At 37.3% G+C, this 72,089-nt stretch overlaps 1 protein-coding gene across 1 annotated transcript; it reads right to left on the bottom strand.

Moving 5' to 3' along the window:
• Nucleotides 1-34,235: 34,235 nt before the first annotated feature.
• LOC131045331 (phosphoglycerate kinase, cytosolic) lies at nt 34,236-69,359 on the bottom strand. The gene is made up of 6 exons (XM_057978908.2): nt 68,701-69,359; nt 36,234-36,311; nt 35,879-36,139; nt 35,219-35,536; nt 34,883-35,041; nt 34,236-34,655 (listed from the first exon to the last, which is right to left on the bottom strand). The coding sequence occupies exons 1-6, from the start codon at nt 69,193-69,195 to the stop codon at nt 34,446-34,448; spliced, it is 1,521 nt and encodes a 506-aa protein (XP_057834891.1). The 5' UTR covers nt 69,196-69,359; the 3' UTR covers nt 34,236-34,445.
• Nucleotides 69,360-72,089: the final 2,730 nt, after the last annotated feature.

The raw sequence follows: 72,089 nt of genomic DNA, 5'->3' as shown, positions 1-72,089 counted from the left end.
TGAATCACACTCAAATAGGACAAATAAACATGTCTAAGTCACAATCTGACTCTTCAACATTCAATCACCACCAACACCCTCAACCCTTATTCACACAAATCCTCCTTCAACGGGGTCTTCTAATCCCCCCTGGTACTCAACTCACAAAATTTATTAGATATCCAAAAACCAATTTACTTTTAGATTCTCTTAAAAGGACCACTCAACATATACCACCATGGGTCTTTATCCTCCCAACCACCCAAAGGTCAAAGGAAGATTCACTGCTGCAACACTCACTTTTTGTGACAGTCTCAAGCACTTAGGATAGTCACTCCTTTCATGGTCATTCTTCTTCACAACACTCTCTCAACTTAATTATGATGATAGTGTAGCTCCTTGAACCTTCCACCAACACCAAAATCAATACCAAACTCCTTCCCAATCTCGCTAATGGACTAACTCAACTCACTGTCAAATTGTGACAGTCAATGCAAGGTTTAGGACAGTCATACACCCTCACGGATTGATACAATTTTTTGGTCACCAAACACTTGGATTATGTTTATAAATCCCTCACAAATTCCCCAATCCCTTAAAAATACCATTCAAGGACCCTTGAGTCAATTACACCATCCAAACTCCATGCATACACTGTGTTCTCATATTAAGACACAAAGATCAACACCTTCCACATATTTGTGCGTGCCAAAATGCTCATGAGACCTTGAAATAATTAATAAAAAAAAATACATGATTTTATGGGTCATCCCATGCCTTTAAATATATTTATCAACATGGAAATGACCCCTAATGCATTTTAGTTTGCCTCGGGTTACCCTAGACTAGGTTTTTGACAATTTTCACCAATTTGGCTATAACTTTTGCAATACATAATGAAACAAGATGAAACAAAAGGGAGATTAAATAGGATTGACCCCTATAACAAATTAAAGATATTTTTAAAGAAAAAATAACATGATAATAAATTTCAAACTCCAATATAGCAGTTTGCAACGTTAAAGAACTCAGAAATTGCAGGGTAAAACTGAGATATTCATTAATTGTGCTTAGTTGCAATGCTCAACTGACCCTTGGTCATGGAGAGTGCCTTATTAAACAATTAAAAATCCTCCCTAAATGGTTAGAACCACATTTTAAACTTTTCTCAACAAACTAACACCTAATTGCTCATAAAATGCACAAAACGTTGCTTTAACAATGTTGAAAATATTACCAACTTTGTCAAAAATTGTTCCTAGACTCAACTCAAGACCACTATGACTCAAAAATGATATAAATAGGTTCAAATAGGTCTATAAAACCTTTACATATCATTAAACATCACATTTGACCCATTGAGACATATTTGCAACATAGTGACAATTTGACAATATTAATCATCATGACCCCCACTAGGACTCAATACACCATCTAATGGTCTTAATGACATTTATTACATGAAATATGGTCTTCTAAGACCTTATTCATAACCAAACTCAAAAACCTTGACCTATTACTAAATTGGCTTCATGGTGGCCATCTTGTGCTAGGTGCTCTTTCCCAAAAGGATGATATGATACGATGGAGAGAAATATGAGGGGGGAGTGGTAGGAAATTGTAAGGGTAGCTGCTACGTGGAGAAAGAGGAGGGAATGGGATGTGTGGGGAAAGGGGGAAATAAGGGATGTAAATTATGGAAGAAGGAGATACGTGAGGGGGAAAGAGTTTTAGGATGTGGGAGGTAGAAGGGGTCAGAGTTAGGATATGTTGGGGAATAAAGTGGAGTGGGAGGTATAAGGGAGTAATGAAAGGGTAAAGGGAATGTAGGTTATAATGGGAGTTATAAGGGACAAGGAAAAAGGGTAAGGGGGTAGGGTGGTAGGTTAGGATAGGGATAGGATATGGGTAGGCTAGGATGGGGGTAGGTCATAAGATGGAAAGGGTAGATTAATAGCTGTGTGGTAGAGGTAAGCTTAGGGGAAAAAAGGAAGTAAGACTTATGGGATGTGGGTTAGAATAGGTGATTTTAGGGGAATAAAGGGGTAAAGCGGTAGGTATTGTGGAGGGGAGTGTGAGATATAAGGTATGAGGGGAAGAGAGATGCTAGGATAGAATAGGGGTAGGGGTAAGGTGGAAAGGAAGTTAGTGGAGGGAGGTGAGGGTGTAAGATGGAAGGTTAGGTTTAAGTTAAGATGTGAAGGAGGTTAAGGCATGGGGTATGAAAGGTGGATAAAGGATAGAGGATAGGAAGATAGGTTACTTATAAGGTATGGTAAATGGAAGTGAAGAGTGTTAGGGGAGGTGGAATTGGTAGGAAATGGAAATGGGAGTGATTGGGTTTGGGCACCCACTGATAGGATTGATAGAAGTGGAAGGGATTATGCCTTGGCTAAAAGGGAATGTTAAACCTCACTTCATTTCAAAGAGAAAGACTTGGCCAGCTCCTGAGAAACTACGAACAAAAGGTTAATAGAAAAGACTTGACAACAACCAACTAAGCTAAGACAACTAACCTAGAAAGTGAAAAAGTGGGGGTCCCCATTTACAATGAGGCGATGTGTGAATACATCACAACAAGATGTCACTCTTTCCACTTACCTTTCTTTTTTGTGAATATGCATAACACTATTTTGGAAATGATAATATTGATCCTCATCCATTAAAAAATAATTATGATGGTAAAATTAATAGACCTGTTGTAGGGTCCTCCAAGCCTAGAGTAAGGAGTTTGAAGTGTAGATACATTGATTTGGCCTTGTGGCCATCAATGAGTGTTAAATGGTTTTGGTTTAATTTGCATAATTTCTATGTTCAAGTAATTTAATTTGGTATAGTATACTGAAACATGATTTCATAACTAACATTTCAACTTCTATATAACTAGTTCTATAGCCTGATTTTTTTGCCTGTGAAGAAAGACCATATCAGACAATATCAGCGAACAACAAAATAAAGAGACAATTGCTAGATTATGATCTAACTTGAAAAGAAAAGGTGATGGAAAATGTTATTCTCCCTGCAAAATTTGTAAGGGGTTAAAGACTAGAAGACTTCTAATCAAAATAGCTAAGAATCATTGTAGGTTGCATGCTCATATTAAAGGTGGACATGATTATCATCCATTGGTAGGTTTTTCATTATATCGTTTTAACAATTTATATACATAAGAAATCACTTGATGATGAGATCATGATCATGGTTTATTTATGTTTATCAATTTTATATAGGTCGAGCACCCCGGAGCACATGATATGGATCAACACAACCCAAAGAATATGGTTTTCAAAGTGGAGGAACATGGAGGTGTGAATATCGAAGCTGGAGATAATGATCCCATGGAAGATGACGATCATAAGCCACAAAACACAATTGAAAATGATGGTGAAAATACATTGATCCATGACACATTTAGTACTAGCGCAGCTGATCATGATAATGAAGATGACCTTGATGTTGTTCATGATGTCCCTCTAATTGAGAAGGCATCTGAGGCCCTTTACGAAGGCTCCTAGACAACTCTTCTCTCCATTGTATTGTCGTTGGTGAACTTGAAGGTTATGAATGGTTTATCCAGCATAACAATCTCACGTATGTTAAGGTATGTCATATATGTCATAATAAATGGTGAATCATGTTGTACCATTAATATTCTTTATATTAACAAAATATATTTTTTTGTTGTAGATTGATAGGTGAGTTTTTGTTACCACCATCAAATATTCTACCTTGCTCATACCGAGAATTATCTGTCATTATGAAAGATATTGGAATGGAGTATCAAGCAATGGATGCTTGTCCCAATGATCATATTATATATCACAAACAACATAAATTCCGAACTGAATGCCCTGAATGTCATATCAGTAAATATCGAACACATCAAATAAGAAAAAGGGTTCCTCGCAAGGTTCTTCGTTATATTCACATTATTCCATGTATGCAACGATTATTCAAGTGCACTAGCTTGGCATAATTTATGGATTACCATGCACGCAATAGAAGTCGAGATGACATTATTCGAATTCCTGTGGATGGTTCAGCATTTATGGACATAGAGGAAAAGTGCCCACTCTTTAAAGAAGAACCTCATAATCTCATGATTTCATTGGCAGCGGACGGTGTCCATCCATTTGGAGAGCTGAGATCTGTTTACTCAATGTGGCCTGTTTTTGTTATCAACAATAACATTCCTCCATGGATGTCAATAAATAGGGAGCACATAATGTTGGCAATGATTCTTCTAGGTATTTTATCATTTAATAGTCGTTTACATTTAATTATAAATATTACAGTAAAATGGTCATAATAATTATGTAATGTTTTTGTTCATTCAATTAGGTAAGTATCAAGTTAAAGATATGAATGTATATATCAAGACTCTTATCGACGATTTGTTGGAGTTATGGAATGGTGTCACTATGTATGACGTCTCTAGACCAATAGGACAAAGACAATTTCAATTCCATGCGATGCTTGTATGGACAATACATGATGCCCCAGGGCTGACACATTTTTGTAGTATGTTATAGTGTTCAAGTTGCACATGATAATTATAATTAAAAAAATTAACATATTTAATCCAATTATACATTATCTTGTAGGTCTTCAAACAAAGGGAAAATTTGCATGTCCATTTTGTGGTCCAAAGATGAAATCTTGTCATTCAAAAAGTGTAGGAAAGCAGGTGTTTGATGAGTATAGGCACTTTCTCCACAAAAATCATAAGTATCAAAATACCGAAAAACATATTTTCAATGGGAAAGAAGAGAATACATCAAAGCCACGAGAATGACACCTCACCTATGTAAGTTGGAATATAATAGAATTAATCATCAACGTAATGTCATTCCTTCTAATGGTTTATGTCATAAAACGTCTTTTCTATTGTGTTTTGTTTACTGATGATGTGATTGATGATCGTGAAGTCATCAAGGCATAAATGAGCACCTTCCTAAGGGACTAAAAATTTATCCTTGACAATTTAGTAGGTTGCCCTACTACGAGCAGTTACAAATTGTGCATTTGTTTGATACTATGCATATTGGAAAGAATATAACAGAGACATTATGAAAAATATTGGATGGAAGGCGTGACAAAGAAAAAATTATCAAAATTTGTAGTGACATTCAGGATTCCAATCATGCAATGAAAAATGTCATTCAATCAAATAGCCATGGAGACCAGATTAATATAAGTGACCTTCCTTGGTTATTAACGGACCAGCAAAGCAATGTTATAAAATAAGTCATACGAAAAAATTCGATTTCCCATGGGATTTGTTGCGAACATAAACAAACTCATATCAAAGAAAAGTGAATTTGGACCAGGAATGAAAATGCATGATTGACATACTTTCATTAAGTTAATTCATGTTCTTGTGTTTTTACTATATATTTGTATACTGCGCGTGTACTTTTCATTGTATTATGTTAGAAAAAAATGAAAAAATAATTTTATAATTGTTGCAATACGCTCTACCTCTATCTCTCCCAGACAACTTCAACAATAATGTCAAGCAAGTCATATATGATCTTGGAAAATACATGGGGTAAGTAGTCATATTTGTTTAGTTCGTTGTATAGATATTATATTTGTGATTTTTTTTACTTGTTATGTAATATATTTTTTTGCGTCTTGAATATCTTCTAGGTGGTCGTCATGTAAAGAAATCCATAAAGAAGATATTAAATATTGGAAGAGAAAAATTCCTCATCTAATGTGTGAAATGCAAAAGTGTCTACCTTCAACTTTTTTCAATGCACAAGAACACTAGCTCATACACCAAGTTGAGGAGATTGAATTGTGTGGACCTGTACACACTAGGTCAATGTGGATGGTTGAGAGACACTTGAAATTTTTGAAGGCTTTGGTTCGACAAAGAGAACATCCTAAGGGTTCTATGGTGGAGGGATATATGGTATACCAGACTATGGTGTACATTTCTAAATATCTTCCTATGTTTGTAGAAAAGATCCACGTGGATCGCATTTGGGATCCCAACCCCATTAACAAATTTGAAGGGGAGTACTTGACGGGGAAAGGTAGATTGAGGAAAGTGAGAGGTAATTATAAGATGTTATTGTAGTTAATTAATTCTTAATCTTCAAAATAAATCGGTTTTAAGATGTCTATTTATTTTTTGTACAGTTGGTAGAGAGTGGGATGCACTACATTTGTGTATTACAAACAATCTTGATTGGATGATGGTATGGATTAAAAATTGTCAACATTCTTCTCACACATTAACATGGGAAGGTGTGGCTTCATTGGTTAAAGAAGCTCATCATAATGGAGATTCCAATGTTACGCAAAGGGAAATTGATTTAGCATATGGTTTAAGAGATAAATAGGTACATATAAATTTATTAATCACCCATATGTTTATCAACTCACGATGTAATAATTTTTACATGTTTGACATATCGCAGGTCAAACACCACAATGCTATGTGCTACAATGGTCATAAATTTCACATCCAAAAGTTGGATGACACGAAGAAAACTTGTGATTTTGGGATAACTGCAGTCTTTGAGGTTACAAATATTTCATCGAGAAATGACATACATCCTCAAGAGTCTCAAAATCGATACTATGGCATTTTGGACGATATACTTGAGTGCGACTTTAATTCCTTCAAATTAGTTATTCATCGTCAAATGGTACAGGCTACGATTGAATAAAAATGATCCTGATAGAACTGTTATTGAACATGATAATGGTTGTACAATGGTTAATACAATGTCATTTGAACCAGTTGGGGATGAGCCCTATGTTCTTCCAAGCCAATGTGAGAAGGTATTTTACTCAGAGGTTCCACATAAATCGGGTTGGTCATTTGTTGCTAGACATAATCCAAGAGGAAGGCCAATAAAGTATAATTTGATTGAAGAAGAAGATACTGAAGAAGTTGAAGATGATGTAGATGATGATCACGATCGACAGTTACTTGATGATGATGAAGAAGAAGAAGTTGATGGTGACGGTGATGGTGATGGTGATGGTGATGGTGATGGTGATGATGATGACGATGACAAAGATGAGGATGGTGGTGGTCGTGATGATCATCATCATCATGGTCATGATGATAAATGAAATGTATGGTAAAAATTTAATTTTGATTTCTTGATAGAAATTTTTTTGACTTATATGGTTACATAATTAATTCATTATGTTTTCAATTTTAATGTCATTACATAATTAATTCATGATGCACATTTTAATGTTTTTAATTCATGTTCCATGACCTCTAGCAGGTCCTTATAATAGAACTATGCCACCCTGAGGAGATGGAGATAGGGAGAGTGACTATTTAGGTGACATTTTTTTAACTTTGTGTCTATTTATGGAATTTGGATTGTTTATTAGCTATGTGATGGATGTTGATTTAAAATACATATGTGATGGATTACATGTTTATGATGATACATGTGACATTTTTTGAACTTTGTGTTTATTTATAGAATGTGGATTGTTTATTACCTATGTGATGGATGGTGATTTATGATACATATGTGATGGATTACATGTTTATGATGACACATATGTGATGCTAATTATGATGCTCAATTACATATATGATGATACATCATGTGATGCTTATGATACTTATGATACATATGTATTTTTTGTTTATCAAATTACAAATGTAATACTTATGATGCTCAATTGATGGTGTTGATTTCATGTATAGTCCCTATGTGATGTTGTCACCCTTGGTGGGAACTGGTCATTGACTACAGACATCGTCAACCCTTTAGTTGAGGATCCTACATAGTCTACATAAAGTAAAGGTAAGGAATTAAAAAATTTACAATGATTATGATGACAACAACTTTTTTTTGTAATACTCTTTTTTTCTACAAAGTTCATGTTGTTCATGTTGTGTACTATGTAATTTTTAGCTAACATAAGATAATTGAATTACATGTGTAGGAACCTGAACCCCTTTGACAAGGATCCTGCACAGTCTCATGGATCGACAAGTATAAGTCAATACACCCTATAGAAACAGTTTATTTTTAAAAAATTACTTGGAAAACAAACTTCCTTAGTTTTTCAAACCTCGACATGCATAGCAAATCTAATACAGTTATCAACACTTGAGGCCCCAATTGGACTTATTCAAATTTTAATCTCAACATCAACTTTAGGGCCAACTTTTTCATCAACATTACCCTCATTTGCAAAATATCTCTCTCATTACCAACTAACTCTCTCATTTGATGGAGTGTAGGTACCACCAAATAGGTATTTGTCAGATGTGTCTTCCTCGAGTGAGGGAAATGCAGGAATAGAAAATGAAAGTGAGACATGTAGTAGGTCTACAATAGGGAGAACAACTAGAGGTCAAAAGATTAGAAGAAAATTCAATAAATGCATGAAAGTTTTCCTTGCTCAAGGGGGGTCATATTCTTATGATGATGAGACCAAAGGCGACATTGAGGTGCCCTTGAGGTACAAACATCTACAGAAACAATTGGTACCCAAGGAAATTCCTCCAATAAACACCAATTTGTGTGTTAACGATAGGATATATCGCATAGCACCTTCGTCGTTACATGGTTTGGGCCTATATTCCATGGACGACATAAAGGTCTATTACAACAAAGTTGTTGAATTGATGGAGTTTGTCGGACCTTGTTACAATTACAATAATTGGATGTAGATTGTTCGATATAAAAAAAGTATGCGTAGGTATGCACTGTCAGCAAATTATATGCAACAGAAAGATAACGATCAAAGTAAACGAGTGGTTGTATACATTGATGGAAGGCCAAAACCAGCAGGGAATATTGCAAGTTTTATAAATAGTACGCGACCTGGATCAACTAATAAACAACCCAATTTCATATTTGAGGCGTGCGATGGAAATCATGTGTTCGTATGTGCAATCAAATCAATAAGTGCAGGGGAAGAGCTGCTAATCGATTAGAATTTGAATCGTATAGATACAAACAAAGTTACTATCATGGGGGTGGTATGTACTATATACCATTTAAATTAACCAACCTCCAATTAATGACTCCAATATACCATTTAATTATGAAGTTTTTTTGCTAAGTCTATTGGTTTAATTTTGTTAACGTTTTTTATATTTTTTCTTTGTCACAGGGCAACATGGATCCATCACATAGCACAGACAGCGATGTAGGTCACGACACTTCTATCGAGCAGGTAAACCTCATTGTAATTGTACAAATTAGATAGAAGCAGACTGTTACATTATTATGTTCTTTTTTTTAGTGTTTTAAACTAATTTTGTAATTTTTAACGATATTCTTGTCACAGACGGATGTTCGGGGAAAGGGAAAGGAGGTTGTAGTACCTGAGCACCTCTTTAGGGATGTGGACTCAACAGGATTGAGCGATGATGACCCTAGAAATTCCACAAACCCTATGGAATTGTTAAGAAAGTCTTTTAGAAAAATTAGTAGAGAGATTATTGCTTTGCCATCCGTGGAGCCTCAGACTATTGAGATACGAGAGAGGATGCAAACATTGATTCGGACAGCAGCTAACTTGCAAGTAAGTATTAATAAAAACTTTAATTATAATAAAATTTCAAAAATGGTTTATATTTTATACTCTTTTATGTCATTAACTAAAATATGTACATGTTATTTTTACAGAAACTTTTGCGTCATGAGACTCGTGGCCATGATCAGGGTGTTGCGGGTAGGTCAAGGGATGACGATTTTCTTGGCTTATCACTTGCTTGGCTTATCACTTTGAGTACCCAAAATACATCATACTTGATACTGTCAATGTTCATAATAAAGGTCCATCCTTGTTTATAATTCTTGCACTTTTCATATATTTAATGTTTTATATATTTAATGTATTATTCTTCAGGTGTTGCCAATGTTCCTGTGCAAATGTCGCTAGCGCCTCATCAGAGGTTAGACCCACCTATATTGTCGACTGCAATGTCGGCAATATGTAGCATGCAAACATCCTCTACTGCATGTCATATTGGCCCGCCCACTGTTGGTAGATCCCTCTTTTGCTCTATCTTTTGTTATGTGTTTATTTCCCTTCAAGCATTCTTTCTTGGGGGCATTTCATAGTGGATTCATTTTCTGCAGTAGGAGATGCACATGAGGATGCGCCAGAGGTGACTACTGGTGATACCATACCATCATTTCCTGGATCTTCTCATATTGCTAGTACGGGAATGTTGCAGGCCATATTAGTGGTGAGCGATGAAGAAATGATTCCCTTAAAGATACAAAAGGTTCCAAGTACTTTAAAATTATTATTATATATAGTCTAATTGTAATTTACTTTCTAATCACTCATTTTGGACTAATGATCCCATGGATTTTTTGTAGGAAATGATATTTTTTATAAAAATCTTAGTGACATTGCATTGCAGATATTTGGGCCCACCATACATAAAAGGTTGAACATCATATGTGAACTAACCCTATTAGCACATATTTTTACGAAAACATTTTGTGTTATATGGAGGCATTTTTCCTATCATATGAACATTTACTATTGGTTTGCATGTGCAGGAACCTTATTAGCACGAATAAAGTTCTCTAAGGATTAGTTATTTCAGGAATGTCAAGGAATCACTTGGGCAAACTAAGGGCATGCACTGAGTATAGACTACACAAGGAATCTAGTATGGAAGCATTTATCAGTGGAAAATTCATTATGGTATAATCTAAGATTGTTTTCTAGTATGTATCAGACCCCATGAGATAACTTGGATCACTAATATTCATGGTGGATGGCTCATTTGTTCAAAAATGCAAAATTTCAATTATTGGCATAAGTAGTCCCGATGAAACAGTATTGGAAAGAAAAAGAAGGATTATCAGCAAAACTTTTACTGATAAATCATAAGACGGACCCATTGGAGCACTTAAATAATATTCAGCACGATGTGCACTCTTGGGAATGTTATACCATCGGGATAGCTTGTTCCGATGAGGCAGAAGGAGGGTGTTTTCTATCGGCATGCATCCGCTTATCGGGGAAGTGTAAAACTTGTTATATCGATAGCTGATGAGGCTATCGGTGTGACTTATAGAGATGAAAACTCTATCCCAATACCCGATGACTAAAGCGAACTAAAGGTGGGTCCATTGGAGAAAAGAACCGCATCGGGATAATGAAGGAACAGTTAGGTCGATCCCCGATGACATGGAGAATTAGAGGGCGGAACCATCGGTATTATCTATATCGATAAAACTGATTTAGAGGTATAAAGCATAAAATTGCAACGAAGTAACATCGGGACTTCAGGAGGAATAGAAAAAGGCCATTCCAACCCTTGATGAAGGTAAAAGCGCCCGCGGGGATATCGGTATAAATTATACCGATGAAATAGCACTGATTGAAGACTTATCGGGACGTTGAGAGGAGGAATTTCATGCTATGTCAAATTTCGATGAGATTGTTATAGCAAATGGTGAATTGCAAGGAGGTCTTCGAGGAGAGTTATACTGATAAAGCAGAAAGCTTAGGTAGAATGTGGATTGAAATGTTGAGGTCATCACAACATTGGAGGGACATAAAATGAATTAGGTCGATACCCGATGGATTAAGTAAGAGAAGAAACCGAAGGTAGGTGTATCGGGGAGAGCTATACCGATGGACCGTGAAAACAAAAAACAAAGCCAAAATAGAAGGAGATTTGATCGGGATAGGTTACACCAATCAAAGCCGAAGTCATAAAGACATCATCGGATCATCGAGAAGAGACATTTTTGTTATACCGATGCCCAATGAGACAGTGGAGATGGATGCGAATAGGGGGATCTGTCGGGGAAATGTATGTTGATAGACCGAAGAAATAAAAAGGATGCGCAAGTATGACGTTGATGTCATCGGCTCATCGGAGAGACATAAAGTGAGTTATGATGATACCCGATGGGCAGAATGCCACAGAGGAAAGAAAGACGGATCCATAGGCATAACGTGTATCGATGAAACACGAAGATGGACCTATCGGAATGACAAACATCGATCAAAAGGACAAATAAAGGAATTAAAAAGGTGTACATTACGGGTGGCGCCAAAAAATTAAATTTTCGGGCCAAGTTACGTCGGTTAGCTGTTGAGAAATCTGGTATGAAAATAGACATGACCGCCATTATTTAATGCATCCAATGGACAGGCCTGAAATCGCATGAAGCAAATCTAACTAGGATTTTTTCCAGATGTTAGCTATAATAGAGAATGAACTAATGCCATATAACAAGAATCATGCCATAAGCTCAAAGCATCATAATGCAACAATAAAGAGAGCCTCAAGAGTGATAAAAACACATAAAAGTGGGCAACACATGAATCTGATAACATAGAATTATCGTCCACATCGAGGCACAACATATCCTCTCGTTGGAGCTACAAATTACCCTTCCCCAACAGCAAGGACACGCTCAACTTGCTGGAGCAACATATCAATACCTCAATGGTCAAGCACAAAGCTACTTGTCAGAGCCAAAATAGATTCATGCATATCACAACTGAATAGCACAATGCCCAAAAATGACCAAACATGATAAATCAAGCCTCTGGAATGAAGATCAAGCCAAAAATACCAACTGAGGACCTCAAAATTGACCCAAAAACATGTTGACACTACTTTAGCATTTTTGCAGCCCAGATTGGCGCTTTTGCAATTAGTTTTCGAGTTGCAACTTTTGAAAAATGGGATGCAGAGGTGTTCAAACTTGCCCAGATTCGGGTACGGACTCAATCAGGGTCCAAAATCAACCCAGGAGTCATTAAAATCCATCACAACCACAAAATAGGGTTCTCACAAGATCAAAAAGATCACACATAAAAGATAAACATCTCAACCGGCGAAAGCTTGCACAAAAAGGATCCCAAATACAACCAGATCTGATCTAAATCACATCCAATAATCATCAGACAATAAAAGGTCCTAAAAAAGTATTTCTAAGGCAATACAAGTCTTCACAAATCAAAAACCAACACATACAACATTTGCAAGGAGGTTATAGCCATAAAAATCACATCTCATAAACGCCCATTTCCCAGCACTACATAAAATCAGAAATTCCTATTTTGAATTGTAACCTTTCCAAAAATTATTCCTATTCAATCAATCCAATAATAAATAACTGATTCATTCCCAAAATTTCACCCGAGACAATCTTTTAGCAGACAATATTTCCTGGAAGCGAAAACTAAGAATAATGCAATCAAATCCAACCTGGAAAAAGAAGCAATGGAGATGAAATATGAATATGAAAGCTCCAAATCTAGCAAACTTCCAAGCGCAATCTGAATCCAAAACCAAAACCAAATCCTCCAAACAAATCCCAGAAACTCCCGAAAAACCAACCCCATGAATGCACGGGAAATCCAAAAATATACAAAAATTAAACTCCAAAACTTTTATTAATAGTCGACCAATCAAATTAATCTCAAAAACCATTTATTATACCAACCCTCACAAAGTTCAAGGAAAATAATAAACAAGTATAATATTTATCTACCTCCCACCATTCGACCAATTAAATAAGAGGGTAAGTAGGTTTAATTAAAAATCAATTTAACCAAGGGTAAAAAGACAATCAATTAAAATAATAACTTGCATACCCAAGATAAAATATTATTCACGAATAAAAATATTATTTATTCACCCAATAAATAATAAACCACAACATAAATTAAATAAATAACCATGGATAATAATATTTATTCATTAATAAAATATTAATGCCTTGTTTAAATAATATTAATTAATTAAATACAAATAATTAAATAAATAGCCATAAATAAATAATAACAATGGAAAATCCAAAATAGCATCATTAAAATAAATATAAAATCCAACAATTAACAATTAATAAAACATAATTAAAATATAAATAAATAAAAGCCAATTGACAATAAATAACAATAAATAATAATTAAGCTCTTGATAAACAATAAATCAAATGTTAAATAAATTAAATCAATTAAACAATAAATAAGTCATAGATCAAATAAATCAATAAGTCAAATAATTATGAAATCTCGGCAATAAATTAAATAATCATTTAAACACTAAATCATAAACTAAAGTAAAATAAGATAAACTTCAGAACCCAATAAATAAATAATACTAATAAATAAATAAATAATCAAATAATATTAATATCTCAATCTAGCCACTTAATAAACTATGCAATAGAATCAATTATTAATTTAATTAAACAATCATACTCACAAAACCACATAACAAGGGTCCTAACAACCACGGTGCGTCACAAGACAATACTAATATGACTCAACTGACAGGGTGACAACTTAAGCCTAGAGTGTGCGAGGGAAACACATGCCATCTCCAACAAATTGTCATTGGGATAAATACACGCTCAAACCTATGAGACTAGGTGGAGTCTATGTCTGGTACCTACAAACTTGCATCCACCACTTAACAAAACGTATACAATGCATATATATCATAATAATCAGACAGGTGATAGAGAATCGCAGTGTCACATCATGCTCGTTATGAGTGATATGACATCGTCTCTACTCATGAAGACAGTCACACAATATAACATCAAAGCATCGCATAAAATCATGATCATGAAATAGGGTTAGTACCATCATAACATCATAAGTCATATAAATCTCCAAACATGATGAGTCATATCAAATAACATAAATCCATGTAGAGTAACTAGCATTATCGATACCCTCCAAGATAGCAATGGAGTCATAAGTAACCATCTAAGCATCAACCATATGTTTAAATAATGCTATCAATATATAAATCAAAATGCAAGCCTAGGAGGGGCACTACAACACCTAGCAACAATAACAAGGCAGCTAGAGAGTACGAAGGACCTGATGGAGGCAGTAAAAATGGTGAAGATGGCATGTGAGCGTCAAAACGTAGCTGAGCAAGACCTATGGCTTCGAGCTGAGCAAGTGCAGCACCTTCGACAGTAGCTCTCCACATCTCACGGAGCACCCAAGCCCCCATCTTTAGCTACTCTAAGGACGTCCTCTCATCCCCCTACTTCTCAACAGATTTTATATTTGATCGACCCCATTTTGTTTTCATCGTCTAGAAGATGACTTATTTTTTGGGGGTCTGATGTTGGTACCAATTTTGCCAAGTAGATAAATAATGTTTTGGTTAAGAATAATTGACAATGTAACGAATAATTGTCCCCATTTAGTTGGTAGTTATTGATGGTTGGCACTCAACCAACCGCCAAGTAGTATATATTTTTGGATTGTATCGAGAACTAGGTGATCTATGTTGTCCAGGATGGAAAAGATAGTAGCAACCCCGACAAAAATGAAGGATTATTAAACAGCAATAACCTTGTGGCAAAAATCTGCAATGCTCTGATTTTATTAAACACAAACTAATAGTGAGGCATTGTTCATTTCATACTATTGAAGGATTAAAATGGTGCTCGCAGGGGTTGAGGGCAGGAGCGAGGCATAGCATGGAGGGAGAAATTAGCAGTAAGTGCGCAATCAGTATGGCGATCATCTATCTAGACCAAGCGAGCGAGGAGGAAGGTAGCAGGCATCGAGGTGATGTGAAGTAATGGATTAGGAAAGTTCGATGGAGATCTTCAGAGAACATCAATAATGGATAGCAGGTGTATGGAAAATCTAGGGCAGGAGTTGAGCAAGGCCGAAGGGATCTTCATGTTCCTCCCTCACTACAGTATGATCAAAACAGACCACAATGAATGTTTGAGAATGTTCGATGGGTTGATAAATTTAATCATCCTCAACTAGTGAAGAGAGACCCTAATCATCCTTACCGCAAACAAGGTCGAGCCCCTCGATGGAATAACGACAAGAGGTTTATCAGAAGTATTTGGAGCAGAGAACCTCCTTGGATTAAGAGAAGAGATAATCGACCAAACAAAGATCTACGGTTCTTCAATAATGATTGGTTAGCTTCTTCATAAGAATGGAGGGAGAAGGGATTTCAAAGAGGGAAGAATGGGTGGTTCAGGAAAATAGCAATTCCGAGAGCAGATGTGTCGAAAAATTGGAGATCGAGGCAAGTAAAGGATCTGGTGTAAGAGCCAAGCATCACGAAAGGGCGAGACAATAAAGGCAAAGGAATTCTAGCTAATGGTTAGGGTCCCTCACGAGGATCTGAGAAAATTTACGGTAAGTCTCCACAAGACCCCATGTTTACAGTTCATATTGAAGAGGATTTAGCTAGGCAAAATAAGGAATTTTTGGAGAAAGTAGGGATTTTCATTAAATGGGGGGGATAGTCGCAAAAGTTGGAAAGAAATTAGGTCTTGGTGTTATAGGCATTGCGAGAAGAGCACGGTGATTAGGCCAATGGTGAACAATTTTTATTTGGTGTCCTTTGCATCCCATGAAGGAAAAATAAAGGCTCAGGGGTCGACGTCTTTGTTCCTGGATAGAGCACATATACATATGATAGATTGGATATCAAATTTTAATCCATGGGATTATTCAATAGTAGAAAACTCCTTCTGGTTTTGTCTTTTTTATTTGGTGTCCTTTGCATCCCATGAAGAAAAAATAAAGGCTCAGGGGTCGACGCCTTTGTTCCTAGATGGAGCACAGATGCATATGATAGATTGGATACCAAATTTTAATCCATGGGCTTATTTAATAGTAGAAACCTCCTTCTGGTTTCGTCTTTACAATTTACCTGCGGAATATTGGGGAGAAGAGGTTATTAGAGATATTGGGAGGAAACTAAGTACCAGTTTATGGATAGGCCATTGGAAGATCAGAAATTGGGCATATATTTTAGAATATGCGTAAATATACCAAGTAAAGTAGAGATCCCAACTAACATCGAATTGGTAAGGCAGCTGAAAAAAAGCAATTGTTAGGGAAGATATGTTGGATCTATGCCCTAGATGTAAGTCGATGGTCAATGGCTTGGATAAGTGTTTCACTTCAGTCTCGGTAATCAATCTCAACAAGTTTCATCAGACTGTGTTAGGAAATATGGACATGAGCACTTCTTTGGGAGGTACATTAATAGACATGCAAAAAGAACTGATAGACTCAATTTGGCCGGTAGGAAAAGGGATTGAGTTGGAAAGGGACTTGTCAAGAAAAGATTGGGATTTTGGGGCAAGAGGGAATATGCAAATAGGCAATGAGGAAGGGGCAGATCCTCTGGGAGAGGATATTGCAAGCAAAAAGGATCTTATCATCCCCTCAAGTACTAACACAAAAGACATAACCAGCCAGGAATTGGAAATTGATGGGTTTCAATGTTTATTGGATATGTCTAAACTGGTTTAGGGAAATCAAGTGGAGGAGTTGGCCATTAATTTCAATGGAGAAGGGAAATCCACCGATAGTATTGAAGGGAGTGAGGAGGATAGATTGGATACTGTAGTGTGTAGTGAGAAGGCTAGTGAAGAGGAGAGTGTCAACTCAAATTCTGATCTGGATGATAGCTTTGAGGAGTACCAAGCTGAAATAATGGAGGAAAGAGGACTCAATAAAATTCAAACAGACCTCAAGACTCCCAAAATCAGATCAACTAAACGAAAGGGTCGCAAATCCAACAAAGCTAAACTGGCAATTGTTGCGTGCACAAAATGTCAAACAAGGTTATTTCAAACAATTCTTAGAAATGGGAAGTACCCCTTCTCAAGGAGCCATGAGGATCATAAGTTGGAATGCTAGGGGCTTAAACACCCCTAGCAAATGGCGCCTCTTCAAGCGTCAAATTGATACCAATAGCGTTGATCTTGTTTTGATTCAGGAAACTAAATGGAGTAAGAAGGAGAAGGAAAAAAGGATTAGGTATAGGAGATAGTGGCAAGGTTTGTTTGTGAATCAAATGGGGCTTCAGGAGGTATTGGGGCACTCTAGAATCCAGCAAAGGTGTTTTGTTCTTTAAACTCAGTGCACACAAACTGGATTATGATAACTTATTAAAATTACCAGGGTAATAAATCTTGGAAAGTGATCAAGGTTTACGGACCCATTTCCACAATTGCCAAGAGGGAGGTTTGGAGAGAAATCACATTGGATCTCAGTCTAAATAGGGAAGAGAAAATTATTATAGGTGGAGACTTTAATGCTACGCTTAATAACACGGAGAAATAGAGCGGCTCCAATACCCTAACAAGAATACAGATTGATTTTCAGGAGTTTGTGGATGATAATAAATTGAGAGAAGTCATCTCAAAAAATGGGAAGTTCACTTGGACTAATAGAAGGCAAGGTTTCACGTGTATAGCAGAAAAATTGGACAGATTTTTCCTTTTTGGAAATTGGACTAAGAATTAGTAGTGATAGAGGCCTCAATTTTGTCGTACAATGGGTCAGATCATTTTTCAGTATAGATATTACTTGCCTTGGATAACTACAATGGTGGATCTCCCTTCAAATTTGAGAAAATGTGGACTAGAGATCCATTGTTGTATGATTTGTTGGCTCAATGGTGGAATGAAGTTTAGGTAGGAAATCAATCCAAAATGTTTTTTTCCATAAGAAACTATCACACATCAAATGCAAATTGAAGGAATGGAACAAAATTCACTTCAAAAACATATTTGTTCAAAGCGCCCATATTGAGGATGAGTTGAGGGAGCTGAATGAAATTATTGTGGAGAAAGGAATGAGAGAAGAGGAGCTAATGAAAGAGAAAGTTCTTAAGGTTGAACAAGTGGAACTTCTTGCCAGGGAAGAACTTTATTGGAGACAGAAATCTAGGGAGGTGTGGCTCAAGGAAGGGCACAAAAATACCAAATTCTTTCACAATTCAGCTATTCTCAACAGAAACAGAAGCAAAATCATTGAACTCATTAGAGAAGATGGGTCTATGGCATAATCCAAAGAGGAGATCGGTCATGAAGTTGTTAGGTACTTCTAGACACTATTGAACTAGGCTAATCCAATTCAGGTAGCAGAAAGGAATGTTCTCCTAGATCAAATTCCTAGCCTAATCTCAAATGTGGAAAATAGGGAGCTTTAAAAACTAATTGATATGGAAGAACTCAAAAAGGCCACTTTTCAGTTCGGACCAGACAAAGCACCTAGGCTGGATGGTTTCCCTGCATGTTTCTACCACCTATATTGGGACTTTCTTAAAGATGACTTACTAAGAGCAGTGGAGGAACCAAGGAGGAAATCAATTGTTTTAGGAGTGGTCAATCATACCTTCATTGCTCTCATTCCAAAGAAAAAAGATACTACTTGTATGAGCAACTTTCGGCCAATTGCATTATGCAACACATTCTACAAGATTATCACTAAGATCGTTGCAAACAGGTTAAAGAAGATCATTGGTAAGATCATATCAGAGGAACGGAGTGGGTTTGCTCCAGGGAGATCTATAGTAGAAGGAATCATTATTGCTCACGAAGCAGTTCATACTACTAGGAAACTCGGGAAACCCGGCATGATAATCAAGTTAGACATACTAAAAGCCTATGATCTGGTGGATAGGAGTTTTTTGGTGGATGTACTTAGTAGGTTTGGGTTTGATAGATCATGGATGGATTGGATCAAAGGATGCATTGAGACTCCAAAATTCTCAATACTAGTCAATGGAGTGGCTCAAGGCTTCTTCAGTACATCAAGAGGAATTAGGCAAGGGGATCCTCTATCTCCATTTTGGTTCATCATTATGGCAAAGGCTCTAGGTAGAAGCATTTCACAGTCTAGGATGGATGGCAAATGCACTGGGATAAAAATCACCCTGGGAGTCGAATCAGTCACCCACCAGCAATTTGTTGATGATACAATTTTATTTGGAATTGCCACACGGGGAGAGGATAGAGATATAAAATCTATGTTGCATGATTATAGTAAGGCTTCGGGTCAATCTATAAATTGGAGGAAATCAGAAGTCTTCTTCCTCAATGTGCAATTGGGACTCTAGAGGGACATAGCATGGATATCGGGCCTAACAGTGGCAAATTTCCTAGGGCGATTCCTGGGTATACCTTTATTTGGGGGAATCAATAAAAGGTGTTATTGGGACAAGTTGATAGAAAGTTGCAAGCAAAAAATGGAGCTCTGGAAAGGCAAATGGCTCACCTCGGCGGGAAGGCTTCTGATGGTTAAAGTTATCCTTTTTGTGACCCCTATCTATTTGATGTCGTTCTTGAAATTGTCTGCTTCAATTGATGACAGCCTAAATAAAATCATGCGTAAATTCTTTTGGAATGAGCCACATGATTCCCAGAATCGGTCTCTACTTGCATGGGATAAGGTGTGTAGACCACAAAATGCAAGTGGTGTTGGGATCAAGCAAGTAAATATTATGAATTATGTCATGGATGCTAAACTCACTTGGATGATGACCACAAGTAGATTAAAATGGGCTAGGATTTTGAGAAGGAAATACTTAGATTCAAAGGACCCTATTAGCATAATCAAGATAAGCAACCCCCCGAGAGGATCAGAAATTTGGAACTTTATACGTGATAGCAAGGAGATTAAAACAAAAAATGCAACTTGGAAAGTTCACGACGACCATATGGCATCCTTCTGGGAAGACTCCTGGGATGGACATCCAAAATTGTGCAATAATCCTAATCTGCAGGAGATAAGGAGAGAAACAACTAGGGTTTGGGGAAAAGAAGTCTGCAATTATGGTGGTCTAGTCAGGATTGACGACATTGAGAGACGATGTTGGAAATCATTGGATGGGATTAATGCACCGCAAGGGCAGATAGATATGCTCTCTAACATCCTAAGGGAAAGAATCATTCTAGCATCACACTCAAGAGATAGAATAAGATGGTGTGCTTCAGTGGATGGGGAATACAAAGTGAAGATTGGATATATTATTAAGCAAGTTGCAGATAGAAATAATCAATGGCCCACTCAACTTCTCTGGGGAAAATATGTCCTAACCAAAGTTGGTGTTTTTTCTTGGTTAGCCATTCAAAACAAAGTCCCAACTCAAGACAGATTATCTAAAATTGGTTTCAAAGTGCCTAATAGATGCATCCTCTGCAAGAGCAATTCAGAAATTGTTGATTGTCTACTATGGTCATGCCCGTATGCTGAGTTTTGTTGGAAAGCCTTCATGAAAAATTTGGAATTTCATTTTGTCAAACCTCTGAGGCTACAAGAGTGGTTCACCTCGTGGCCAAGTCGTGTGTATAAAGGAACGTTTAACAGCATTTGGCAGGTGCGTCCCTCAACCATCGTTTGGGAGCTCTGGAAGGAGAGAAATAGTAGGATATTTAAGGATCAGTCAATGAGGGAAATATTAGTTTTGAAAATGGAGGCTTCAATTGTAGTACTTGCAAATGAGGTAGCCAAAGGGAAATCTATGGCTATTCCAAAAAGTTATGACCCTACACCTAAGGATTATACAGCATATTTGCGGAAGAATATTGTTTGGCAGTCTCCTGAATGTGGTTGGATCAAGATCATGAACTTAGGGAGTAGCTAAAAAACTAAATGCATGAAGCAAAAAATGCAACTACATGATGAAGGCAAATTTGGGTCCCAGCAACAAGGCCTGATGAGGTACCCAATCACAACCAAATCTCTATGAACTGGAGAAATAGAGAAAACCACATGGGAAAAAACTCTACTCCAAAAAGAGATGGAAAAGCAAGAAGAACACCACTGAAGCAAGAAATAGCTGCAAACACTGCCGAAGAGTAACTACTGATCTGAAGAACCTCCACTAAAATAGAACATGACCAGGTAGAGAAGACTGTAATCTGCATGAGTGCCTTCAAATGGCACTACTCGAATCAGATGGCAAACAAAGACAAACAACTGAACTCGAAGATACAGATGGCATGAGACACCAAAGCCTGAAGAGCTGATCAATCGAACCAAGGAAACATTAGAACCAACAGGACAAACCTCCCCATAATGCTGAAAAGGGAGAGGGACAGGTACACTGAAAAGAACGACCAACAAGAACTGCATGACGAAGAACCAGGAACATCGAAGGTGCAGAGAAATTACATGGTGTCGTGAAAGGAACACTCACTTGACACACATCATGAGGTGAATGTCGTGGAAGGAACACTCACTGGACAACGGTAGATGGCAAACAAGGCAAACATCAACCCCCTCATGGCACTTTATAAGTAGTGCATGTACAATAAGGCACAAGATGTGCAAGATCCCAAGAAAACAATGCATGATAACACTTTATCTTAGTGTGTTTGCATAAATGAAGCTACAATGATAAGAAGACTGGAAATAGAAAGAAAAACCAAAACCGAGACATCATACTCAAAGAAAAGATCCCAGGACCTGAAACAACCAAGATATCCACTAGAGTGCTGAAATGCAAAAAACTGAATAAAATATTCCTGGAGCAGAATCTAGAAATAAAACTCATATGGCTGGAAAGTGCACAGAACAAGCTTTCCAACGATATAAAGTTTTCGAAAAACGAAGTTTGGATACTCATTCTATGGCTCCCGGAGTGCAAAAAAGAGACCCCACTTTGACTGGAAAAAAAACATAGTCAACAGCAAAATTGGAAAAAAAAATTTCAACACCACAAGGTCCAGCTCAGAAGCTTTCCAACGCCTATTCGTTTTCGAAAAAACAACTCCATTTGCCCAAGTTATGGCCAAAAGAAAAAAAAACCCTTCTTTTTGGGCATAAAAAAGGTAAAAAAAATAAATAAAATAATTTTATTTTTTTAAAAAAAAATTTTGACGAAAATTTTCTGACACATTTGTAGGTACAGCCGTACGGATTTTTGTGCTTCGTAAAGTGTGCCAATGAAAAAATCATGGCCCAGATGCACTTGTCACCGAAATAGGTCGAATTATATATCAAAATGAATGGAAACGCCCTTCGGAAGCCAACGGTGAGGTCTATTTTGGCCCAAACTGCTCTAAATTTTTTTAATGATTTTTTTAACGAATTTCTCGAAATTTGTGCCAAAAAAATGGCAAAACCAAAGAAAAAATTTCAGAACCCAAATTTGTCAAAATTTGACAAATTTTATATGGAAATGGGGGTTTTGGGGCATTTTGAGCTTAACGGTGAGTTCCGTTTGAGCCCAAAAGAATCAGAAACAAAACAGCTGCCCCAAATCAAATAAAAAAACTCTGAAAAAACTTGAAACCCTCCTCCAAAAAATCTTCTGAAAAATTAGGAACAAGCAGCAGCAGATGTAGGCTCTGATACTATGAAGAAGTTGAGGAAATACAACCTCAGAGATCCCAAGAACACCTGCATGCAAATACCTGTCACAAGAGAAGAATGGAGGCACATAAAGCAAAAAAACATAAATGCTCTAAAGAAGAAAATTATCATTCAGAAAGGGAATCAATTTATGAAAAAGTACAATACAATCCTTATAAAAGGATAATAGCAACCCTAAAGAAACCCTAAAAGGATAATGTGTATTTAATAACTAGAATAATTATTAAATACCTACAATATTTATTAAATGCCTAAGTTTAGCTTAAGCATAGAGTTTAATAGACTAATAATTAAATAAATAATTATTAGCTAATACAAGATAACTCTAACAGAAATTAGGGCAGCCCTGAGAGGACTTGAACTGGATAAGCAGTTGGGTATTGATCGGATTCATCTGGAGGGAGATTCACTCTTAGTAATTAATGTTATCAAGAACAATTGTACTATCAGAATTTAAAATCAGTCATATTTACAGTGAAGGAAATAATATTGCAGATGAGTTAGCAAAGATGGTGGCAGAAAGGACTAAATGCTCTGAGATAAACCAAAATTCTGGAATTTGAATTCAATAAGGACATAATGATGAATCAGTAGGTTGATAATGATGATTTTAGGGAGCTTGTTGATGAGGATGGCAGAATGGATTGCGTATGTATGCCCCTTTAGCGGCTAGATTGATCTTGATGTGATGGGTGAGGGAAAGAGTAGTACGAAAACACTAGAGTCACATTGGGTGGGATGGTAGGGGGGTACGGGCCTATAATCATGAGAACGGGAGATTTGTGACATGAGTAGATACGGATACAAGGTGGCATTGCCGCAAGCTCCAAAGTCATGAGTTAGTGATTATGAGATTATATGGTAACTCTGAGGCATATTTTGAGTATAATTTGGGGTTTTGTTATCATAATGGCATGTATTCATGACAACCCACGGCTTTTTTCGGTTTGTGGCTATTTATACGTGGGCAGTTCGATAGTGGGGTATCATTGTCTCGAGGTCATTTTTTTCTGAGTAGGCGTTGGTCTGAGATGAATACCTGAATTCTCCTAGAAGCCACCAAGCAACAAATAGCCTTCTTGGGTGAAATTTCAGATAGAAGAATGCTCATGGTGATGGAATCTGGGCACCCTTTGGTCCTCTATGTAGTGAAGAAGATTTTGGGGATGGAATTTCTTGCGGCACACCATAAATATAAAGTGAATGCGAACATTTTGGCTATGTTCTTGGCACTTTGCATTCAATTGGGGGTGTGCAAGCCGAGGGCGAAGAAAGTTTGCCAAAAGATCTTCCGCCATTCATTCCTGGGAGAGATTGATGCAGTGTTAGATAATATTGATGGGCAGAAACGTATTCCCATGGCACACAATTATTACATGACACTACGAGGAGGCAAGGAAGTCAGCAAATTTCTCGTGGTGCTGACTTTGGATTTGGAGAATTTCAATCATAGTCGCCCTCAACGGAATCGCAATTTGATTTGTATTCTTTATGTGACTGGTAGCTTGGTGAGACCTGAAACTTTTGAGTTGTATAGCTATGTGAGGGATGAGGGGTTGCAGGGTCAAATGGATATCGATGTGAATGAAAATGGGATGGAGGTAGAGGGGATTGATTGGGGAATTGGCACTAGGGAATTGTGGATTCGAGACGATGGGCGACACATAGAGGAGGTTGCTACAGGGGAGGCTCATGCGAGGTGCGGACCGAACTGCCCGGTGATTGTGAAGGCCATTGCAGCATAGAGGATGCATGCAAATGATGAAAGCTCGTCAGAGGAGGCTTGATAGAGGTTTCCCACTTTCTTCACCTTTGTAGATATTTTTTTGGTTTATTGTTATATGAGGTATATGGTAGGCTCATAGTAGAATGTTTCTTTCAATTGTTTGTTTTCAGTCCAGTGGCATAGATAGTCAGTCTTTATGTATAGATGGATAGAGTGCCTATGATCCAGTTTGGAAGTTCGTGGGTCTGAGGACTAAATGTAGCTCATCATATGAGGCTTGATAGAGGTTTCCCACTTTCTTCACCTTTGTGGATAGTTTTTTGGTTTATTGTTATATGAGGTATATGGTAGGGTCATAGTAGAATGTTCCTTTCAATTGTTTGTTTTCGATCTAGTGGCATAGATAGTCGGTCTTTATGTATAGATGGATAGAGTGACTCTGATCCAGTTTGGAAGCTCGTGGGTCTGAGGAATATGTAGTTTGAGCACCTTTTTGGGTTGGCAGTATTTTGATTTTTTTAAGCTGCCAATTTTTTCTCAGTTGTTGTTGAGGACAACCTATGTCTAGACACCTCAATTTGTAATCCTTTTATACATAGCATATAGGTGTTGGCCTATCCAGCTATTTACTAATCAAAAAAATAATAATTTGCAATGCTCTCTTAGCATGCAAAAGAGTTGAATCAAAAGAATCAAAACTAGTTTCACAGCAAATCCTTGGTTTGATGAAGAGTGTGAGACCACAAAAAGAAAGATTAAAACCTTATGAAAAGGAGAAGAGTCCAAAAAAGTCTATAAAAAGGTTGTAAGATCTTAAATAAAAGATTACATGAAAATGCGAAGAAATGAGCTAATCTCTTTGAGTAAGCATAATCCTATAAGTTTTTGGAAGGAATTGCAACATGCCAAAGCAAAAACTGAAAATAGCATCTCAAAGTGTCCAATGGCTTGAATATGCCAAGGAATTGTATGAAAGAAGACAAAATGTAGAACCTCCTCTGATTATTTACACTAAGACCAAACATTTATCTATTAAGGACATAATAGTGGCAAATAGAAAGCAAGCTAGTGGCAAAGCTCAAGACATCAGTGGACTTCAAGCTGAATTGTTGAAGTGGGGCTCACAAGCTCTTGCTCCACACATTAAAATAAAAAATTAATCAAATAAATCAAGATGGTTTTTAGGCAAATTGGACAACTAGTATTATCATCCCACTCCTCAAAAGTGGTGATGTCAACAATCCAACAAATTATTGCATTATAATGATCAACCCCCTTTTTTAGTATACTCTTTGGAATCGTGTTACAACACAAGATCAACTTTAGGGCTGGAAAAGAAAGGAAAGAGGCAAAAGGTCAAAATCAACTTTAGGGCTGGAAAAGAAAGGAAAGAGGCAAAAGGTCAAGTTGGTTTTAGACCAAGGCACTTTACTATTGACCACTACATCACGCTTGGATATTTGATTGATAAGGTTTGGGAAAAGCAAGGTGAAGATGTTTTTTGTTGTTTCATCGATTTCAAAAAAGTTTTGACACAATTCCTAGAAGTAAACTGTGGCACAAAATGGAAGAATTGGGAAATCTAAAACACTATAGGCCAGCAATCCATAGGTTGTATGAGCAAGTTCAACCCAAAATTAGAACGAAGGATAAGCTCTCTAAGAATTATGGGAGTGACATTGAAGTCAAACAAAGGTATCCACTATTCCCCACTTTGTTTGGGCTCTACACAAACAAGTTGGAGGATTAGATAGTCAAGTCATGTGGTGAGGGTAGATTTCGCCACTTTTGTAATAAATCTAATGCTATATGCTAACAACCTTGCTCTATTAGCTAAAACAACCAAGGGTCTTCAAAAACACCTAAGAACTCTAGAATCCTTCTGTTAGGAAGTAAGAATGCAAAAAAGAAGAAAAAAGAAGCAGATAAAGTTTGAGTTTGAGGGAAGCACCTTACAAGTGGTAAATGATTACAAATACTTGGGCTTCAACTCAATTGGGAGGCCTATAGAGCAAAGTGGATGCAAGGGGGGATGGAAAGTATTATGCATGCTTCAAAACAAATGTAGATTACTCGACCTATGGGATTAAAAATCTAAGTTATTCAGGTTGCTTGTTATATATGCGGTATTGTATGGTTGTGAGGTTTGGTGCAGCCACATGTCAATACCACGACAGAGGCAACTAGAAATATTACAAAAATATCTCATCACAAACAATTTCAAAAATAAATCACAATCCCTTACAAGATCATCTTAGTTGAGGCCAAAGCATTCCCAGTTGAAGTAGCTGCAATGATTAGGTTGTTAGGTTATTTGAGGAGAATACAGAATATGGAAGTCACTACTAGCCCAAAATTGTGGCAGAGGAAAAAGCTAACTACTTCGATGAAACAAAAATATCAAGTGGTTGAGTAGATGGGAAATTAACTTGCATGAATACCCAAATGTAACTGCAAAAATCTAGTATGTGAGAATCAATTGGCTTTGTGGTCAAAACATATTGGGCAAAAATGGGAATACTAAATCAAGTATTTAAATCTCACATGTGAACATCAACAAAAGCACTACATAGAGGCAGATAAAAAAAGGAAAGCTAAAATGCTAATAACCAAGTTAAGAACTAGCTCGCACCATCTTAGGTGTGAAACAGGGAGGTGAAAAATGAAAAATAAATTGAATGAATGATTCAATAATCGGATAATTACATTAAACGATATACACACGTATATATAGAGGTTACAAGACGATGTTCTGTAATTAGAACATAATGTTAAAGTAAAAGACTAAAGAGCTAAACGCTAAATTAAGCGTGAAAGCTAATTTAAGCTTAAAAACTAATTACATAAAAAAAGTAAATGACCATTAACCAAGGAACTAAAAATAGGTGACTAACATAGAATTAAATATTCTAATATCCTCCCTTAATGGTCATGCTAGCTATCACACCAAGCTGCCCTCTAAATTTGAGAAACTTTGTCGGGCTCAAGGACTTGGTGAGGATATCTGCAATCTGATCTTCTGTAGGAATGTATTGCAGTATCACTAATTCATCATCAACATGTTGGAGGATGAAATGACAATGAAGCTCCACATGCTTTGTCCGCTCATGGAAGACTGGCTTTTTGGCTAATTTTAGAACCCCTTGATTATCACAAAACAAGGGAGTAGGTCCTGGTTGAGACATTTGCATGTCTGCAAGCATCCTACGTAGCCAAATTGCCTCACATGTTGCCTTAACAATTCCCCGATACTCTGCTTCGGTCGAGGAAAGAGCTATTGCATGTTGCTTCTTGCTAGTCCATGTGACTGCACCTGTACCCAAGCTGAAAACATACTCAGAAGTTGACTTTCTGTCATCAACAGAACCTGCCCAATCTGAGTCTGTGAAACCAACCAGCCTAGGATCTTTGCTTCTGTTGTACATAATGCCAAAATCAGGAGTGCCCTTCACATATCTAAGCACACACTTCGTTGCAACCCAATGTTCAACTTTTGGGGCTAACATGAAGCGAGAAATATAGCTCACAGCATAACTGATGTCAGGTCTAGTGGTGGTGAGATAGATGAGGCTACCCACTAGTTGCCTGAATGAAGACTCATCCACTACAGGTGAATCTGATTTGGCTGATAATTTGAGCCCTTTCTCCATAGGTGTAGATGCAAGTTTACAATCTTGCATTTGAAACTTATCTAGTAGGCTCTTGGCATACTTTGACTGAGAAATGAATATGTGGCTATGAATCTGCCAAACCTCTACACCGAGACAATAATGGAGAAGCCCCAAATCTGTCATATCAAAATGCTGACACAAATTTTGTTTGACCTGCATGATCAGATGTGTTGCATTGCCAATAATGATGAGATCATCAACATAGACTACTAGAAATAGAATATCATCACTAGTATGTTTAACATACAAATTGGGATCTGAAGGACTCCTCTGAAAGCCTTGATCAATCAAGTACTTATCAATTTTGATGTACCACACACAAGGAGCCTGTTTGAGACCATAGAGTGCTTTGACTAGTCTACATACCTAGTATTCCTTACTGGCAACCTTGAAACCTGGAGGCTGCATCATGTAGACTTCTTCCTGCAAATCACCATTGAAAAAGGCACTCTTAACATCCATTTCATGGACTTTCCATCCAAATTGAGTTGAGAGAGTGAGGACAAGCCTAATGGTACTCATATTGGTTGTGGGAGCAAATGTCTCTTCATAGTCGATGCCCTCCTTCTGTGAAAACCCTTTTGCCACCAACCGAGCCTTGTACTTATCAAGGCTTCCATCAGAGCTTTATACTTGACTTTAAACACCCATTTGCAACCAATGGGCTTCTTTCCTGGAGGAAGATCGAACAATACCCAAGTGTTGTTTTTCAGAAGACTATGTTACTTCGCTGCCATAGCCTTTTCCCATTCAGGTACACCTTTAGCCTCTGTATATGTTTGAGGCTCATAAATATTGTGAATGTTGGCCATAAGAGCAAAATTAACTGTGTGTTGCTTGCTCTTACCTCTAACTGATCTACCCTCAATGAGCTCATCATCATGAAGATCACCAATGGTCTTGGCCCACCACTTAGGCCGGAGAGTAGAAGTACCAACATCTGTTGCAGGACGAAGATTGCCTAGAATATCTGGAGCAAGCTCCTCTGGATGTGGATCGAGAAGATCCTGAGGAAAGTCAGTGGGTGCAATGTCACGCCTGGGAGACCCCACAACTTTAGAGTCAACTAAATCCCTCCCATCAGGTGGAGCTAAGGGAAGATGAACACCCATACTTACAGCCTTTGGAGGGTGATCCTTAGTGCTCAAATCAAGAGAGGGAGGTTGAAAAGGCCTTCTTTCTTCATCAAATACTACATCTCGACTGAATATGAGGTGATTAGTGTCTATATCAACCAGCCGATAAGCCTTGTGGTTGTCACTGTAGCTTATGAACATCAATTTCTGACTCTTTGGATCCAATTTGGTGCGCGTGGCATCTGGAATCCAAACATAAGTTGTAGAGCCAAAAACTTTCAAATGACTGATTTTGGGCTTCCTGCCAAACCAAGCTTCCTCTGGAGTCATCTTCTTAACGACCTTTGTGGGAGACCGGTTCAGAAGATAGACTGCAGTGAAGACCGCTTCCGCCCAAAAGTGTTTTGGAACATTTCTATGCTCCAACATAGACTGAGCCATCTCAGTGACTGTATGGTTCCTGCACTCAACAACACCGTTCTGCTGTGGGGTGTAAGGTGTGGTAAGTTAATGCTTAATGCCATGTGATGCACAAAAGTTGGTGAACTCTGTAGAACAAAATTCCCCTCCATTGTCGGACCGAAGAGTGACTATCTGACAGCTAGACTCTTTTTCCACTAAGGCTTTAAACATTTGAAACAGTGAACACCTCTGATTTCTGCTTAAGAAAATAAACCCACATGCGTCTGCTGAAATCATCAACAAATAATAGAAAATACCTGCATCCAATGACTGATGGAGTGTTCATGGGACCACAGATGTCTGCATGAACAAGTTGCAAGACCTTAGATGCTCTCCAAGCGTCTCCATCTGAAAACGGAGTCCTATGCTGCTTTCCAGCTTGACACGCTTCGCAAACTCCATGATTATGAGTTTGAATCTCAGGTAATCCTACGACTAGATCCTCTCGAACCAACTGAGAGAGATAGTGGACATTGAGATGCTCATATTGCTAATGCCAAAAAGTGCTAATGAAAGTACTCCTAGCTGCCATGGCAAGCTCCTGAGAACCAGTAGAATCAACAAGTCTATAAAGACCATGATCCTCAATACCAACTGCAACTGTAGTGCGAGTCTCCCTGTCAACAATGTTGCACTTGTGCAACTCGAAGACGACATCCAACTATGGTGAATGTTGCATAATCTGACTGACTGACAGTAGATTGAGCTTCATACCAGGTACAAAGTATACATTGAGGAATATTAAACCCCTCCCACCAGATGAAATCTAAACGTTGCCCTTGTCGACAACAATATACTCTTCGCCTCCACCAAAGATCACTGAATCGGTGAAAGACATGTACTCTGTAAACCAATCCCGACGATGTGTGAAATGCCGAGAGGCTCCAGAGTCAATGTACCCGGCTAATGATTGAACATCATCAGAGGAGGTTTGGGCCATGAACGCACACAAGGCAGATTCCTTCTGATAAAGATGCGTGGCAGAATTGGCTTTCTGCTTGGACCCTCCCTATTTGGATTGCTAGGATGCTATCAATTTCTGACAATCTTTCACCAAATGGCCATATATATGACAGTAGGAACATTGTAAGCTCTTTTTTTTGGAAGACTATTGAGGTTGACCTTGACCTTGTCCTTTTTGTTGGAAGGACAGAGCTTTACCCTTGTACTTATGCGAAGCTAAGGCTGTGAAAGCCTGTTCAATGGATGAACTAGCGTTGCTTCCAAACTGTTGCTTCCATCGATCCTGTTGTAGCAGCTTGTTGCAAAGATCTAGGAAGGCTTTTCAGCATGATCACTACCATATCCTCTTCCACCATGGTTCAGCCTATAGCTTCTAACTGATCACGAATGTCCTTGATCTTCGTAAGATGTGCCTGGATAGATGACTTCTCATCCATCATGATAGAAAACAACATATTCCTCAGAAAGAAAGCTCGGCTCTTGTCGGACGTTTCATGAAGATCCTTCAAAAGATCTCAGATCTCTTTTGCTGTTTTACCTGAAGGCATCTGTGGGAGTTGATCATTTGTGATGGGGAGTTTGATAAGCATGACAACCTCTCGATTCTTCACATCATGTTTCTCTTGATCATCACCTGTTGTTGTAGGACAAGATTTCTTGCCCAAAACAAGTTAATCAAGGCAACGATACTCAAAGATGGTAAGCATACGTTGTTTCCAAGTGTTATAGTTGCGGTCGTTGAACTTCTGACTGTCTTCCAACATGATGTTGGTTAATGATGTCATCACGGAAATCGAGGTTGATCGAGGTCAACTAAGTGAAAGCAAGAGACAAAAGAGTAATTTTTTTTAAAAATCAAAAAAGAAACAGCTACTGAAAAAACTAAAACCCAATAGGAAAATTTTGGCACAAATTCCAATGCACAAATTTTGAGGTTTGGAAGAAACCCAAAAATTAAAATTTTCTGCACACTTAAAACAGCATAAACGATGCCCAAAAATCCCAAGTCCACAGAAATAGCAGAAATTGTGAACTGTTTTTAAATTCCAAGGCAAATTTGTTGGCACAAAATTTGAGGTGCATAAAACGAGGCACACAAAAAAAATCTGAAACCAACCCAAAAAAGCTCTTGAAAAACCCACCAAGAATCTAAAAACAAAATGCAAATCCAACGACTCAAAAATCGAAACACGAAAAACGATGCACCCAAAAAAATCTGACGATGACCCAGTTGAGGTCTCAAAAAACCCACCAAAAATCTGCAACCAGAATCAAATTTCGACTTGAACTGAAGGGTCAAAACCCTAGTCGAAAATTGCATAAACCTTGAGAAAATTTTCAACCTACAAAAAAAATCTGCCTAGAAAGAGAAAAAGAATCTGCTCTTTTTTTTTTAAAAAAACAGTTTTAAAAAAATCTCTTCAATAAAAACTTCGAAAAATTTTAATAACAAAAATTTTCGAAATTTTTAATTTCCATGCTCTGATACCGTGAAAAATAAATTGAATGAATGATTCAATAATCGGATAATTACATTGAACGACATACACACGTATATATAGAGGTTACAAGACGATGTTTTATAATTAGAACATAACCTTAAAGTAAAAGACTAAAGAAAGTAAAAGACTAAAGAGCTAAACGCTAAATTAAGCGTGAAAGCTAACTTAAGTGAGCTAATTTAAAGCTTAAAAGCTAATTACATAAAAAAACGTAAATGACCATTAACCAAGGAACTAAAAATAAGTGACTAACATAGAATTAAATATTCTAATAGAAAACACCCAATGCGCTAACAAGGTTTGTCTTCTTTGCACGTATTGCTCAATGGAAACATAATGGCATTACATCATGGATTTTTCAACTTATAAGGACATTCGGGGCAAATATATGAATATTCTAAAAAGTGAGTCTCTAAATACTTTGTTCCAGGAGCAACGAGTTGAGATGGCAGATTACACGATCAAAATTCACTGCAGAAGAAACATGATCAGTAAGGATTAGTGTTCACTCTATATTTGCTTATGGGTTTTGTTGGTTGGTTCTTTTGTGGTCATTATGGTGTTCTCAGCTTTGGACATAGACTGCTTGGCCTTGTGGACATTATTAAAAACTCCATTCATTCTTCCTTTTCATATCTTTTTTTTCATGTCTTTCCTCTCTAACCCAGCCGCCACATCCTAACTCACATCAAATATTGCCACACTCAGCACTAAGACCCCTTCATCTGCCATGCCTAGCTCAACTTTGCCTTCTCATTCTATTTCTATCAATATTCTATCCATTTATTGTGTAATGGGAAGACGCCTGACTTGGGGATGTGACAATCCCCCAAATCAACCTTTTCCATCTACCAAAAGCTTGATGGCCCTCAAGTAGCATCTTCAATAATGTAAATGGCTCAATACAACTTAACAGTCCATAGCAAATAGCTTGCCTTCTCTTATTCACCACATGTAATCATTAATACAAAACAATTATTCTTGTAGTAAAATCAAATTAGTTCATGCAAGCACAAAGCACCTGTAATATCTCAATGAGGTGGCCAATTACTAATTAGCGGGAAGCAAGGCCACTTGTCAAGGCAATGACATAAGGTAAGAGAGTGGCTACCTCGAGGTGGCCCCTAAGCAAAGCAAAGCAAGGCTCACGATCCACAAGCTCCCCCTACTCCCAATCTTTAAAATATATTCAAACAGCTTCAAATATATTAAAAACCCTACCCCATCAAAAGTTGTGTCAATATAATTGAAAGGTATAGATGAACAGACTGCAACAGTCATTCCAGTATCAACTTCAACAGCTGCAAAAGCAAATGCGGCAACTCTGCTCAGGTTTTGCATACTTCTAGTCTGTCCAGAAGAAAAATTAAGCCCATCCATATTTTATTATAGATCATTTTGGATTTGTACTTAAAACTGATTAGAGATGTTCAACTTACAGTGCATTTTCCTCGTAACAACTCCCACTTTGGCTATGGCATTCCTTCCAGAATCCAACTATCATCAACAGCCTGTAAAGGGATTGGATGGATTGTCATTTAAGTTCTTTACAGATTGTTATGGTGTTGGTCATAGTTCCATACCTATTACGTGCTCTTCCAAAATGTGAGTCATGTTTACTCCAGTACTTTCAGAATGTGCCAATATTTATTACTGAAAACATAAAATTAAATTCTGAACAATTTCCACGAATTCTAGGACACTCAATTTGCTGTTGGCCCACAAGACTCGATAAAATACAATCATAAACTTTGGAAAACGGTTGAAATTTCTATTTAATTGCAAAGTATTTAACAATTGAACAGCTCCTGGAAATATGATTGCCATAGACGATTTGAAGATACCGTACTCTTGGATACTTGCATCACTCAATCTGAGATATGTCTGCTTTGGGAACACGCAGCTAAAACTAATATTTCTTCTAGAAAAACAGCAATATGATATTGCTAATAATGACTTAAACTGCTACTGGAACAGCTTCGTCCAAGGCAAGAACACCGGGCAAGGTTTTTCCTTCTAATAGTTCCAAGCTGGCACCACCGCCTGTTGAAATGTGACTCATCTTCTCAGCCACACCTACTTTCTCCACAGCAGCAACAGAATCACCTCCACCAATGATTGTGGTTACACCCTTCCCACTAAGATCTGCAAGCTTCTTTGCAATTGCCTGCATTCAAAAATACATGAAAAGTAGTATATCTCAATCCATTCATACAACTAGAATGAAATTATGACTAGATTAACATCCAAGAAGTACAGCCGCACAAACCTCAGTTCCATTGCGAATTTCTCTGATTCATACACTTCCGCCATAAATAATACATCCCAATCAATTCATACAATTAGAAAGAATTTATCAATGGGTTAACATCCAAGTAGTCTAGCCACACAAACCTCAGTTCCAGTTGCAAATTTCTCAAATTCAAACACTCCCATGGGACCATTCCAGATAACAGTTTTAGTTGTGTCCAAAGCATCGCTAAATGTCTTGATGGAGTCTGGTCCAATATCAAGACCCATCCACCCATCTGGAATCTCACTAGAGGGTACGATCTATAAAAATCATACAAGAACAAAATATGAAAGGACTAAATATCAAGAACCTAATCTTCAAGGAAATGAAGAAATGGGAAGTGGAAAGACATGTATACTCCAAAAATCAGACAATGTTGGATAACATACTCAATTCCAAGTTAATGTCTATTCATAACTACAATATAGAGCACATACCTTGCTGTTTGCATCAGGAGCAAATTTGTCTGCAATTACTACATCTGTTGGTAGCAAGAGCGAAACACCCTTATCTTTAGCTTTCTGCATCAGGATTGTGGCAAGTTCAAGCTTGTCTTCTTCAACAAGAGAGGATCCAACTTTAAGTCCTTGAGCCTTATAAAAAGTGAAAATCATGCCTCCTCCGAGAAGAAGAATATCAACCTTCGCAAGTAAAGACTCAATAACTCCAATTTTGGAGGAGACCTTGGATCCTCCCACAATGGCAGCAAATGGTCTCTTAGGTTCAGACACCGCACCAACAAGATAGTCAAGTTCCTACACAACATAATTTCAAAACATTAGGAAAAAATGACACTCAATTTCTTCTCCCCACATTTAAGATATAGCTCTAATGACAATGTAAGATGATAACAATGATATCACAGACATTTTCAAAATATTTGTTGAGTTTATTTTTAGGAGCAACCAATATTAATCTCAGCCTCAGAAAATAAATGCTTAGAAGAATTAATGTTGTTTCTAAGCGTCCATTCATCATATTGAATTATTGAATTGTTATAGCAGATTAGAACAATCTGAATCCCATCAAGTGCAAAAAGACACAAGCCCCAGGACTTTGAGTATCCAACGTTTTAAAGGGAACATAGAGAATTCTACCTTCTGCAGAAGGAAACCAGCAACAGATGGGTGGAGATACTTAGTAACACCTTCAGTAGAAGCATGTGCTCTATGAGCTGTGCCAAAAGCATCATTAACATAGAGGTCTGCAACAGCAGCCAGCTTCTTTGCAAATTCAGGGTCATTTTTCTCTTCCTCCTTGTAGAATCGGACATTTTCAAGAAGCAAAACGCCTCCTTCTGGTAGAGATGCCACTAATTTTTCTACTTCCTCTCCAATGCAATCTTCTGCTTTCACTACCTGCATAAGCAATTACTCAATAGTCAAAACCAAATAAAAATATAGAATTAATTTTCTGTAGATAGTAACATTTCAAATAATATACTATACATACATTGATCCCAAGTAATTCTGATAGCCTGGCCACAAGAGGTTTCAAGCTGTACTTTGGTGTAACACCTTTAGGTCGGCCCTGCAATTCATCAAGCATCAAGTCAGAGCTCAAGACAGTCAAATTTCAATGTGCAAATATGAGTCCTTAAAAAAATAAAAACATTAATGACAGAGAACAATTATATAAATTAGAAATATTTGAATGGAACGTGGCACACAAGTCCCAAACTAAGCGCTTAAAGTTCAGAAATGGAGGAAAGAAGGCAGTCACAAAATATGTCCATGACAATTGACAAGTGAACCAACTTGACAATAGAAAAGGGAATATCTGCAAAACAGGCAAACCAACCTGACAATATACAGAAAGAAAAGAAACTGATACCGATCAGGATTCTGAGAGAAATTCATTGAATTAAAATTCAAATATCAAACACCTGGATAATTGGAAAATAACTAATAAGGGAATACAAATGGCAGAAAATTATACCTATCTTTAAACTTAGAAATGGTACGGTGTTTCTCCAAATTTTGGCAAAAAGGATACGGAAGGCTATGGGGATGCATTCCAGATTTCAGCAACCACAGCGAGTTGGCCAGAGGGGAGGAAAAGGAGATGAAAGATTTCAGTTACAAATTTATAACCTTTCAATTGAATAATTAAACTGCAAAAAAAAAATTAAAAATTCTAAATAGCTGAAATTCAAATAACAGTAACATTTATGATAATAAATATTGAACATTGAATGTCAACGTTGACTATTGAAAATTTAAATTGGGTGAAACTGTAATATGAATATGAAATTGTACATGCTAAACCAACTTGAGAAAAGATATGGAGTAAAAGAAGAAAGCAATAATGATCAGGATTCCCTTAGCAAGGTGTTCAATGAAAACTCAAAAACCAAACTCAACTGCCTAATTGGAAAACAAGGCAAGACAAACAGCAATCTTAACATTTAGCTATATCAAATTCCCAATGAAACTGGATGAAGCAAGCAGTTATTAAACTAGATGATTGGAAAGATTCTAAAGTCAAGCATATAAGACTGTACAAGTGATTTTTCAGAATGTGAAAACACTCTTTCATTCACCTAGTTGTCATACTGGCCCTTGTAATTTGGCCTTTCAATATTCCTTAATGGCTGGGGTACCCACAAAAACCTCATTTATCAAGCAAAAAACATCTTTCTTAAAGTATGTAGAAAGGGAACATAGAGAAGCCGATAACCTTGAAGTAAATCAGTCATGGCAGTGCATAAACTGAACAATATGATTATAAAATGGTAAATGAATAACTAATGCACTCCCATGTAGTTGGCTATATTAATAAAAGATGGGAAAAATTCACCTTAAATGCAGCAATTATCTATTTCATTTCACAAAAATAATTAAGAAATACCATAATTCACAGTTTGGCTGTCTTTTTGTTGCTTGGCCTATTCTGATTCTTCCCTGCAAAAGTTGCCACTTGAAGCCTTGGTCATCCAAAGACCATATGTGCAGAAAAATCAAAGTTGCATCGACACTGATACGAATACAAATACAGATATGGTATCGGATAAAGATATGACCATTTTTTAAGACCCCCCAACATGGATACGGCTGGATAGGACATTCATACAAATCACATATACATATATTTAACACAATTTTCTAAGTTATTAGAGGAGATTTTCATTACTTCCAAAGCAATAAATAATTGCTACATAAATAATTATAAGTTGATTTAACAATTTACAATATGCAAAAATAGTAGAGTTGCACTGGAAGATAACCCAAAAAAATGGGTTGCTGAAATAGAAAAACATTTCATTTGTCTTTCTCATTTGGTGTAGGTTTTGTTTATACCAATATTTTTTTTTTAAATTGCATGAATGAGGTTGTTTTATATTAAATTTAAGAAGATTTACGTCAAATTTGGAAAAAATCAAATCACATAGTATTTGGCACGATTGGAAATCAAGGTTTTTTGGGCATGCATCGATGGGTATTGTATCCGACATGTATCTGGGCTGTATCGGATACATATCCGTTTTGGATATGGAAAATACACATGCCCAAGGAGGGACATAGGTGTTTCCGGCTACTCTGAGAAAAATCAAACAAAATCCCTTCAATAAAAAAAAATTGATTTTCACAAAATCACATTTATGTGCCAATTAGAAGCTTTGGCCAAAATTATCAGACATGCATGTTTTGGAATCCATAGTTAAATAATATTTACTAAGCAATAGATAATGTTGAATGTTTATTCTGGTGGATTTAAATCTATTTCGTACAGAATAAATGAAGTGAGAACAATGGTTGTCAAAAAGAACTTCAGACTTATTCATGCAAGCAGAGTTCCAGCAACCCACATACTATAACACTACCACTTATATAATTTTCAAGTTTTTCAATCCACAATGTTCTACTTGTATGAGTTGGGGCACACCCTGTGGACCATACTCATGCAAAATTATTTCAAAGAAAATTGGTAAGCTAACTTTCATGCAGTCAGTGAACCAGAGTATTCTTGGCAAGGAAAACAGTAGTTATTAGCTTGAATAAACAACCAGTTAGATTCCCTACAAAGAGCTACAATCCTTCCCAAAATAATTTTAGTAGTTATTACCATAGATGGCACACTCGCAGAGTACTCGGCGAGTTTCAAAAACTCGCCGAGTTTTTGAGCTCTGCGAGTTTTTATGACTTTAACTCGCAGCAAAAACTCGCCGAGTTTTTGCAAAAAAGTCGCCGAGTTTCTTTAAAAAACTCGGCTAGACTAAAAAAAGAGGCCCAAACATGTCAAAAAATTATCATTTTTTGTTTTTTCAGGTCAGTTTCATTCTCTTCATCAAAATATACACATGAAATATAACATTTAAGTATAAGTGGCATTTCAATATGTCTTTTTCTTTTCTTATACTTTATAACACCCGACGCCTTTATAAAATAATAAAAGTATTTTTGGCCTCGCGGGGCGCTGCCTCCAAACCCCCGTCGAAAAATATAGGGGAAAACTGCGCTGATGGAAGTAGGGAAAATTTAACCTCCGAGTCTGATTAGACTCCATATAACAACATAATTAGCATTGAAGAAATCTTGGTATTATACATTTTAGAGTTGAAAGTTTGAAACTATCAGTATGAATGATGAAATTTCAAATATTGCGATTTTGTAGATCTCCACCAAGATCTTGACCTATCTCTCTACCCCTCTTTTTCTCACCCTTAGAACTAGGAAGATCTCCACTGGGAAGAGGAAGAGGAATAGTAATTTTACCTAGAGCTGGGAAGAGGAAGTTGTAATTATAATTTGTACTGATGTATTTACTTTTGGTTTTACAAAAACTATTTACTATTTTGCTTCCAGCCATCAGCATTCCTCATGAGGATGCGATTTTGTAGACACTTTGCATTTGAATATATCTAGAATCAGCTTGTTTCTTTTGTGTTATCATTTATTGACTCATTGGATGCATCTTCTCATTACATTTTGCAAAAAAATGCATTTTTTATTAGAATTAAGCGTGTTTTTACGTTGCCGAGTTTTTCGCCGAGTTTTTCCGAGTTTTTCCTGAGTTTTTGCCGAGTTTTTTTCTCAGGGGCTTGGCGAGACGAGCCGAGTCGCGAGTAGTTCAACTATGGTTATTACCACCATGTTAGGATAAAGTAGACAAACATAATCAACTGCTACAATAGATAACCGACATTACAAAATATTGGTAACGCCTTTCATACCCACAATATTTACAAGGATGATAAAAATACATTTTCAGCCCTTGCCGAAAGAACATAATAATTGTGTTCCTAGACAATATGGTTCCTTTCAGTGTCAAGCTCAAGAGGAAAACCAATGAATTTTAATAGCTTCTATGAACCTCTTTTTACAAGAATTATGATATTAAACTATATATATACAAACCCAATGATAATTCATATATCCAGCCATGCTGAAACTAGGTGATAAAAATATGAAATCATATCATTTACAAGGATAAAAAATATGTATATTCAGCCTTGCAAAAAGAAAACCATCATTGTGCTCCTAGTCAATAACCTCACAAAGTCAATCAGAATGAGCTCAAAAGGAAAATCAATTATCTTTAATACCTTCTACGAACCTCTTTTACAATTATTATGATATTAATCCATACTGTAAGGCTGGTTTCATATATGTATCTTTGTTTGTATGTATGTATGCATTTCATTTTTTACTCCCCCTGTTCAGCAGAGATAGATTTGGCCATATACTATATATACCGGTGGGGTGGGGAGATTGGTGGACTTCCAAACACAGACACAATGCATGTGTGCGTGAGTGTGAGAAAAAAAAAACTGATGAACTGCCCACACACACACACACATATATATATAATGTAACAAACTGATAATTGATAAAATCACCATCAATTGTCAAATGTTACAAATAAATCAAAATAGTTTATTAGAACTGCACTTAGAAAATCAATACAAATCATCATATTGCTCTTCATCCAAAGTATCAATGTCATCACCTGGTTTGTTAGAACCATAAACTGCAGTATGCAGGTCCTATGTAGCAGCCTCGTGTAAATCATCCTTGATCAAGTGTGGCGACATGGGCCTGTCATCCTCAATCAAGAGTAAAGAACACTATCAGATAGACCTTTTTTTTTGGTCTTTTCATGAAAATGATTTTTTTCGTCCCAAGATAGATCTGATGCAAAAGCATCCTAGGGGTCAAGCAATCTTGTATCAGTCCAAAACATGTGCCTTCATTTTGTTTTGTTTTAGTTGTCTAGACAGTGGATCAACTATGTGTTTGGCTTTGCGAAGTGTGCATCAATGGTCTTGGTTTGTGGTTTTGATGCCTCAAGAAGGTTTTGCAGTAAAACAAAAAAGAAGTCATTGAGATGTTGATGCCGCATGAGCAAATGGACTATGAGTCTTGCCTTCCAAAAACAGAGTAGGAACCCTTTGTGGAACCACTAGAGCGGGCATTTTACTCAGGTAAGCTAGTAAAACCATGTAGGATTCAATCCGTGCCTTGAAAAGTGGATGGTTGAAGAAGCCATTCAGAGGCCAGCAGGTGGAAAGCAATAAACACCTTATCAATTATGTCAGGTTGTGTAAAATGTCAGTTATGCACAATGGCATACAGAGGCATTCCAAAAACAGCCAAGGAATCAGCAGACCCGCTGATGGAGACTGAAGAATCAGGATTTTCTAAGCTTCAGTTGAAAACATGTGGCATCGCAAGGACCACTCAGTTCCCATATCTATAAAGGAAAAGAGCACTCACCGCTTCAACATAAAAGCAGAGTTTTCCTTCTGGAGGTTATTGGAGTCAAGTTAAAGTTGGAACTAGAGTTTGAAATGAAGTCAAGACTAAATATGGTAGTCATAGGCACAGCTGCTCTTTAAACAAGGAGATAGATTGTAACACAGAGAGTCTCTACTAGTAGGTTAAATATTTACTGGTTGGGTAGCATGGATTGTTGGGTTTCACATATTTTGGGGAGTCCCGTAGGGTGTACAATTCTTCTACATATAATGGAGTATTTGTTTTTCCAAATTCTTCTTTGATCTTCCTCAATCTTATGCTTTCATTGGACAACTGTTAGCTGGTTGTTCATTTACTGTTTACATCATTTGTTATTAGAGCAAAAGTGAAGATTTGTAAGTGAGGGTTGCATAAGCTCCATAATGAAGAGCATTTTTTTGTGTATGTCACATTGCAGGTGGACCAAAGGAGCTAATGATCCGGAGAAGAAGAAGAGTGAGTGGGAAACATCAGAGTGACCAAAGGACTACGCTTAGCAAACCTTGCCGATATGATGAGGGCCCATCAAGGAAGGTTAAATGTCATGGAGATCAGATAGAGAAGAGTAGTCATTATAGAGGACAGAAATGAGGATGAGAGGGAAGATGTTGACATGCAAGGAGCCGTGGACATTAACTTTGATGAGGAATTCACAACAGAAAAAAATATTGAAAGCAAATCCAGGTTTGATCAACCAGCTTATGAAGCCTGAATCTAGATGAGTTGATAGACTAGATAACAGAACTTATAAAATATTTTGACTTCAAACCAATTGAGGACCCCCAAGGAGTCAAGTATGTAAGCATAAAGGTAAAGGGCCATGCCACCTTGTTGCGTGATAGTGTGCAAAAAGACCACATCAAAAGGGGTAAACCAAAGATCTCAATTTGGAATCAAACGGTTACGAAGCTCAAAATAAAGTTACAGAAACTACGAAATTTGGGATGAAATATGCTTGTGAACAAGATTCTTGTAAAAGAGGCCTATTGAGTGGTACTACGAAATTTGGGATGAAATATGCTTGTGAACAAGATTCTTGTAAAAGAGGCCTACTGAGTGGTAATGAATAAAGTAGTCCCGTAAGTGACAGCAAGCCAAAGGTAAGGATGGGAGCAGAAGGGGCACACAATGCACAGAAAAGCAGACATACAAGCAGAAGAAAATACAAAAAAATAGGTTTTGTGCAAGACTCAAAGAGTGATCAGTGAACAAACTTCAAGCTGCGAAGGGAGAGGAAACCACAAAGGAGGTGTCTTAAATGGGACTTGCTATTGTGGGGAATCAGATCACTGAGCTTTCAAGTGTTTGGAAGCAGAATGTGAGCAAGGGCATGCAGATAAGCGTGTTAACATTGTGCAGGCCAAAGACGAAGAGAATGAAGCAGAAAGTGGAGCTTTAGAGGCTTGGGAGCACTTGATGATGTGAAAGTGCCACTCAAGCCGGACAAAGAAGAGAAGGAATCATGGTTGAGGAAGAGTAACTTTTGCACTAACAGCAAATTAGGCAGTATGTGTTGCAGATTGATAATTGATGGAAGCAGCACTAATAATCTAGAATCCTCTAAGGTGGTCCAAAAGTTGGGATGCAAAGTTGTCAAATACCCCACACCATACAAAGTTTCTTGGTTGCAAAAGGGACATTAACTCACTATGACAAAACAGTGTATGATTGCATTTCACATTATAGCACACACAGATGAAGTATGGTACAATGTAATTCTGATGGATGCATGCCATGTGTTGTTAAACAAACTATAACAGTATGGCAAAAACACGATCCATCATGAAAGAAAGAAAACTTCACTGTCATAGAGGATGAGAAGAAATTTGAGTTATTACCCATTAAGGAAGAATAAGACACAGAGAACAAGATGACATTGTTGAGCAACAGGGGGTTTCTCAAGGAAGTTAGACACACAGGAGTGCTATGCAATGGTACTTGAGCCCATGCCAAAAGAGAAGTCCTGCAGCAAGGAGTGGTCATAAATTGAAGAACTACTCAAATACTTCACATATATCATAAGCAATAGGATGCTAAAGGGATTGCAGCCAATATGCTTACCAAACAAGATACTGCACTGGATCAGCCTGGATGTGTGTGTGGAACTCAACAAGCAAGTTGAGGAGTTGTTGGAGGTCTAATATAGGAAAGTAAGAGTCCTTGGGCAATACACAATACTTGCAATGAAGGACAAGAAGTGGAGATTGTATATAGACTCCCACACAACAAACAAGATCACCATAAAATGTCAGTTTCTTAATGCAAATAGACAATCTCATGGATTGTTTGAGCAGAGAACTTTACTTTTCCAAGACTAACTTGAAGAGTCGATACCATCAAATAACAATCCAACAAGGAGAAGAATGGACAATCGCATTCAAGGCAAAGTATGGCTTGTATGAGTAAACGGTTATGCTATTCAAACTAACAAATGCCCCAAGCATGTTCATGAGCCTGATAAATGAGGCCATAAAGTCATTTCTTGACAAGTTAATGACCATATACATGGATGAGATCTTGGTGTCAGCAAGACAAAGGAATTTCATCTTGCACACTTATTTTAGGCTTTTGCCCAACTAAAGAAGGAAACCCCAAATGTGAACTTGAAGAAATGCAATTTCATGCAAACTAAAGTTGCATATTTGAGATTTCTGATAGCTCAAGATGAGTTGAGGATGGACCTTGAGAAGTTGAGAGAGATGGTCATATGGCTAGTGTCATAGAGTGTCATAGAAGTTAAAAGTTTCCATGGATTGGCAAGCTTCTATAGAAGTTCATTCCAAACTTCAATGGTATTTGAGTCCCACTGATTCATTGTATGAGGAAAAATGTGTTTGACAAGACTACTCTTGCTGACAAGAGTCTTGAGAGAATGTTACTGAGGAGCCTACCTTGGCATTCCCTAACTTTGAGAAGGTTTTCCAAGTTGATTGTGACGCTGCTGGTAATGCAATTGGAGCAATACTTTAACCAAGAGGAAGGCTGATAACTTATTTGAGCAAGAAATTCAACATTGCCAAGAAGAAATACAGTCTACGATCAAGAATTCTAGGCCATTGTCAAAGCCATGCAAAAGAAGAGGCACTACTTGTTGCCCAAGAAAGTTTGTCTTGTACACAGACCATCAAGTGTTGAAGTCCAACAAACACACAAAGTTGAACCAGAGACACATGAGGTGGGTATAGGATATCCACAGGGCCACTCTTTTGTTGTGAAACATAGAACTGGAAAGTCCAACAAAATTGCAAACACCTTGAGAAAGAAGCAAACATTGTCATCCATTGTGATTTTTGAGTTACTGGGGATGAAAGAATGAAGTTACTGTATGTTGTGTATCCCAATTTCACAAATGCATGGAAAGTGTGCATTGAGTTGTGGATTGGTGAGAGAAGCACATATGAGGGCTACTTCATGCAAGAGAGTTACCCCTTTTGCAAACAGCAATCAAGTATCCAACAGGCTTAAAGGAGGGAGAACCTCATTAGATAGTTGCACAATGGCAGGTTAGGAGGGAGAACCTTATTAGAAGAGAGATATTATGAGCCTAATTTCCGTAATTTGCAAAGATGTGCACAAATTTGTTGAGAGATGCATGATGTGTCAAAAAGAAAAGGGTGTGGCGCAAAACACAAGGTTATATAAATCACTGCCAACACTGGAAAGACCTTGGAAGCAAATATCCAGACTTTGTCCTTGGTTTACCATGGACACAAAGAGGCGATGACTCAAATTTTTATTGTTGTTGACAAATTTTGCAAAATGGTGCATTTCATTCCTTGTAGGCAAATAAATGATTCATAAAGGCTCAATTATAGTTTCGCACACCATCCACAGAATGATGTTAAAACAGAGGTTGTCAATTGAAGGTTACCAGTTAACAGTTGGTAAAGCCAGGAGTACCTAGAATGTGGTAGTATCTCTGCCAATCAACATATGCTACCTTGAGAGTTAGCATTTCCTTGTGACTTGTGTAAGTTGCTAGCACATTTCCACTGTGCCTATATCTGCTTGGATCATTGACAAATGCCAACAAAGTGCAAGCTATTTGGTTGCAGTTGCATAGATCGACCAGTGGTAGAGCTTCAAAAGCTTGAAGAATTAATTAATTAATTCAAAAAATTGAAACAGTCATCTTACAAAAGTAAAAAAAATTATTTTATCAACAAGAAAACAAAGTTTAGAGACAGAGAGTGCAGCACTTGGCAGAAAAGAATCAAGGGTTGCAAGATAAATTGATAAGATATGTATGGTTCATAAAAGAGTGGCAACAAAAATTCTTTATAAAAAAGATGTTGGCAAAGCTCCAAAAGGATAAAGAAGTGAAGAGAGAAAAAGTATACCCAACCAAGAGACCAATCTCTACCCGTAATAACAGACAATGACTCAGCTATGCATGCTTAGCACTCCACAGTATACTTTTTCTTCCAAGAAAGAATGAATAGTTTATTTGGTGGTTTTAGAAAAACGGTGAAGGAAATGACTAATAAGTCACCAAACATGAGTTCGAATAGAAAAGTTCTTGGCAAAAAATGAACAAGGAATTAGAAACCCGGTAGAAATTAAGGAGTTGCCTTCCTAGAAAACAATAAGTTTCAGAATGTTCCAAGACAGCTGAAGCAAGGCAATTTTACAAAGAGAAAAAGCCTAAGTCACTTTCTCAACAAAAACAGCCCAAGAAGAATAATAGAATTATTTCTTCTGTAAAATATCATGAAGAATGTAGGAATCTCCAGCAAAGGTTTGCTAACAAAGAAGAAGGTAGCATTGCACTACTTAAAAGAAAATAAGTGGAGACTCCAAAGAAAAGACAGCAACTTCATCAACGAAGAGATAACACATCACCACCATGTTACTACAGACTACAGATGAGAGCGACCTTCCAATAAATGCAAAAGAGTCAAAATGAGTTGAAGAATCTCAAAAGAGAGGAAAAAAGCCCAATGGAAAAGGTAGAAAATCATCATGCTCTCAACCTTGTGCAAGCAAGCATAAGGAGCCAAAGAAGGTATACAAGAGGCAATATTTCATTGTTTGTTTCTAACATAGAAAGAGAGGCCAAGTAGCAAATTAATATTGGTATAAAAATGTTCATTGTGTGAAATGAGTTACCATAATGTAGCCATGTGTTGGAAGAAGCAATCCAACACCAAGGAGCCCAAGTACTTCAAAAAGAGAGTGAGTCAACCCATAGAGAAGAGCAAGGTCTAGAAAGCAAAAAGAAAGTAAGATGTGAAGACTGCTCTTCATGAAGATGACGAGAAAGGGAAAACGAAAATGAAAGTATGTTATTCAAGAGCATGTGAAAGAATCACAAGACTTCTTGCAAAATTATGAGGACTGGCACATGAAATGAATATTGGCATTACCATGTTCATTTTGTTAATTCATGTAGCCATGTGTTGGAAGATGCAATACATCACCAAGCAGCCCAATTACTTCAAAGAGATTGCAAGTTGTTCACACCACTCTCCAAGCCAAAGAGAAAAGCAAGGTGTAGAAAGCCAAAAAGAAAGAAAAATGTGAAGACCACTCTTCAAGTCAAGAATGACAAAAAAAGTTGGGAACTGCATTTTCAACTTGACAAGACAAATCAGAAGAGGCTGTCTAAGAAGGAAGAGGCGTCTATAAACAGGAAAGAAGTAGGCAGTCCAAGCATCTGCAAGCCAAGAAGTGGAAACGAAAGAAACAAAGCTCTTCTCGAGAAGAAGCCATCAAAAGGGGACAATACATAGAGGTGTCCTTGTCATCATTGCAAATGGGCAATGGCAAGAAATCATCTTTGGACTATTGCATAGAATACCTACAATAAAATTGATTTGAACCTACACATATGAGGAGTACTGTTACTGAGAAGCACTTGAGACACCTTCAAATTTCTTTTAAGGTTCCATATGTTTGCAGGAGCAAACAGAGAATTGACTCCACTTGTATGAGCAAATAGAGAGGCATTTTGTTGATCAGGTTTGAAAATGGAACCCCCATCAAATCCACTTGGGAAGCACAAGTAGAGGCATCCAAAGATTGTATTGTTTGAGTCGTTCAAATTTTCACATTGATATGTAGTTCATCATGCTGTCCTAATGATAGCACACGCATATCAAAGTAGAAGTGAGGCATTCCAAGTTAAGCAAGAGGTGTCACGAGTGATTCTAGTAAATTGCAGAGTAAACAAGCACTGAAAGTGAAACATCACAAAGGTGGCAACAAGCTAGTTTACACTTCTCCATGCAAATCCGAGTGGATTTGAAATGGTGTCAATTGTAACATCCTATGTATTATTCTCTTGTGACAATCATGTAGCATATTGGCATAAAAACGGTTATAATATATGCGTGTGATTTTGCTTACAACATCATAAATGTTATGCTTGTGATTTTGTTTACATCATCATAATGGTTGTAGCATTAATTTGGGTGTATCACAAAATTTTAACATGCATGAGAATATCACAATGATTAGATATACATGTAGCGGTCTAATTCAGCATCACAAAGTTGTGGCATACATTTGGATGTCCCAATGTAGACGATTGTTTTCAGCATTAATGTAGCATTCCAATGCAAATTGGATGATATCAGTACGCACATATTAAATATATATGGCACTAATGTAGCATGTTTTTTCAATTCTCACATGCACATGAGGCATAGTTTCAGCAGGTTTCTCTGAGACTGGTTTTGTATGAAAATCAGTTAACGTAGCCACATTGATTGATGTAAAAGTGTGCTCATGAATTAAAGAGTTGCTTCCATGGGCATTGGATGATATCAGTACGCACATATTAAATATATATGGCACTAATGTAGCATGTTTTTTTAATTCTCACGTGCACATGAAGCATAGTTTCAGCAGGTTTCTCTGAGACTGGTTTTGTATGAAAAGCAGTTAACGTAGTGTTGTGACGTTTTCACACATCGCGCCCCAGTTTTCGCTTTTTAAAGTTGTCCCTTAGCATCTTAGGTTTTTGTCTCCAATTTCTCACCTCTGCAAATGAGTCAAGTTTTTAAAAATTTGGAGGAATCACCAAAATGAATGAGAAGGAAAAATGGTCAAATGGACATTTTGATGCTGTAGATGGGCTCAGATAGGTCTAAGGAGTAAAATCGCAATTTCCCGGGACCAATTCTGACAACTCACCTTTTTAAGACTTTTTGCTTTTTTCTAAATTTAGAAAGTTTTGTTTTTGGCATTTTGGGGCCAATCCAGGAATCTACTTTTTCAATCTGCTTTTTTCTAAAAATAGAAAGTTGCTTTTTTGAAGTTGTTTTTTTTGCTTTTTTGAGGTCTTGGATGGTTTTAGGGTCAGGAGAAGTGTCAAGTTAGAAGAATTCATCCAAAACGAACCAATTGTGAAATAGCTTTCAAATCCAAAGGAAAATTTCTAAAAGCTAATCGAAGATCACCAGAATTTGACTAAGTCTGGAACTCAAATTAAGAAATTCCTTGTTCAAATAATGAAGGATGCCTATCCATGGAGGAATTTCTTGTTTCATGATGAAGTTCGCCTTACGAGTCAAGAAAATTCCTAACTAAGCATGAAGTTTACTCAAGAAAGGTGAAAATTCCTTGTTTAAGTGTCAAAATTCTCTCAACAATGAAGAAAATTTCCAAGGCAGCACCAAGTCCGCCCAAGGAGTGGGTAAGGAGAATGATTAAGTGTTAGCATCTTGGGAAGAAAATTCAGAATTTTGACTAAGTATAGAAGAAATTTCCTAAGACACCTTAAAGTCTGCTCTCCTAGGTGTGGAAAATTCCCAAGTTGATGTGAAATCCACTCTCCCAAGCAAGAAAAATCCTAATCAAACATCAAGTCCGCCCTCTTCACATTGAAATCTTCCTCATTGCATGCCCAAGTCCGCTCAAGAAGTAGGAAAAGTTCCTTGTGGGCATGCAAAGTCCACCTTCCTCAAGGTGGAAAATGAACTCAAAATTCCTAAGACAAGTACCAAGTCTGCCCTACCATGTGAAGTCAGCTGAAAATCAAGGATTAAATCTGGTAAAATTGTTGGCATTTTGAAGGAAAAGGGCAGAGATAGGACTAGGCGTTGAATGATTAAGTTGAAAGTGCATTGAAAACATTTCCAGCTCACACATGAAGTCCGCCATACCTCTTTGAATGTTGCTTAGACACACACCAAGTCCGCCCTACCCCCTTGGTAATGTTTCCAACCTCATAATGAAGTCCGCCTGGGCATATCTAAAACATTCCTCAAGCCTTGGCAAAGTACACCCTTGGCTAGGAAAAGGGAAAAGTTTTGGCAAAGGTGGATAAAGCATGAATATAGCACAAAGGCTTGCAAGAGGAATTCGCCTAAATCAAAAGGAAAGTGTTGGCAAAAAGGAAAAAATGAATAAAGCAAAAACCAACACATGTGAAATTCGCCCAACTAAAGAGGAATTCAAGTTTTTTTTTAACTTGACAAAATCGAATAAAGCAAGACATGAAAAGCACTTCACCTAGTTTGAAGAGGTTTGGCAAAGAAAAGATGAAAAAATTAAAGCAAAAGGGATGGAAACAAAGGAATTTGCCCAAGAAGGAAATAGAAAGCTTGAGGAAATAAATAAAACACCAAACTCATCCCATGTGGAAATTCGCCTAAGAAGAGAAATCAAAATTATTAAGATGCAAGGTGAAAGTAAAATAAAGCAAGCAGTTCGCCTAAGAGAGAAATGGAAAGATTGATGAGGAGGTGGAATAAAGCACAAAAACAAGCCATACGAAGGAATTCACTCAAGCATTAAGGTGAATTAAAAGGCTTCTAGAAGGATAAGAATAGGAGTTGCAAGAAGTTTTAAAACACAAAAACAATAAAGCACCAGTAAAGTTCGATATGGAAACCAAAACTGGACCACATTCATTGCCTTCAAAAATCAATTAAAACAAAAAAGCACTCTTTTGTGACCTTTTCACACATCACCCCATTGCAAACGGGGACCCCCTCTTTCCTGCTTTCCGCGTCCTGTTAGTTTAGGGTTTTGGTAGTGGATGGCAATTTTGAGCTTCTAAGTGCCTGAGTCTCGAATTTTGAAGTGTGATCATGCCCAATTGCTATTAGGATTTTAAATTTTGAATAGGATCAAATGCATGTAAAATGTTAAATGTCTACGTGATCCTAATTTTGTCTAACTATAGACTTTTGAGCGTGATTGAGTTTCTAAGTTGGTGGTATTTTTGTGCCTAAGCATCATGAGGTCCTTTAGGGGGTATTTTCTTGCTCCTAGGAGGTAATCCAAGTCAAGATTGCACTTTAACCCAATGAAATCCCTATTTTCTCGCTTAGTTTTTGATAAATTTGGCTAAGTCCCATTGTGTAGTGATGAAATTTGAAGTGTCTAGATGTTTTTGAGTGGAGGAATTATTAAATTCCTGATGAAAATCTATGTTTGAGGTCTAAAGGTCAAAAATCCTAATAAGGGGCGTTTTTCCCCCAGCTTTTAAGTATATTTCCAATGGACCTTGTTTTCCCTCACTCAAAATCCTGATGGAGGGCGATTTTCCACCAAGAGGCTAAAATATTGACCAAGTGTTGGAAATATTCCTGATGACACACGTTTTTCCCCTGGAATGCAGATGACTTTGATTCGGACGAAATTTCCTATCCAGATGAAGGTCGATTTTCCCCCAAGTCAATTTATGATCAAGTTTAATGGATTTTTGTGTGGATGATTGTCCTAACGAGTGGTGAATTTCCCCAAGTGTGATTTATGATGAATTTTGATCTGGATAATCATCCAGATGGGAATCGATTTTCCCCGAGAGTGGATTTTTGGACTTAGTTGGGAAAACGAAGTGATTTTTTGGAATCAAGATGGGAATCGTTTTTCCCCCAATGATATTTTGACGAGGTATGAATTTTTGATCCAAAATTTTATCCCAAAGGAGGTCTATTTTCCCCCAAGAGGCAATTAAGGACATTAATGATGATTTTTATCCAAATATGGGGTGATTTTCCCCTAGGTGGCCAAATTTGATGAGTGAAATAAATTTAACACAAGTGGGCCCAAATTTAATTGTTTTTGCATGTGACAACGATTATTTAATAATCAAAAACAATTATCTAGTGATTTGCAACGATTATTAATGATCAAATATTTTACTAAGGCAAATTGATTTCCCCCGGGCAAGTTTAAAAAGGCAAAGTTTTATCCCACATTGCTTGTGTGGTGAGTTGACAAGGTGAAAACATGTTTAAAAGAGCCTGCCCAGCATTAAAATATTATATAAATGTTGATTGTAACAGTTAAGCGGCATATTGAAGACATTTTAGTGACAGATTGAAGTGTTCCCAGCTAGGCGATTTTGCCTAAGTGTCATTTTTGACACCATTGGTGAGCTGAAGTTGCAGATTGAAAGGAGTTTTCTGCCTAATCAGACCTGGGCGCCACCATTGGAAGGGAGATACAGCGAGTTTGGTGGCCATTATTACCACATTGGGCAATTTTCCAACTTGGCACGATTATTGGAGTTTAGCGATTTTATTTGGGAGGTTGATTCTTCCATATTTTGGGGTGATTTTCTCAACTTTGTCGGGCATCATTGATGTTGGAGGGCTGTGAATACACTCAAACCTGCGTTTTTCACCATTGCTGGAAGTGATTTTAATTCCATTGTTGGCTGGGTACTTCATTTTCCAGACTTATTTCTTCATTTCCAACCAGCACATACTTAGGCGATTTTGCTTGGACGTCATTTTGGGGCCATTTTAGGGTGGTTTGGAGGCATTTTCTGAGTACACCATTGCTGGTGTAAAGTCTGAAACTTCATTCTCAAGTTGCCTTCAGACTAATTCTTCATTTCCAGCGACCTCTACAATTGAGCGATATCACTTGTGCATCACTTGGGCATTTTTGGGGGCTTCCATTACTAATATAAGTCTGAAACTTCATTTCCAGATTTGTCTTTAGACTTAAACATTTGTTTCCAGCCCTTTGTTTGTGCCCAGACTTGGTCATTTTCACTTTGGGAAGGTAGAACTCATCAAATACAAGTGTTTCCTATGACTGCGACAAGTTCAAATGACTGATTTTTATGAGTTGCAGGTTGTCTTCAGACATTGGGCAGCCATTATTGAGTTTGGAAGGGTGTCTTCAGACATCTAGGATTGAAAATCAAAGCTTTCCACACCCTTTTCCAAGCATTTCCAGATTTGTGGTATACTTCTGGACATTAAATTCAACATTTTTCTGAGTATACTACATGTATCTCCAGACTTTATTTTGAAATCAGACCTTATGCAAGTCTGAAACTAAGGGTTTTATGAGGGTTTTAGACTCTATTCTTGTCAATTCATTCTATTTTCAGAATTTGTGATGAATATAGATAAAATTCTTGATTTTAGTCCCTAAATTTGTCTAGATCATAAAAATAAGAACTTATTCAATTCTGAAAATAGGTTATCAGGATAATTTTCCACATTATTGACTTTGAGTTTCATACAGATGCCATGTCTAAAACCGGGATTGGAGCTAGGAAGGAACAATTGAAGATAGTTCAAGAGGAATTCTATCTAGATTCCCAATTGTCCTCCCGATGGAAGGGAATCACAAACACGAACATGGAATTCCTGAATATGGAGCAGGTGCAGCAGAGGAAGTTTGAAGGGAAGAACCAGCTTCCTTCTCCTACATACACCAATATCATGAAGACTGGCATATATCACGCTACTAAGTTTCCTCAATCCATACAGTGCGGTGAGATTATAGGCATTATGATCTACTTTCTGGGAAGATCCGAACTCCCAAAGGGATAACCATTGCCTACCTCACTGAAGATGCAATTACAGAAGTGTTTGGAATTCCTCGTAGTGCAGATATGAAAGAAAGAACAAATGATGAATATGAAGCAAAATAAAAATTGAAGGCAGATGCATGCAAGATAGTTGTGAACAAAGAATGGATGATTGAACCAAGGCCTCATCATTCCAAGGCACCAAAGACACTAATGTGTACAGATTTCAAAGAGGAATATAGCGAAATGATATTCCTACTCAACCGAGTGATGGGGATGCCGCAAGGTGCCTTGTTCGGAGGATGGATGTTTTACTTTATCCAGGATTGTATAAGAGGAACAATGATCAATTGGGCGAAGATTATCAGCGACAATCTGCATTTTCAATTGAGGAATGTGGAGAAGACTAAGTCATTCAGCATGACTTCCTACCTTGTATACATGCAAGATTCATCACATACAAAGGATTAATATGCAAGGGCGAAGTCAGGAATGGACAATATAGAAGTTATGAATGTTATCCACAACTTGATATGCATAGAATTGAAGACTACAAGAGGGTGAATGATGCTTTCACCATGTATATTACAAGGATGTTGCAAGGCGGGATCCACAAAAGGTTGTCGAAGGCGGCAACGGAGTTAGTTGAACAATATGGATTGTGGTGCGTACAATTTCCCACCTTCACATACCTAAGGATTCAGGGATTCAGATCCCAACCTTACAAACTTCCTAGGTATCCTACAAACAGAATGATCCTACTTGAGGTGGTGAGACAACTTCTGGAATTTGATTTCATCCAGAAGGAGAAGCATAGAACAAGGATGACTTTTCCTATTGCGATAGGGAAGACTTTGGAAGTGTGCCACATTGTTGTTGCAGCTAGTACAGTGGTTGAAGAGATTGCATTCTATCGCCTTGGAACTTACAAGAGCGGAGACAGATTTGATCCACATAAGAATGTTGAAAGGATCAGAGGAGAAAAATTCATACACAAGGTTGACATTGAGGATTATTGGGCAAATCTAATGGATGAACAAGCAGTAAAGATGAGGATGTGGTCTAGGATGTCAATGGACTTCATAAGGAAATGTGAACTCTTTCTCATTCCAGATCAAATTGTGGATGATAGAGATCATACTCATCCGCAGTATGATTATGAAATGAAGAAACCTATCCTTTTGCATAATTGGTCACAACCAAAAGTAATAGATTTGAATGTGCTTATGAGAGATATCATTGATTTCTTTAGAGAGTGGGTAGACAAGCAAATGAACAGATTGATAGATATGGGCATTGTCTTCACTTATCAGAAAATGAAACAAGAGGAGTCCTCTCTTGAAGATGATCAAAGAACAATCAGTCATGTGAGGATTCATGCAAATGAGGAGAGTCGTGCTCCTAAATGAAGGAAGAGTGTGCCTAGAGAATCCAAGACAAAGGGGAATGTGATAGTTAGTCAGTAGTCAAAGAAGAAGAAGCATAAACCTAGCACTCATTTGTCTCCCCTTAGTTCCCTATCAATGAAGGAGGTAGATGTGCCAGAAAAGAGTAAAGAATTTGAACAATGCTCCAATACAGTGATTTTACCAGAGTATATTCAAGAGCTACATGCTACAACAACATCAGCACTGCAGCATGAAAATGAAGAACAGCTGAGATCTCCCACTATACAGTTGGAGGTTAGTTTGGGCAATAATATCTATGATTTGACCAAGTATAAGGAGGCGGATGATGATGTTATCTCAACATTGAGGGGACTTGATCCGGAAATGTGTCTTGGTAATGGGATGGCAATTTCCACCATTCCCAATTGGTTGCTGCAAAGCATGGAGAAAAGTAAGAAAATGGTAGACACGACCTATTAATGACATTGATGACTACTTAGCTAGGAGTAGAACCTAAAAAGGCTAAGATACTTTCCAATATAGCTAGAGATGAAACAGGAATACGGATCGCATAGGTGGCTATCCCAATAGGACATGTGACTAGAGATGTGGCTACTCCCATGGATTTCCAGATCGCTTCGGTTGCCCTTGGATGGACTACAAAAGAACAAGAGTTCTAAGAACTTGGTGATACAATCGAGGCAATCAATGCAAGGTTGGATAGGCATATAAAGAAGAAAAACATGTGTAAGGAAGAGAATATCAAGCTTAAGGAGTATATTGCAGGGATGAGGCATGAAGATCCCACCTTTGTCTCGCCTATCGCAGTTAACCGTGGACTTCATTTTGATCATGAGGCAGCAAGGAACACACATGCAAAGTTTAAAAAATGGATTGAAGATGTAACAAAGTAGGCGGATGATTTCTTAACTCAATTTGTCCAGGCATTTGACAGGACATCAATGCTCGCATTCAAGATACAATATTTGGAAGGAGTTTGGGATGAGTTCCAGCCAATACAGGAGAAGATCATTCCTTGCCTCAGAGTATTGAAAAAAGTTCATATGTCCACATTGATCCATGAAGGAGTTGTGCACGCAAGAGATAGATATGATTTCCAACGTTGGTATTATTCCTTAGCTATGCGGAAGTCTACTTATGAGCATGCACAAAGAGATTGTGCAGAGATGGAAGGATCAATTCAGGAGATTCAATCCAAAATCTTTTCATCCATTTAAGAATTGTTAAGGGTAGACATCAATGCTTTCAGCGGCCTACACTTAAAAGAAATGAGAGATAAGATGAAGTTCATGTACTTCAGCCAGTTGGATTCTTTGAAAAAGAATCAAAATGATGATTTGGTTTCCATGTTGATTCGTGTCCATAATTCGCAAAAGCTTATGCCAGATTGGGAGAATACTTTAGATGCTTGTTCCGATGCGTTGGATGTGATTGATGCTCAACATGAGGCTTTACCCAGCATTACTACCATGGAATTAGATTCAGTTTTGGCTAGATTCCTGGAATATGCTGCTAATGAGAGGAATGCAAGTCGAAATCTTCTAGAAGATGCCCTACTCGATGACTAGTCATCATTCCATTGGATTACATGTTGGTGATTCCTTTTTTGATGTAAACCCTAATTAGGGCAACTTTAGGGTTGTGTTGGCATGATCTTGGCCCTCTAATCTAAATGAGTCTTGGTCATTCATTTCTTTGGAGGCTCTATATAAACCCCATTGCCTCTCATTTGTAAGAGAGAGATTTTTGAGAATTGTCATCTACATGCTGCAAATTTGAATACAATCATTGAAGTTTGGTGATTTTGTTTAAATGTTGTATGCATGTGTGGTTCTCATTGCCTCCAAATTAGATTAGAATTTTAGAATAAAAATTTGCTTTCAAGTATTTTAGATTGAATAAAAGAGTTATTGAATGCATTTGTGTGGAATCCATCTAATCCATACCACTAGCTTCTTGTTGATTGTAAGTTAGCCTTGTGTGCTCAACTGGAATTTTATATGAACTTAACTTCAATTGTTGCACGTCCATTGGTATGTATTGCCTTGATGGTATCAATGTTTGATGGTAATGATTTGAAAATCTATGAAATATCAAATATACCTTAGATAATTGCACTAAGCTTGTGTCAAATTGTTCATTTGATGGTGAGACCTTGCCTAGTAGGATTCCATTGAATCGTTCACTATTTCTTGCATTCTAGGCTTTAGAATAGAAATTCCTAAACCCTATTCTTTTTTTCCTTTTTCCTTTTTTAAAAATCCATGTTAGATTAGAATCAAGAACTTCATTGCAAAATCTTAAGTCATCAGCATAACCTATTCCGAAACAAATTCATGAAAAGATCTCAGCAAGTTCGAACAATTGTGTAAGTCCCCAAGTGAAAACAGAAATATCACATCAAACCATTGAGTTACCCACATGTCAAGAACTGACCGTAGAAACCTTGGAATCATCTTAGTTGATCCGATATTTAGCATTTGAGGTGATTTTGTTCAAGAGAGAGTAAAATACTTTGGTATTTTATTCTGTGTTCGTATGTGCATAAAACACACATCAACACACTCCAAGGCAAAGTTCAAGTTCTCTATAAGATGTCAGTCTTGGCCATTCACTATTCACACTTCTCTCCTCATCTTTGAGAATTCTAACTTTCAAAGTCATCTTTCCATGTTTTTAAGGCAATTTAGAAGTGCAATTGCAGGTTTCAAGAGGTTCTAAGGGAAATTCAAGGCATTCGAAGACTGGTCAGCAGCTTTCTCTGAGATTCTTCTTCATTTCTTATAAGTCTGAAGCATTTCCAGGGCAAAATTCTGAGACTTTGGAATCCAAAGTCCTTTCTTTCATTCTAAGTTCTCATTGTCAGACCAATACATCGCTTTCTTACACCAAATTTTCGAATTTCATCAGAAAGACAGTGGTGTTTTTTCTCAATTTTGATGTAGAGATGGCCCAAATCAGACTTAATTTGCAGTGTTCCACGGGCGTTGGGGACGGGGGGACGCGTTCCCGGGACGAGGGGAACAAGGGCCTAAGTTTGGGGACGGCAGGGGGGGGGAGGGGTGGGTGGCAGGGTGGTGGTGCTGATATAGTTATACATATACATATAGTACTTGAAAAACTAGTTTTGAAAAGATGTATGACAGTATTACAGTATGAGAATTACATTTCAAATGAGACTATAGGAAATTTGAAATACTAAATCTAAATACCAAGATTTAGATTTCTAAGTTGTGTTGTTATATGGAGCCTAATCAGACTCGGAGGTTAGATTTTCCCTAATTCTATCGGCGCAATTTCCCCCTATATTTTTCAACGGGGGTTTGGGGGCAGCGGCCCCAAGTTGGGGTCAAGGGGCATTGCCCCTTGCGCGTTCCCTGTCGCGATACAGGGCGGGCTCGAGGGGCAGCGCCCCGCAAGGCCAAAAATACTTTTATTATTTTCTACAGGCGTCGGGTGTTATTTTTCTATTGGCCCACGTCCAATTAGAGTTACCCCTTAACCCTCAAAAAACTTAAAAAGTCACTTTTTTTAAAAAATTTAATTTTAAACATTGCATATACATGGGGGCGACAGGAGACGTCTGGGCGTCTCCCCGTCCCTGGAGAGACATCTGCACGTCTCTCGAAGGACGGGGAGACGCCCAAACATCTCCCAAGGAGACGTGGAGGCGTCTCCATGTCTCTCTGGGAGACGCCCAAACGTCTCCCAAGGAGACGTCTCCACGTCTCCCTGGGAGACGTGAAGACGTCTCTGCGTCCCGACGACGCTTGGGTGGCAATGGCAAGATGGCGGGGGACGTCACCCCCGTCCGCAAGAAGTTTTTGACGAGGGTACGCGCCCAAAAAGGGGGGGGACGCGTCCCCGTGGAACACTATTAATTTGTATAAAGTTCAGAGTTTTCCAAGTCTGATTATGATTTCATAATCAAATTTCCATCTCTGAAAACTCAAATCAGATTCTTTCCATAATTTCCATGATTCTGTTCCATAATTTCCATGGTTTTTAAAGTCTGATTTTGATTTCCAGAATGTTCATAAAGTCAGATCAGACTTAATTTTATGATTTTCTGAGTCTAATTTCAAGTTTTCAGAATATGTCTAGGTCTGATTCTCAATTCTAAGTTCATTATCAGGCTTATTTCCATTGATTCCAAGTATTCCTAGCTCTGATTTTTTATTGTTTCTCAAACCATACTCAATCTAATATTGAGTCTGATTTTCAAAGTTTAATCAAAAAATCAGAGTTATTCTTTCAAAATTTGTCAAGATAACATCAAGCTTATTTTGTTTAACTTTGAAATTTTCATATTTTCAGGTACTAAATGTTAACTCAAGGAAGAGATTTCCAGAACGGTGCTGATGAAACAAGGAGCTGGTTGTGGGAAGATGATTCCACAACGAATGGAAGGACAACATAAGATGAAATCCAAATATGAATGGAACAAAGGACTTACACTTCATCAAGATATTCACAAAGATCAAGTCATTTGAGGATGAAAGGCTCTACATCTACTTTGGATTTCTTTTGAAAATCCAAAATCAAAAGATTCCACATCAAGCAATTGGAACAACTTGATCATCCAAACGATATTGCTTAACGCATCAACACTTCTTCATGATGAGAAATCAAATCCACAAAGCAAGTTGAGGTGGCATCTCAGTCATCAATCAAACAATCCAAGGGTTCCAAGTCAGACGTGTCCAGGTGCAATGAACTAGTCAACAAGTGGCTCATATTTTCTCTTGGTTATCCAAAGCGTTGTAATTTTCCCATTGGCCGAAAGGAGTTTTTTTGCAAGTAACCCTAATAAAGGTTTTATCTGTTAATCTTGGCCATTGATCTTGGATCAATATGGGTCATTGCTTTGTAATTGGGTGCCTATATAAAACCTCCTCCTCCCATTTGTAAAGGGAGAGACTTCTAAGAAATTGTTGTAATAATACTTTTCAAGTGCTAAGACATAATTCATTGTTCAATTGTTGGTGAATTTTGTCTACTTTTGCAAGTTAGCATGGTTTCTTGGCTCTCAATAGAATAGGTTTTATTTTCAACTTGTTAGATAGAATGAAGGATTTGATAGAATTGTTCAATGTGCAATTGATGTGTTCATACTTTTGATAATTAGATGATTTTCAGTTATCGTGCAAAGTTAGCCTAAACCAATTAAAGAAAACTTAACTTCTATTGCTTTATTCATTGTCCAAAATGTTGGTGAATATGAGTAATATGAAAACCCTTTATATTCCTTAGAAGATTGCACCATTCTTGTGTAGTTGTTGAGTTTGGCGAAGCAAGAATTGGTTTTGGATTCCACTTTTGCAATTTTCGTCTTGAGTTCATAGGATTAGATTAGAATTAGAATTAGCTTCCTAAACCCTCACCCTTTTGCCTTTTTTTTCCAAATCTTGATAGAAGTAGGATTGAAAAGAACTCATTGAAAATCATTCTAGAAAAGGATAAAGTTACAAGTGTCGGCAATCAACAGAATCTTTTGATTGATTCACTCCTTGAACAATTGTGTAAGTCCCCCTTGAGATTACCAGCATATCACAATGAACCAACTGAGCCTATCTACATGAATCTAGAACCTTGGAGTCGTCTTTGTGATCACACAATCTATCTATTTAGCACATAAAAGATTTTGATCAAGAGAGAATAGGATATCTCTGAGTATTTTATTCTGAGTTGAGCGTGCATAAAAAACACACCAACACGTAGCCACATTGACTGATGTAAAAATGTGCTCATGAATTAAAGAGTTGCTTCCATGGTGGAAGCAAAAAAGCATGATCATAGCAACACTAGAAAGCACTCAAGGTGAGTGGCACTCCACAAAGAAACTATTGATTCCATGAGTATATTTATATACTCTAACATACAAAACAACTTCATTGAAGTCATTTCTATCCATTTGCACTTCTTGTTGATTATGTAAACTTTGTGTCGTAAATCCCAACTAGGAGCAACCACAGAGAAGAAGAAGTGATTTTAGCCATGCACAAAATTAAACTCATCACATGTTGTAACCTAGTGCACAACAAGCATTTCCAATGAGAAAGCACTACAAGCATGAATGTTGCAGCAAAGGGCTAAGTGAAAATGTACCAAACAAGACAAAGGGAAAAAGGCAAGACACCAAAGAGTGCCAAAAACCATTTGGTGAACACTTCAAGGGATCAATTGGACTTCAAAAGCAATCTGATGTGTTGGTTGAAAATTTTGTACGCCTGCGGGATGTGCAAAATTATGGTTTCAGCCACAATGTGTGAGTATGATACTCTCCTAATTTAGGGGAGGTTTTCCCTATCTACAAACTAAACTAATCTAATATGGGTGAGACAGCAGTCTTTCTTCTTCTTTCAAGAAAAACTTTACTCTTTTCTCTTCACAAAAAAGTAATAGCAATTGGAAATAAATAACAAATACAAAAATGAGACTTTTTCGTAGAATTTTTGGAACATAAAGGGAAGCAAAGTTTCCATGAAGGCACAAAGACCTCCGGCACTTCCCCGAGACGAGAAAATAGAAAGAAAGCTCAAAATCTTCAACTATCTATTCTCCTATCAACCTTTTTAGATGATTTTTTGGTAACCAAGCACAGTATGTAGCAGCTCAAAGTCTAACTACATGATGCACCTCTTATGCACAAACATAGAAAATAAAAACAGCACAAAGTCTGCAAGTTACCCCCTTTGCTTGAGCTTTCTACACTGGCTTCAAAAGTGACAAACAACTCAAAGTCTGCAGTATCAAATCTTAAAACCAATCTAAAACTCCAAACGCAATAAGCAGCTCAAAGTCTGCAAGATTGCATTTAAATCCCTCTTGTATAACACCTCAAAACTCACAATCAATCTTTAGAAAATGTTGTCACATAACACCTTGAATCAACACAAAGTTTGAAAGCAATTTGCCTCTTTTAATTGACTGCAATCTGATTTACAACTAAGCTCAAAGTCTTAATCAAGATGTTAATACTTTGTGGATTTAGATGTTATCATGAATTCTTAATACTTAATGGTTTTCAATATCAATCTCTATTAATTAATATTTTATTTAGGACCTAAACCACAATTATCTTATATAGTGCGTTGCAATTGGTAATATATTTATTAAGTCATATTTGTAAATGAATTGCATTCTTAACTAAAGTCAGAATTAGAGTGTACATACAAACTGACAGAGTTTTGTTGCACTGCCAAAAGATAAAAATTAAAATAGATCCCCTCAAGTATTTATAAGAGAGGAACCTTGAGAAAAAGGTGGGAGGATCCTTAACTAACTTGAGAAATTCTCTCAACCACCATGACTTATTCCAACTACAGTCCTACTCTAACTCAATTTGTAGTTGCCTTACATGTAATTACATTTTACAAAAGTGCAAGTGAAAGTGACACTTACAATTACAAAACTTGTTTTTACATGTAACTTGTCAAAACAAAATTACAAATGCGTAATTGAAACTATTCTATGCATCCGAAGACACGACTCTAACTACATCATCATTTGTCTATGATGATCTTCATGCTGCTTCAGGATACTAGAACTTGAAGTATTCAGGATTGGTGAAGACATCTCAAACCAGAACGGGAATTTGCATCCTTTATGATCTTTGTGTCTTTCGCCAACGAACTTCAATCTTATCTTCTTGCCTGGGGTAGTACTGGCTTTTCAGGAGGGAAGTTCTTTGCAAAGCTGAAGTAAGGAGCCTATCTCTGTCTTGAAAGCATTCTATGCTCTCAACCATTCATGTCACTTATCCATCTCCTTGTGCGGCTCCGTCATGTTGTTGTTCTTTCTCCAATCTTGAAATCTGCTTGCAAAATAAGGCCCATGCCTTAATTTATTGATTTGGTAGGCCGTGTGTGCAAACAGGACTGACATGGGTGAAACAAGGAGATGAATTGATGCAAAAAGTGGGCTCACAAGTGAATTTTGGGTTCTGGAAGGCCTAGAAGGCTGACTGCAAGTGAAGAGATCATTACAACTTGCACTTGTAATCGGGTATTGAAATTCCGATATCAAATGAATGAGTCTCATGGCAATTCTTCAACATTTGTATTTTTTGTAAAAAGAAGATTAACTCTTATTACCAAAGGGGGAAAGTCAACATTACCACAATTACTTGTAATCGGGTTTTGAGAACCCAAATACAAGTAAATAGGAAAAATGAAAAGGGAAAATCTTGCACATTTACAACTTGCATTCAAAGAACTTATCCATTTGGAAAGATCACTTAGAAACTCGAATTCTTGCTTGGTCAAATGCTCTAGACCAAAACAAATGAGCTTGGGAAGAACCGAAATGCTCCATAAATAGAAGATGGAAGAAAAACATCGAAAACCCTTCTTGCATCCAAAACAAACTCAGATTCAAACTTCTTGCACCAAAAACGACATGCAAAAGTTGGATAAAAAGGCGTTCAAACTCCACGCAAGAGAGAGTAAGAGACACCCAACAATGGAGGTCAAAAACGTGGCAAAGAGAACGACCACGTGCTGCAAAAATGCAGAAGAAAAGGGCAAATACGTGGCCTGACAACCAGCAAAAGTGGAACAAAAACGCCCCACATCTCCTTTCCTCAACACAAGACTCCCACAAAAACGGATTCAAAGGAAGAAATCCACAAAAATCGGGCCATTGGAATGAAGAATGCAGGTCGGGTTCTTCATTTGCAAATGCAAGTGAAAAATGCTTTCAAAAAGATGTAATCGGGTTTTAGAAACCCCTTTACAAGTTTTAATTACTTCACTTTTCTCAAAATCGGGTTTGAAAGGAAGAAGAGCAAAAAGAAATAACAAAACAACTTGTAATAGGGAAATAAAATCCCCATTACAAGTTTTAAAAACACACCTTAAATAAAAAAAGACTTGTAATAGGGAAATAAAATCCCTATTACAACTAAAAGCAACACAAAGTAGGAACTTTTATGAGAAGTTACAAGTTCTCATTAAACTTGTAATTTTAAATTCACTTGCAATTTGTCTAAAAAGTTCCTACTACAACTTAAAAGACAAAAAGGAAAAATAAAAAGCAAGTTACAAGTATTTAAATAAAGTGCACTTGTAATTGCTTGAAAAAACCCCTACAACACAAAAACATAAAGGAAACTCCTAACCTGCAATAGAAAGAAAATTTCCCACCTGCAATCAGGAAGAAAAAACCCAAAATTGAAAGAAAGACATAGCAAACGAACTCGAAATGCAATGAAATTTGAAACATGAATCGAGGATGGACTAAAGATCAGTCCGGTTCAACAAGAAGCAAAAATTTTGCCTAGGGAAGCATGCCAAGAGTAAAATCTTCAACCTGCAATGATTGCTCTGAAACCCTAAATTGCACAAAAAGTTAGGAAAAAGAAGACCAAAACTCACTAAAAGTTGGACAATGATGGCAAAGACACCCCCAATGATTTGACACTAATAAATGTGAGTTTTGCACCTCGTAAAACATGCCTTGGAGACAAAAACAACACATTTAAACCAGAATTTTGTAAGGGTTGTCACATTTTTGTAAATCCAAAAATGAGGACAACATGATGTTTGCAAAGTAGTTTGATGTTTACAAAGTACTATGAATTTTAATTTATAAGTAACCAATTTGAGAAGGTAGCAATTAATCCTCATCTTTTCATTTTATAAGCCTCCGTACTGGGCAGGTGATGGTCTGCTTGTCTTCTTAGTCCATGTGACTAATAAAATGTCATCTGGCATGTTCCAATCAATCAAAGATGCATAAATGGGAAAATAAAGTGTTGAAACAGTACAAAGGCTCAGGTATGATCCATACATCCAAGGGTCCATACCAATTGAACAAACAATTGTGGGTGAGAGCTTAAACTCAATACAACTTGACGTGACAGATTGTAGGTGACGGGTTAAACTCAATACAAACCCATACAACATGAAATAAAAATACCTAGATTGGTTTGCCACTGACTAAATGTGAAACCCCTTCATATGTTCAAAATAGCAAGAACAAGCACCCAAAAGGAATTCCAATCAATGCCTCTTCCATCTTATTGTACCACTGGCATTCAGAATCATTTGTTGACTCAATTGCTAACTGGTAAGTATAATATACTTTAAATATTCAATACAAAGTATCTAAGTTAAAAGATAATTCTACAACCGACTGCAGCATTCAAGCATGTAATCTACAGAAAGGAAAGCTGATAGAGTATGGTAAAATGCTAGATAAATCACATAAATTCCCATGTGCATTGAAAACATATTAGGGTAAAATGCTAGATAAATCACAAAAATTCCCATGTGCATTGCAAACGTATTAGGGTAAAATGCTAGATAAATCACATAAATTCCCATGTGCATTGCAAACGTATTAGGGAAGGCCCATAATCCATTTAAAGTTTCAAATTGAGAATGACTTGTGAATGTTGCAAGCTTGTAGTGAAGAGGAGCAGGCACACCCCCTTACACCTACCACCCCCCTCCCTCTCATCTTTTTTTTGGAGTTTTCCTGCATCAGGTTTCACTAGGGTAATTTTTTTAGCTAATCTCTCTTTTCATATGTATTTCAATATTGTAATTTTATGCAGCTACTTCACATATTTGAGTACGTAAAACAAGTATCTAAATAATATGCTCAGCTGCATACAAGCTTGTAGTTGTACATGGCAACAAATAGAAGTACATTTCAGTCACATACAATCTAAAGAATCGGCACTCTTCTTTACTACACTAGTGTCCTGTGCATTGGAAGGTTGCAAATTAGAAGCAGCATAAAAGGCGTGTGAAATCCAGATTCATAAGAATTCAAGCCATGTATTCAGAGCATGTACATAAGTGCACATTGACTATAAAAATTAGATGGCAGGCATAGCTGTAGTTGTTGTTTGTATCTAGAAAAGGGGGTTCGGATTGCCTAAGGCAACATCCGAACCCCTAAAGGGCTGGGCCTCCCCTTTCCAAGGCTAACATGTAGGGCTGGACCCTTCACGCTAAAAGGTTAGCGTGCCTCTAAACAGGGCCAGCCCCATAATGACACGCCACACCAAAAACCATTTTGGCGCCAAACTTAATTATCTAATGAAGGCCAACTTGAAGGTTATCTGCCCATATAAATAAAGATCATTTGTAAGATCAAATCATTCATTCATTCCATGCAATCAGCAAAATTCTTCTGCTCCTTGGTGTGCGAAATTAAGAAGTGAACTGGGCGAACTTATTCAAGGAAGACAAAGCTATTTTGGTGTTCCTAATTACTGTTAGGGAGTGCATTAAAGAGCAGACTTGGTGCAGACTTGGTGAATTTAGAAGTGCAGATCTGATAAAAGGTTGAAGATTCCAGCTAAATATTGTATTGTTACAACTCAAGATTGAATACATAATCTGACCTGTGGGTCTTTAGTGCTGGGTTTTTCCGCCTTGGAGGTTTTCCCAGGGTAATTGTGTTGGTCTCTTGTGCACTTACTTTCTATCTTTCATTTACTGTTTAAAACTTACTTAATGTTAACAAATAGTTAAATACTGAAAGTCTGATCGCTGGTCTGAGTCACAAAATTTAACAGTAGTAAACATCAATTTACAACCTTATGTATTGATTTCAGTAGCACAATACACTTGATGAGCACATAAGTAGATGCAAGTCTGTGTTGACGAATTGTTCATTGGAATATCCAAGTTGATTATGATCAGCATTGTCAACACCTACACTATCACAAGTTCCATGAAAAAAATTGTGTCCCTTTCTTTAAGACCTGTGAATAATCTTATGTTAAACTATGCCCGGATCTATGTTGAAATTAACTTGAGCAATATTTTAACAAACAGAGAACTTTCAGAGTCAAGGAAGAGATAACAACTACATCACACAGACCTCCTTTTTGTTGTTCCTCACGTGATGGTTAACATTACAACATCATTGTGACTCTGGGGCTTCTGCAATAATTTTCATCATTGTTTTGTTTTTTTCCCATTCTTGATAGATGTGCAGTTTCTAATCCACTAGAGCGACCTATTAGCTTATATGTTAATAAATGATAAAATATCCACCAAAGGCAGACTAAACAAGGTGAACTTTTCAGGTTTATAAACAGGAAGTAAGCAGTAGCTATAAGACCATTGATAGGCTGACTGGAAATCAGAGGCATGTTTGAAACTTAGTCTAGACCACAGTGTAGCAAGACTTGTATTCAGCAAGCATCAAAAGTTCTGAGAAATTTTGTCTATTTCTTACAGATATATCAATAGTACAACATTTAATTGTGTTTGTATCTGAGTTGAAATCAGTATGAAAAAAGTCTTACCAGAATGTTTAGAAAGTAAAGAAAAAAATAACCTTTACCAACCACATCATATAAACCTCATTTTTGTTGTTCTTTGTGTCATGGTTCATATTGCAACGTCATTTTCCATCCAAGGTTTATACAAGAAAAGTCTTTAATCGTTTTTTTCTGATACCTGTGTTGTTTAATCTCCATTGAAGCAGCCAGTAAATTCATATGTTCATAAATAAACCTTGGAAGCAAAATCAACAAGGTGAACTTCAAAGGGTTTGAAATGGATACCTATATCATTTTCAATCCACTAAAGCAGCCAGTCAACTCACATGTTCATGAATAACCCTTACAAGCAAAATCAACTACGTCAACCTCAAAGAGTTTAAATTGAAGGTAAGCACTAGCTATTGAAGCATAGATCCAGTGAATAGAAATCCAAAACATTATGGACACTTCAGTCCATACCATAGTGCAGCCAGATTTCAACTAAGCAAGACCTCCCTCTACATCAAGATGAATAAAGCTCGACCAAAAACAAATTGGCCAAAATCCGGCAAGGGACTTACCTACTCAAAATGTGAGTTTTCCTTTTGTGTCTTTCAAGAAATAAAATCCACACTCAACTCTTACAGTCTCACTGAAAAACAAGCAACTTGAAAAAACTTGGGTAGTTGATTTCTTTCATGAATGACTTGAGTCTTGAACAATCATACAACTATGTTCTACACTTCAGCAAATACATGTAGGTGTGACTAGCCAAAAAATGGATCAACCCCCTTGTTTCCTAGAATGACATTCTACCAACACCAATCACTGAAGATTATAAAGATCATAAACAAACTCCATTTCCAAATGGGCCCTTGTGCTCTATTCATGTGAACTCAACTGCAGATATGGAAGATTATCAGAAGCCACCGGATGGCGAAATCTCTTCTCCAATCATTTAAAGACCTCAGGTTCCTCTGGTCCAAAAATATTTAAAATTTATCATTTTCAGATAGTTAAAAAAGAAGAGGAAGGCCTTAATCTCAGAGAAAATCTTAGGCTAGCGCCTTTAAAAAATTCAAGGCATCTTTGACTCTTCTCTAACTGTCATACCCCAGTCTCTAGGGTTTGATTTCCAGCACACTATCGGTTTCCCCCGAACGTTAAGCAAACTATAATATATTTCCGCTATAAAGTAAAAACTAAAGAGGTTGCTATCAAAGGATAAACAAGGAAAATATATCCCAACTAGTACGAAAAGCAAATATTATAATTGAGTTTGGCAGGTGATTGTTTGAGGTGGAGTTCAGTAGTCTACAAAACAAACCACCAATGCTGATGGTTAAGAGAGTTCTAAAAGTTATTAACTGTGTGTAGATATGATCTGGTTGAACCTAATTTCAGTATCATTACACAACAGTCAGATTCAAGTCGCTGAAAATAAACAGTCTACCACATTGTTCTTTATTCAGGGTTTGGATGTCCCAAGTAACAAACAACGTGTGTAATGTTTAAGCTCAACTGATTCAATTTGGCATTAACTTACGCTCAAACAGGCTTGTTGATTGATTCTAACTTGTAAGGAAAAATAAATTGCAATAGCAATATGCCAGAATTGCGTTAATTAAAAACAAAAGGCAAATATAGATTCACATGTCGCTAGTCAAGGATTCAAGCAATACTCCGCAATAAATTTGGCACCCAGGGAATGGCCGTGACCATTCATTCACCGAAAAAGGTAGAAGGGTTGGGAGCGAGGGGAATAGTAAAAGAAATGAAATAGAAACAAGCACAACAATCTATTGGGTATACTCACCAGGTGACTGGAAAGAATGACCTTGGCACCATTGGAGATCAAATACTTAATGGTGGGTATAGCTGCCCTAATACGCGTGTCATCGGTGATATTCTGCGAATCATCAAGGGGCACATTGAGATCTGCCCGCACAAACACCCGTTTACCTTTTAGATCGGCTTCCTTCAAATCCCCCACGCTCTTCTTCGCCATGCATACCACTTTACTCGCCCGCCTTGCATTGCTCTTGCTCTTGCCCACACTCGAGCAGGCCAACTCGTGATCGGAGGTGAAGAAGCTGGATTTAAAGGCACCCCTAACACTAGCGCTGGATGTGCACACTAACGAGCGTAGCAGCGGTTGCAGAGAGGCGGAGGCGGAGGCGGAGGCATGGTTATATCTCCTCGTTGAAATCGCCAAGCGTATGGAAGATGGTGATGATGATGACTGCAAATTACTCAGATTTGGCGTGGACGCAATTCGTGCCATCGCCGACGTTGCTGTTGTGGAAGCCATTGAAATTTTACTGGTCAAAGAGCGAGCGAGGGAAGGGGCGAACCACGTGATACGGAAGAAACACGAGGGGGAGAAGGGGAGGTGCAAATTTGTTTAAAACTAGCGGTTGGCATTTCGCATGGAAGAGGAGGGATAGAGGCTTAGCCCTTACCCTTCCCGAGTGGTGGACAATCCCTCGTAGAATATATTTCTTGTCACTTTCTAGGGAGCACAAAGAATAAAGATATGATCATTTTTCTCCTTTCATCTCCTCCTTGTTTCTTCCAATTGGAAGGATAAAAATGATAAATAATATATATTTTTTAAATGAATATGTTTTTTTTATTAATTTTAGGATATAATAGTAGATAATTAAAAAAAGATTGATGGTAAAAAGATGTATTCTTAATGTTTAGACGGGATACAGTTTGAAATAAAGGTGGTGAAAATAATAACAACGGTCAAGTTCAAATAACACTAAGCAACTCAAATAGTCATGATAGAGGGAGGTCTTTATCACTAGCTATAGCTAGACAACTCTAAGAATATCATCATTAGGCTCTCAAATAGTTAGAGGACCCTCCATACGAATTAGGGAGATTGCTAAATCCAAGCGAGGGACCTTTGCCAAAATCAAGCCACCCAAACCCACACTAAAGAGAGGAAGTATAGGGTTGTTGAAAATATTGAGACCATTCTTTGTGGGTCACATTATCTCTCATACCCAAAGGCTAAGAGCTATGAGACTAGAATCCTCTAAAATGTTTGGAGGACTAGTTATGAGCACACCTACACCTTCAAGAAGAAGAGGAGTCGAGAGGGACCTTTGCCAAAATCAAGCTACCCAAACCCACACTAAAGAGAAGAAGTATAAGGTTGTTGAAAATATTGAGACCATTCTTTGTGGGCCACATTATCTCGCATACCCATAGGCTAAGAGCTACGATACTAGAATCATCTATCATGTCTATAAGACTAGTTATGAGCACACCTACACCTTCAAGAAGAAGAGGAGTCGAGAGAGACTCTAGCAACAATGTAGTGAACATTCCCTTGGTGCTCCAACAACTACTAATGTGAGCAACTTCAAATGAAACTTTTTGAGCTTGCACCTAAATCTACATAAAAAACCATATCCTTATGTGGCCAACTACTAATGTGAGCACCTAAATTTGAGCTTGAGCTACCCTTGATATTTCAGCCACCTATCCTTATGTGGCCATTGATGGGATGCAGGGATACATAAAAACCATATGAAGAGGTCACGGAGGAAGCCAAGTGGGCTAGGATGGAAAAGATGAAAGGGTTTTATTAGAACTTGGCTATAGGAGGTATAGGACAAGGAACCATAGGCAATTTACGAGTCAGTGTCCGAATAAGAAATTTTCCTCTTGCTGGAGGATCAACAAGACATTAAGTTGGGGGGCATGATGAGCTAAAATAATAGCTCTTTTATTTCTATGACTGATAAGTTTTTCCTGTGTTTTAAGTTGCATATTGGGACAATGTTTAGGTCATAAGATGTATTAGAGTTTTGATTATGTGCATCCTGAATGTTAGCCAAACCCACTGAACTCTGTATTGTTTTGACTTAGTATTCCTATAGTTATGCGAATTGTTATGGTGATGTCATGCATGGATCAGTTATGTTGTAATTAATGGAAATGGATATATGCATTCTTGTATGTTATAACCATTATTGCAGGAGTAAATAAGTTGTTGTAGAAGCAGTTGTGCTAGGCCAGATGGAGGGTTGCGCCATGAACCAATTGGAGACATTACAGGGCAGTTGAATATTTAAAACAACAGAGAAGATGGTGTGCATAAGAATCGGCAAAGGAATAGCGAGGCGATACCAGATTTATTTATATTTGTCTCCAGCAAGCATCACTCTAGTAAACACCGCCATGCTATATTTTTTGCTCTGGTTTAGCTGAGTTCCACGTTTTCTATGGATTAACTTCTTCTCTTCACCATAATAAATGTTTCCGCCTAAGTTCGTGGGCATGATCTAGGTAGTAGGAAGTTTGTTATAGTTTTCTTTTAAATAAAGACCTGCACCTTTTCGCAAGGGTTAGATGGTGTTTTTCCAGAACATGAAGCATTTCTCTCATTTCATGTGTTGTATTGACTTTTGAAAATAATGAATAAAAGCTATGTTATTATGAGTATATAGAATCATCTTTTGAAGTTTGGATACACTCATCCAAGGGGGCCCACTTGGTGAGTATTCATGTGTGTTTGTTAGATTAAGTTTTCTCTTTGCTGCAGTAGATGTTCTAGCGATTGACTATTCCTGCAGCCACTGGAACCAAATCCTATGATTGTTCCTGCAGCCAAGGCAGACAGAGTAATTCCTGTGTGTTATCTGTGAACTTAGTTAACAGTTGTTTAGTTAGAATCCTTTGTTAATGTTAAGATTTCCTGTAGCCATTCAGTTATTATATTTTAGCTTGTTATTTCAGATAGACTTAGTTGCTGCAAGTAGTGTAGAATGACTCTTACCGAACTTAGTGCATATGCAATACAGACCGATTTCAAGTAATATGTCCCTGGGTTGACAATTAAATGAACCTCACTCATGGAAATGGTAGCTACTCAAAATGGATGACCAATCCTTGAGTTACGACTTTTAGTCTAGTTATTGTTCCTATTGCTTAGGCAAACAATCATGATATCTTGATCTTGATTTATGTTAGGACTCGTTTCTTCTGAATTGGGATTATCTTCTTCACATGGGGTAAGAGTTTTGATATGTATGGGGGATTCTTGGAAGGAGTCCATATTTTGGCATGATAGGAATGGACTTGAATGAGACTCTATGGAGTAGGTTTGGTTGGGAATGGAGAATATGGTGGTATTGGAACTAGGATTTCTTAATTGTACAAAAGATTTTTATAAAAAAAAAATGGATT

The sequence above is a fragment of the Cryptomeria japonica genome, chromosome 8 (genome assembly GCF_030272615.1).
Source record: "Cryptomeria japonica chromosome 8, Sugi_1.0, whole genome shotgun sequence".
In the NCBI taxonomy this organism is placed as follows: Eukaryota; Viridiplantae; Streptophyta; class Pinopsida; order Cupressales; family Cupressaceae; genus Cryptomeria; species Cryptomeria japonica.
Note: the sequence above shows the minus strand (reverse complement) of the source record. Positions and strands in the feature narration are given on the sequence as shown.

What these genes read in the sequence shown, in the direction of transcription:
- LOC131045331 (XM_057978908.2), bottom strand. Translation starts at nt 69,195, where the DNA reads ATGGCTTCCACAACAGCAACGTCGGCGATGGCACGAATTGCGTCCACG. An exon ending in CTGGTTTCCTTCTGCAGAAG is followed by an intron (nt 35,537 to 35,878) that starts GTAGAATTCTCT and finishes TATGTTGTGTAG; the next exon opens with GAACTTGACTATCTTGTTGG. An exon ending in CTCCTGATGCAAACAGCAAG is followed by an intron (nt 35,042 to 35,218) that starts GTATGTGCTCTA and finishes TGATTTTTATAG; the next exon opens with ATCGTACCCTCTAGTGAGAT.